This window comes from Mixophyes fleayi, chromosome 5, assembly GCF_038048845.1.
Source record: "Mixophyes fleayi isolate aMixFle1 chromosome 5, aMixFle1.hap1, whole genome shotgun sequence".
Taxonomy (NCBI): Eukaryota; Metazoa; Chordata; class Amphibia; order Anura; family Limnodynastidae; genus Mixophyes; species Mixophyes fleayi.
Window position 1 is genome coordinate 274,604,107 of NC_134406.1, and position 72,089 is coordinate 274,676,195.

The following is a 72,089-nucleotide window of genomic DNA, read 5'->3' on the forward strand; positions in this document are numbered from 1 at the left end:
ACCTGCTTCTTTTTATTTCTTGCACTTTTGACAGTAGAAGACAAGCTCAGATCTTGTTTGTCTCCTCATCACTGACATGACAGTGTCCACTGTAATTACCTAGGTTGCAGCAAACTGTAATGATCCACGATGGAGGAGAACTGCTCTCCTGTGTTTTTTAATGTTTTGATTTCCCTAGACAACAGACCACACAACATATAGGACAGGACCTCGGTTATTTATGGAGCATTACTCTACTCAGCAACAGACTTTATTATAAATGAACGCCCAACAATTGCTTCACTTGCTCTACAGGTCCTGAAACCAGATTGTGGAACTTGGTTATTGCACATTTACGTGGTGCAATTAGAGTTGTTTTTTCCTATCTTCAATGCACAGTTCTTGGGTGAGAGTAAGTTCCTCTTACAGATATAACAGCAGTGTGTTGTTTATTGCGTATATTATGTTCTGACCATAAGATCCTCTAAACACAAACTATATTTAAAAGGAAATTACATTTGGTTTATGTTCTATTTTGTAAACAATTGCTTAATAAATTTATGTGCAAAAGTTATTTTGTTGAGATAAAACTCATTCCTCATCATATCATCAGTGGCTGCAACTATATTCTGTGCCTGACCCAGTGTGTGCTTAGGACTGGATAAATATCCTTGTATAGAGTAAGCTGTTATTAGGACTTCCATGGGACTCCAGGGACGCTCGGAGTGTATGAACACACTCTATTAACTTGTATATAGAAGTAGAGTGAGTGTCAAGTTCCTTGAATATGTTGAGGGTAAACTCTGTGAATGGTACGCAACTCTGGAAACACATAAAGGGCTAGATTTACTAAACTGCGGGTTTGAAAACGTGGGGATGTTGCCTCTAGCAACCAATCAGATTCTAACTGTCATTTTGTAGAAGGTACTAAATAAATGAAAGCTAGGATCTGATTGGTTGCTATAGGCAACATCCCCACTTTTTCAAACCCGCAGCTTAGTAAATTTAGCCCAAAGTCTCTTAATAAGACTATAATCTCCCATAAATTGCTGAAAACCTTTTTAAAGTGTGTTATGTCTGAAACACTATTGGACAAATGTGACGCCATTCTTTCATAAGAAATTTCATCAGTTGATATTTTGTAAACGTTGGTGGAAAACGCAGACTAAAGAACTGCTTCAGGATGTCTTACCACAAGTGTCTTGGACGTTCCCATCAGACCAGAGACACTGAGAGGACCGTTACTGGTATGAAGATAAAACTATTTCACAATAACTTAATGTCATGGACGGAGCCGTCACACTGCCATCCTGATTCCTGGTTGTTTTTTTTAATGGCAGGAAAATATTATCTGCTACATTCATCTGGCATAGAATATACAGAGACTATGAACATTTTGGTGAAAGGCAAACATGGGATGTTGCCTCCACCAGCTCTTGTCCCTGAGATTTCTATTTTGACATCAGCCTATCCACTGCTTCACGTAATCGGATGAGCAGTATTTGTCCCTTTAACTATTATTATATTTTATTATAAATTATCATCACATCCAGCAACGCTGTAAACTAAACATTGGTTACAAAACAGGAGTATAAAAAGAGTCAGGGGTGATGATGGAAGAACAGAAGATAATGTTGTCCTGCGCTCTGTAAATGTACTAGTGAGGTGAGTGCTCTCAGGGGCTCGCACGGTCCTCTTCCCCTCACTCTACTCTGGAGAATGGCAGAATCTTTCACTTTCCTATTTTTAACCCTACTCAGTGAGTCCTGCTCCCCTTTGTGAGTAACTTTGCTAGAACCATTCTCCCACAGAAGGAGGTCCTGTCAGCTCACTAATGTCACCAAGATGGCTGTGAAGATCACCAAAGAAGGGAAGTCCCAAGAATGGTAAATGCCCAAATATGCCTATCAGTGATCAATTTAGAGAAGGGAGTGCTTGGGTTGTATGGATTGGGGCTCTGGTGAATCTCTATAACAAATAAAATAGTATATTTCCATTAATATCTTTCGACAAAGTAGTCATTTACAATCTAACAATAAATATAATTTCAAGGAAGTCAAGTACAGTTTCTGGAACAAGTTGATCCCAAAGATGCCCAATTTATTTATATTGACTCTCACCTACATATCCCATGTCCTCAACTTCCTACTATCACATTGTTCAAATCCAGCTGCCCTGAGTTTGCCTCACCTTGAAGTCAATCAATACTTTACCATAACAATTGACTCCACATTCGCACCATCTAGGCTTCTCTTTCCGGTTCCACCTCCGCTTTTAAATCGGTCCCGAGAATTAATCTGGGTACACGCTAGCGGGTTTTTAGACGATTATTGTGTCAATCACCCGATAAATGACTGTTTGGCCTGACATTGAAGTATTGTGTACACTGCAATGATGAGCGATTATCTGTGACACTCCGCTCCCCGGATATCTCCACCCGAGCCTCAAGACACTGACTCTCACCCTAAACCTTTTCATGGTGCTGGCAGTCAGCCACGGTTTGCACTGTGATTACTTCACCTGTGTTTTTAGTCAGTTCAGCCATTGGTCATAAGATATATTATATATATTATAACACTCCTCCTGTCACCTATTCATTGCTGGTTCTTCAAGTCTATACCTGGTCTGCTTCAGCTCCCGCTTCCCGTTATTATCTATGCCGCTGTGATCAACGCCCGCTATCTACCTTACATGCACCGCTGACAACTGCTGATTCGTTCCACATCCCTGTGGTAAGCTGTGGCTCATCGTTTGCTGCATACCTGGACTCTGCTGATCTCTGCCCACCTGTTCTACTCATTCGTGGTAATCGCTGTGATCATCGCCCGCTATCTACTCTGCACGCACCGCTGACAATTGCTGATTACTTCCGCATTCCTGTGGTAAGCTGTGGCTCATCGTTTGCTGCATATCGGAACACAGTTGATCTCCGCTCATCTGGTCCATTCGTTACTGGTAGCTGCTGTGATCAACTCTCACTATTTACTCTGCCTACATCACAGTCCTCCGCTAATTCCTTCCACAACCATGTGGTGATAGTTGTGGATCATCATCTGCAGTACACTCTGCACTCCTTTGAACTTTGCATCTATGTTCCATTCCTTAATGGTACTTGCTGGGATCAACGCTCTCTATGTATTCTGTCTGCACTGCTGAACTCCGCTTACTGTTTCTACTCTCTCATATAACAGCCGTGGTCCATCATCTGCAGTATACTCTGCACTACATTGAACTTTGCATCTATGTTCCACTGTTAGTGGTAATTGCTATTATCACCATCTGCTATTTGAACTGAATCTCTCTGTATGCTGCCCAAACCTGTTCTCCAATCTGTCTCACCGGGAACTTCCCTGGAGGGCTGCAACCTGTGAGGCGGAAGAAGCTGAAGTCCAAATTCCCTTGCGGGAATCCCTGGTGAATACCTTCCATCTTGTTAGAGTCCGCACGTCTAGGGAAGTCTAGTCAATACCAAGTGAGACAGCAGGATCTCCCTCATTTCTTCATGTGCAAACCTGACATTATCATTTCAAAGTTCATCGTATTGTTTGATTTGATTTTTAAATCGAACTAAAAATCTTGTTCAATGATTGAATGATGTTCCAGTTCTGCAGTGTCTACGCACTCACGATCAGGATCTCCATAGAGTTTACAGAGTTACGATCTTTTCAGCCCATGGTTATGACAGATGAAGAACACAGACTTGAAGGTAAATGTTGCAAAACATGTATAGTGTGGCCTTTTTTTCCCAAGTTGTTGATAAAATTGTTATAGATAGCACATCCAAATGTCCAACTATAATGTTTTGTATATCTGATAAGCAGAAAATGCAAAAAATGCAATGTGGGATCCTGACCCCTACACAACAATTATCTCTGTCCACCACTATGCGTTGTCACCTTAAACAAGGCCAAGTGCTTGGAAATTCAATATGTACCTGGCATTAGTGCAAGCAAATTCTCAAACATTAGAGTTTCACAGTGAGCAATGCATGAACCCATTAAACCACTGTGTTGCAGATTGTTAGATTGTTAGAGGAGTAGAAAGCAGATTACCCAGAGACCCAGAGCTCTGAGAGCTGAAGATTGACCTAATTATAGTCAAGGAGTTGAAGAATGAAGACAACACTGTCCAGAGAGTAGATTACACCTCTGAGAGCCGCAGAGTGACCTCATTATAGTTAAGGAGCAGATGGGTAGAGATGACATTACCCTCAGTCTACTCTACAGCTCTGAGATCCACAGAATGACCCTATTATAATATTGGGAGTAAAATGAAAACAAAAAAAAAAGTCTGAGAGCCACAGAGGAATCTCAGCACTATACAGGGTGTAGAATTTTTCTACCTGATATTAAACAATGAGATGCCAAATTTGTAAGACGTTATCATATACATTGGAAAGTGGCAGGTTCTCTTTATGAGATAATATAACAAAAACTCTTATGAAATATGTAGCAAACCTCCTGCAATCATCATGGGTGACCGCAATGTTAGATTTCATTTACATCGCGACTTCGCTAGGGGCAAGTTATGCGTCGTCTATGGCGGGTTTTATGCAACCATTGGATTGCCGTGCAAGAAAGAAGATGGAAAGAAAACCCAGCGCTTCTCAGGATGAGTACGGCTCCGCATAGGGGTGTAAACACACAATTTTTAGAGTAATTTGTTCCCATTTTGCCAACAATTTTGCATCAGACTCAAAGCCTGTTTGAATCATATTTTAAAAGTGTTTTTTGTTTGTAATAATAATGTGAAAGCAATGGAGCAATTCACAGTTTTGTAAATGAAAACACATCCTGCAGAAAATGGTTTTAGAGAAGGAGGAAGTTGTAGAAGGAATAAAAGGAGGAGAGCAGAGTCTGAGAGAGGATTCATCTAACAGAGCACAAGATGAGGAGCTGGTGGCTGTCTCTGCTCGTACTCTCTGCGGTCACGTTGGACCTCGGTCTCTCCCAGTCTCCAGAACGCGAAAAACTGATAGCAGAAGCTATAAAATGTTTTAATAAGGAGGAAAATGTACCAAATCTATATAAATTCCTGAATGATGTCCCAGCTACACGTCAGGAGGTACCGTATCTGTTCGATTGCTGTTTAATCTTTCAAGTGCTAAATATATGCACAATATATTGCAGCAAAGCTGTCACACATCTAGGGCCTAATTCATTAAGGATCTTAACTTAAGAAACTTCTTATTTCAGTCTCCTGGACAAAATACTGACTGTTTTTTCATGTAACACACAAATATCAACTTTACATTTCAGTGTACAAATAAGCTATCAGTATTCGTGTGCTACATGAAAAAACAGTTAGTATTTAACTTATGTGCAAAACAGAATACTAATTTGCACCCCTTGCATTGTAACAAGGTTTTTTCAAAGAGACTGAAATAAGAAGTTTTTTAAGTTAAGATCCTTAATGAATCAGGCTCCTAGTGCTTTATAAACCTCTAAACCTTGTCGCACAGGTCAATGTTATCACAACACATATATATGAGGGAACGTCAGCCTACCCAGTAGTGAATTTATAGAGAGATCTCTGTATTATACTGTACACATTGCAATGAGGAAAAATGATTTATCAGTATTTGAACAAATGACAAATTCTATACATTTGCATGATATATTGAGTCTTAAGTGGATTTTTTTATTTAATCATTAATAAAAGATTTATAATCTGATTTGTCAAGAAGAAACCTATTAGCTATATATCATGAGAAATTCACTGATCTCTTACTTAGTAACAATAAAAGGAAACATTTTAAAAGCATCATTCTGTTTCCTGTATTTAAACGAGGCAAATGCAAAACAATTGATCAAGTTTGATCAAGTTGAAAAACTCTGCAGTAACACATGTAAAACTGTATAGGGGATGGGGAAACTAACAAGAATAATATCTAATGCATTTTAGAAATATTAAAACACTTGTGAAGCACACGTAATAAGGACCAGTGGGTATCAGGTCTTATTTTTGCATTTGAAGAGCTCAAGTGTTTACATTTACAAAAACTCTCTTTTTAGGATAAGAACAAATCTCAGACATTGAAATTCGAAATAAAAGAGACTGTGTGTCCCAAATCTGCAAAGAGGGATCTAGGACAATGTGACTATAAACCAGATGGGGTGAGTTTTATCCCACAATATTTATTTGAGAAGGTAAACAAAAAATTTATTCTCTCATGTAGTCAGTCAGGACAGACGTTGTTGTGAGCAATTTTCTGAGATAATACATGCACCAATATTATTTGGAAATTGAAGTAAAACAACATTCTACCATGATGCGCATTTCCAGATAATACATTCATAAAATCTGTGCCAGTGTTTTCTATAATGGTACTTTATCGATACATTTATTAATCTCAACTGTGTTTTGTGATCAGTGAATGTTGTAATATGTCTTGGCTCTGTTACGGGTACTATTTGTATTATGTGTTTGATATGACAGCCCTTGAAAAAAATGCTGGTAAGGTATGGCCGTTGGGCACTGAAAACATCCTTCTTCTGAGATACTCTGAATATCAGGTTGGTTTTATATAATGATCGAGCCAATGCAACATTGTGCTGTTTGTGTTGTGCGGTTTCTCTACATATTTTGTGTCTCCACCTTCCGCTGTCTCTCCTGGATTCGCCCGTGACGCACCACCGGTAGATGCACAGAGATTCTATCCACCAAAGACTGATTTATTATTGCGGCTGCTGCTGCCTTGCAATAACAACTCAAACTTTTCCGTCCAGCTGCTGCAATTGTTATTTTGCTTCCTTATATATCAAGAGTTCCCCACACCTCTTAGATTATAAACTCATTTGGTCAGGCCAGCTTTACCTTCTGTTTCATGCAATTTATGTATTATTATTATTGTACATTTGTAAGGTAGGGAAAACAGGATATACATAAAATAGGGACATACAGACAAAATAAATGCAGACATGACAACAATGGGTATAGAGGACCCTGCTTATTAGAGAGCTTACATTGTAAGTGGAAGAGGCCACAGCTGAAACAAGAGGAGTGAGTGTGGCTCAGAGTGCAGATTGGGATAGTTGTGAGGGTGCATTAGTGTGAATAGTGTTATCAGGGATAAGGTCACCTCTAAAATAATTTTTTCAAAGAGCGTCTAAAGATTTGAAGGCTGTGGGAAAGTCTGATTGGGAATTCCATAAGTGGGGAGCAGCACGGGAGAAGTCTTGTAGGCGGGAGTGAGAGGTGGTTACCAGAGGTGAGACAAGGTGCAGATCAGAGGTAGATCTAAGAGGGTGGGAGGAAGAATATTTTGATATGGGATTTGAGATGTATGAAGGGGTGGTTTTGTTGAGGGCTTTGGAGGTCAGGGTGAGTAATCAGAATTTGATTCTGGAGGACACATGGAGCCAATGTAGGGATTTGTAAAGTGGTGCAGTAGATGTGGAGCGGTGAGAGAGGAAGATCAGTCTTGTTGCAGCATTTAGAATGGATTGAAGTGTGGATATATTTGTGTGTATATATATATATATATACATATGAACACCAATCAGCCACAACATTAAAACCACGAAACCACTGACAAGTCTAGTGAATAACACAGATATCTGGTTACAGTGGCACCTGTGAAGGGGTGGGATATATTAGGCACCAAGTGAACAGTCAGTTCTTGAAGTTGATGTGTTGGAAGAAGCAAAAATGAGCACACGTAAAGATCTGACCGACTTTGACAAGGACCAAATTGTGATTTCTAAACAACCGGGTCAGAGCGTCTCCAAAACGGCGGGTCTTGTGCAGTGTTCCCGGTGTGCAGTGGTTAGTACCTACCAAAAGTAATTGAAGGAAGGACAAGCAGTGAGCCAGCGACAGGGTCATGGGCGCCCAAGGCTCATCGATGGGGGAGCAAAGGCGCCTGTCTGGTCCAACCCCACGGAAGAGCTACTGCAGCACAAATTGCTAAAAAAGTTAATGCTGGTTATGATAGAAAGGTGTGAAAACGCACAGTGCATGACAGCTTGCTGCGTATGGGGCTGTGTAGCTGCTGACTGGTCATAGTACCCATGCTGACCCCTGTCCACCACCGAAATTACCTACAATAGGCATGTGAGGGCCAAAGCTGGGCCATGGAGCAATGTAAGAAGGTGGCCCGATTTGATGAATCACATTTTCTTTTACATCATGTGGACGGCCGGGTGCGTGTGCCTTATTTACTTGGGGAAGAGATGGCACCAGGATGCCCTATGGGAAGAAGGCAGCCGGCGGAGGCAGTGTGATGCTCTGGGCAATGTTTGCTGGGAAACCTTGGGTCTTGGCATTCATGTGGATGTTACTTTGACACATACCACCTAGCTAAATATTGTTGCAGACCAAGTACACCCCTTCATGGCAGCGATATTCCTGATGGCAGTGGCCACTTTCAGCAGGATAATGCACCATGCTACACTGAAAATATTTTTCCGGAATGGTTTGAGGAACAGGACAAATAGTTCAAGGTGTTGACTTGGCCTCCAAATTCCCCAGACCTCAATAAGATCTTGCATCTGTGGGATGTGCTGGAAAACAAATCAAAGCCATGGAGGCCTCCACCTCGCAGCTTACAGAACTTAAAGAGTCTGCTGCTGATGTATTGGTGCCAGATACCACAGGACACCTTCAGAGGTCTTGTGGAGTCCATGCCTCGATGGGTCAGAGCTATTTTGGTGACACACAGGGGACGTGCACAATATAAGGCAGCTGGCTTTAATATTGTAGCTGATCGGTAGATAAATGAATAGATAGATAGATAGATAGATAGATAGATAGATAGATAGATAGATAGATAGAAACAACAAACAACACTGACCTTTCAACCCAGAACCAATTCCAACTTTTTTTTCTCTACATGATGGATGCTGAGCGATAAAAGGATATGGAAGCTGCCACCTGTTTCAAGCACTTTTGCGAACCATTAACCATCTAGCTTTTGAAATCAAAGTCACCAGGGTTTCAATCTTTCTCGAACTAGTTCTGGCAACATTAACAGTAAAACACGTAGAATGTAAGATAAATTATTTTTATGTTCTCTTTTCAAGCAGTTAATGTACAGGTTTGGATGAGTGACAGGCCCACTTTGCCCACTTTGTTCATTTTTCTTTACTGGGTTTTGCAGGAGACAAAGCTTTGTACTCTCCCCTTGGCTGAGAAGGACAAAGATGTGGTAAAATGTTCCAGTCTACCCAAGGTAACATTAATGGTCATTTACGAAAGTGCAAAACTGTGGACCCATAACTTTTGCAAACGTTTTATTTATTAAAATAAAACAGCCTCATTTATCATTTTATTAAGCAGCTAAATGCAAAGGGATTCTTTTTTTCTGATTTAGTCATCTATGACATAGTCCAAATGGAGCTGAAATACACAACCATGGATGACATATGTAGTACTGTGAGCCGACAAGCGTTATGTCCTCTAAGTGTAGTGTTAAGTTCCGAGTATAAAGTATCGTTGTTTCTGACTCATCCATATGCTGCCATTTACAATTCAGTGCAGTACAGTAACAGGGCATGATTCTAACTAAGTGTAATATTAAGATATATACATGATGCGTTTTCCATGCCTATTGTATCTGACACCAAAATGACAAATAACTGAATGGAGCCAGGCAACTCAATGGTTATCAATTTAATATGAGATTTGGGTTTAAAAGTTTACATCACTTCATTTATTTATCAATTTAGAATTAAAGCATAACATCTGATATACATTTATTAGTTTAAATAATGTAGGTATGATCTTAAAAGCCATGCTGTGCTGGTTAGAATTACTGTTTCAACCTTTGTTTATATTACAGATATTAATTGGTTGATTATTTTCACATTTCCCATAATTTCTGACTCTATGCAACTAACTATAGTCATATCAATTGACTAGTTAAATAAAAAATAAACACTTTTGTGGCTTTTATGTACACAAGGTAAATGACAAGGAGGAAGGTTTTAATAGTATTTGGAATGATTCCTGAAAACACTTTTATATTTTTACTGTAAAAGCAAGCATAGACAGTGTCCCACAGTATTATCTTACCTCATTATGGAAAAGGAATGTAATATAGTAATAATAATATAATCAGACTTTATATAAAACTATACAAACACTATATTCTAAACATTTGATAACAGCAATTATCAACTACAAGAAATAATAACCTAATACACTAAAATGTGTTCACAAGTTCTCTCCATCTGATTGTATTATTTTGGACATATTAAATTAATTCAAATTAATGAATTTATTTTTTTGAGTCAGATAAGCATATTAAGAAATGACTGATACACTGTAATACTGTATTCCAGCGACAGTTATCTAGTGAAATAAATGTGAATCCATCTATATGACAGACACTTTTCTAAACTGAGAGTTTGTGGACATAATTTTACTTCAATGTCTCTAAACTCTAAATCAGACCCTCTATTCATAGAAGAGCTTTCAGGAGCCATGCTCATGTCATTTACCTGAGCACATAAAAGCCACAGTAGTATTTGTTTACAAATTAACTATTTGCATGGATTTACATGACAATAATAATAATGAGAAGTATTGAGTTGCGTTGCATTAATTTGACATTAAAATATTTATATAACAGTTATATGAATTCATTCTCAAGAAACCTAATCTTGACCCCACCTCTCTCTCCAACTATCGCCCCATATCTCTTCTCCCCTTTGTCTCCAAAATACTTGAGAGACTCGTCTGCAGCCGCCTCTCCACCTTCCTCTCTGAGCACTCCCTCCTTGACCCTCTCCAATCTGGCTTCCGCCCTCTCCACTCCACCGAAACTGCCCTGGCCACAGTCTCCAATGATCTCCTTTCTGCTAAGGCCAGGGGCCACTTCTCCCTTCTCATTCTCTTGGATCTCTCAGCGGCCTTTGACACCGTTGACCACCCACTCCTGCTCCACACCCTTTAATCCTTTGACCTCTCTGGCTCCGTCCTGTCCTGGTTCACCTCTTACCTTGCTGACCGTTCCTTCTCGGTCACCACCTCTGGATCTCTCTCCCCCCCTCCTCCCTTCCAGTAGGGGTCCCCCAAGGCTCTGTTCTCGGACCCCTACTGTTCTCTCTTTACACCTCTTCCCTGGGCAAACTCATCAGCTCCTTTGGTCTCAAGTACCACCTTTATGCGGATGACACCCAACTCTACCTTTCCTCTCCTGATCTCTCTCCCTCCCTCCTCTCCAGGGTGTCCGACTGCCTCTCTGCCATCTCCTCCTGGATGTCCTCTAAATTTCTCAAACTTAATCTTGCGAAAACCGAACTAATTGTCTTTCCTCCTGCTCATTCCCCCTGCCCTTCCAACCTCTCTATCACTGTACTCAACTCCTCTCTTTCCCCTGTTCCTCAAATTCGCTGCCTCGGTGTCATCCTCGACTCCTCTCTCTCCTTTGCCCCTCACATTCTCTCACTTGCTAAATCTTGCCGCTTCCAGCTGCGCAACATCGCGCGCATTCGGCCCTTCCTTTCCCAAGATGCCACTAAAGCTCTTGTCCACTCTCTTATCATCTCCCGCTTAGACTACTGCAACCTCCTCCTTACTGGCATCCCCCGCTCTCATCTCGCCCCCCTTTGCTCCGTTCTCAATGCTGCTGCTCGGCTTATTTTCCTTTCTCGCCGCTCCTCCTCTGTCTCCCCCCTCTACCAATCCCTTCACTGGCTCCCCTTCCCCTACAGAATCGTGTTTAAGCTCCTTACACTTACCTTCAAGGCCCTCTCCAACTCCACCGCTCCCTACATCTCCAGCCTCATCTCCATCCATGCTCCATCCCGCCCTCTGCGTTCGGCCAATGACCGTCGCCTCTCTTCCCCCCTGGTCACCTCCTCCCACGCTCGCATCCAAGACTTCTCCCGTGCTGCCCCACTCCACTGGAACCAGCTCCCCCGCTCCATCAGAACTTCACCCAACTTGTCCAGCTTCAAACGGGCCTTAAAAACCCACCTCTTCCTTATAGCCTTCCAGTCCCCCACTTAACTGCCCTCCTTCCTGTCTCCCACCTACCTTCCTCCTCATCGCTCTCCTCTCCCCCCCTCCCCTCCGTCTTTGCCTCCACTCTCCCCCTCTCCTCCTCCTACCCTTGCGTCTCTGTCCGTCCTACCCTCCCCTTAGATTGTACGCTCCTTCGAGCAGGGCCTCCTCTCCTCCTGTTCTCCACCACCTTAACTCTGCTCTCCAGCTCCTTGTCTCTTCCGTGAGGCCCTTCTACCCCTCTAGCTACCCCGCTGGGGCTCTCGCCTGTCATCTAGCTGTACTTTGAGCTTCTGAGTTACTGTGCTTTTTGTTAACTGTTCCGTGATGTCTCACCCTGTACTGTATTTCTGTCTGTCCCTGTACGGCGCTACGGATACCTAGTGGCGCCCTATAAATAAATAATAATAATAAATAATAATAATAATATGGCTTTTTGAGAGATAAACATGTACAGTAGTCATGTAAAATGTGTCATACACATAACATAAAACTTAGATAGAAAGCATACTAGAATATTTTAATAAACTCTATTGTAGATGATGGCAAATAGATGTGTCTGGAGCAAAGATGCATCATAGGCATAATACAGCATTACAAAATTTGTTACAGTTTTCCTGAATTCAGTCTATTATCCTTTACCTATCAGATACAGTAGGTATGGAAAATGCATCCTACATATAATATAAATATAAGGTTACATTGTTAGATTATACTACACTATTTTGTAGCTACTGACATATGGAGCACAAATATGCTTCATACTTTGAGCATAACACTAAATTTTGGTAGATGACATAAGGCTTGTTTGGTTCCATCCAGTTCTTTGACATTTAGATGTCAGATATAGTAGGTATGGAAAATGCATCATGCGCACAACTTAACAAAACTATCAGGAAGAAAATAAACTGTAATATTGTACTACCCTGTATTGTGGATACCCAGCTTCATTAATTAAACATAATGTTTCTTTAATAAGGCTTAAGATTCAATATTTTAGCATTATTTTCTTGCCAGACTAATAATATCAGAGAAATGAAAAAAAAAGAGATCATTCCTTTCTCGATTAGCAAAAAAAGTAACCTAGAAATTTTACATGGATTGGTTGTTAAAAAAAGATCTTTTTCTTTCAGTTACTTGTTATCACAATAGAAAATATGCTTTTTCATGAATACCACATGTTCTTTTAATGCACACTAGACCACTATGGTATAGTTAATACACCTAGTAATCTCTTTATTTTTTTTCAGCCCCCAAGAAGAGGGAGACCTGGATCGGGAAGTATTATTGGTTTTCTGATAGTTTCTGACCGCTCTGGCAGTTGATATGACATAAGTAAAATACATTTCCCGCAAGCAATTGACATCTCAGCTTCCCCTTTGTGCTTTATGATGAAATAATTCACAAGGCAACACTCTGCTAATCGAGAGAGAATTAAATGTTACATGAAGCAATAAAATGACACCTCTTGGTTATTAGTTGTTGGGTTTTGTGATCTGATTATTAAAGAGTGGAAGCATGTTTCACCCTTAAGATAAGTTTCTTCCATTTCAAAAGATAATCTGCACCAAGAGAAATAATTTTTATCCAAATGAAAAGCAGAGGCAGCCCTTTTATGAGCTAAACCAATATTTAATAAATAATGAAGCCTATTAATTAATTGGGAACCTGCAATATTCAGTGGGCGGCATATTGTTCAGTTGTGCATTTAAAAATAGTTTGTATTTATTCTTTAACCAAAATATTGCACTGTCCCGCCCATGCTGTCGAACATGTCATCGTCTAATAATAATTAGGCACCATGGAAACAACCATGTACAATAGTTGGACACACCCCGTGATATATAGCTGGGAATTCTCCTTTGCATGTACCTGGGCACGCCACTGGAATGTTGATGGGAACACCAATGGGCATGTAGCTTGCAATACCAAGGGGCACCTTGAAGGGCAGACCACTTATCTTTTATGGGCACATTCCTGGGCACATAACTTATTATTTTATTTGGCACATTAAACCCAGCTGAGTATAATGGTATATTACATCTTGTTATGCATATTACAGTTTGTTGGAAATGTTACTTGGTCTCTATCAATATTGTGCTGTATATTGTTGCCAAGCAGCTGTAATTCTAAATGTCAAACATTGGATTGTATGCACTGTCTACACTTCTTGTTGCTAGATGATGACAACACAATTTTGCTTGTATACTAAAGACACAATTTTAATTTTAGCTGTAAATTAGGCCTAATGTGTCCACTTAATACATAACAACACCATTTCCACCCAGCACTCCAAAAGTATTTATTTTTTAAATAATCTTTCTTGATGGAATACTGTGTATGTAGCCTACAAACAACTCAAATATAGCAAAGGTCAATAAAGCTATGTATCATCATCAACAACAACATTTATTTATACAGTGACAGCAAATTCAGTAATACTTTACAATTGGGAACACAGAAATAAACAATACTGGGTAATACAGACAGAGCGGTAAGAGTGCCCTGCTCGCAAGCTTACAATCTATAGGACAATGGGAGGCTGCTATATGAGGGTAAGTGCTACATATTGCATATTGATCTATATAGAATGCAGAGTACTTAGTGGGCTATATTATACAGTTACTCAGCAACGTTGGTCAGGAAGTCAGAGGATTGTAGTCTTATGTGAATTGTGTAAATGGTGATAATAGGGTAACCTAGGGAAGTCAAGAGAGTGGTTGAGGAATATTATAAGCTTGCCGGAAGAGGCGGATTTTCAGTGAACGCTTGAAGGTTTATAGACCAGAGGAAAGTTTTATTGTGTAAGGGAGGGAATTCCACAAAGTCAAGGATCACACCTAGGCAGTGAGCTTATGGGATGAGATTTATGGTCATGTCATCAACAGAAATAGAAATGTCAGGTAGCTAACTTCTGCTGGCTGGTGGGAATATTATTAACTTGAAAGATTGAGTTTGCATTGGCGTAAGGACATCCAAGATGAAATGGCAGAAAGACCGTCAGTAACGCGGAACAACACTGATGGTGAGAAATCCAGAGAGAATAGATACATTTCCGCATAGAAATTATACTGAAATCCAAAGGAGCTTATTAGTTTTCCAAGAGAAGTGGTGTAGATAGAGAATAGCCGAGGACCTAGCACTGAGCCTTGTGCTCCTCCAACTGATAAGGGAACGGAGCAAAGATGGATCCAGAAAAATTAACACTGAAAGATCGATTAAATAGATAGGATGAGAGCCAGGATAGGACAGTGTCTTGAATACCTAGGGATTATAGCGTTTGTATAACGAGAGAATGGTAAACAGTGTCAAATGCAGCAGAGACATCCAGGAAAATTAGAAGAGAGTAATGGCCTTTAGTTTTAGCTGTGATCAAATCATTGGCAACCTTGGTCAGTGCATTCTCTGTGGAGTGTTGAGACCGAAAGTTTGACTGAAGAGGATCCAATAGGTTGTTTGCAGAAAGAAAGCGTGTGAGGGTACTGAAGGCAATTTTCTCTAGAAGCTTTGAGGAGAATGGGAGCTGAGAGATGCTACGGTAAGGGAGTTTGGGTCAGAATTTAGTTTTTTTTTCAGAATAGAAGTAATCACTGAGTGTTTGAATAATAAAGGAAAGTTACCAGTAGAGAGAGAGATTACAGATTTTAGTGCTGGGAAGGAATTGAGCAGAATGTTAGAGGAGGAAGATGATACCATTTCTAGTCTGATCTTATCAATCTTGTCCTTGAAGTGAAGTAGGAAGCAAGATCCTGGACATAGAGAGTTTGGGATGGAAGGGTTGAGATTAGAAGGTTGAGCAGAGATGAGGGACTGGAAGTAGGATTGTTTAGCAGTGTCCAGAGCATTTCAATAGGAGTGGTAAATAGCTGTGTATGTGAAGAAATCATTACAAGTACGAGATTTACGCCAATGACTTTCTGCTTTATGAGAAGATTTTTGAAGATTTCATGTTACTTTAGTGTGCCATGGCTGACACTGAAGTCGACGCGGAGTATGAAGAGTTGCTGAAGCCACTTGATCAAGGGCTATTGTTAGGGTTTGGTAAAAATGAGGTGCTGCCCTATCAGGGGAGGAGAAGGTAGAAATTGGGGAGAGAAGGTGTTGGAGAGAGGTGGAAAGCCCTTGAAATTTAATAGAGATCAGATTTCTGCGGGTACGAAGAGGCTTGGGAGAGTTAGACAGCAGGGAGGTTAAAGAACTGGGGGTGAGCGAGTAGCTGATAAGGTTTTGATCCGAGAGGGGGAAAGGTGTGTTAGGGAAATCAGAAAGTGAGCATAGTCTAGAGAAAATAAGATCAAGGCAGCGGCCATCTCAATGAGTCATGAATTCATCTCACTGGGAGAGGCCGAGGGAGGAGGTTAGAGAGAGTAGGTTGGAAGCAGGTTTGGAGCGTGGATTAGCAATGGGGATTTTAAAATCACCCAATGATGATGGTGGGGATGTTGGAAGATAAGAAGTGAGGAAGCCATGCAAGAGAAATGTTCAAGAATTTTCTGGTGTGGTCCAGGGGGTGATAGATCACAGTAACACGCATAGAGAAAGGATTAACAGTCAAAATAGTGTGTACTTCAAATGATGTGAATGTGAGTGATGGGACAGTTGGTAGAACTGCGAATTTGTGCTGTGGGGAGAGAAGTAATCTAACCCCACCTCCTTGTCTGCCTCCTGGTCTGGGGGTGTGGGTGAAATGGAGACCACTATGTGAAAGGGCTGAAGGTGAGGCAGTGTCTGATTGTATAAGCTAGGATTCTGTTATTGTAAGAAGGTTATGGTTGTTTTAGAGGAAGAGCTCATGTATGGAGTTAAGCTTGGTACAAACAAAGTGTGCATTCCAAAGGGCACATTTAAAGTATTTTGTAAGAGATGGGAGACTAGTGATGTGTTTAAGGTTTGCTGGACTTTGGTAGTGTTCTGATATATGTGTGTGGGAGAAGTGAGGGGGACCTGGATTAGGTGATATATCACCAGCTAATTGAAGGAGAGAGAGAGAGAAAGATGATTGTAAGATGTGTGACTATTTAATTTCTGGTGTCAGGACGAGGCTGTTCCAGTTAGTGAATATAAATAGGAAAAATGTTCTGAGTGTTAAATAAAGGGGAGTGGGGTAGTGAGAGGACAGTGTGGACAAAGGTGTGTTTTGCAGGAATAGTGAAGGATGATATTGTTCTAGAGATAATACCATGAAAGGAGATTACAAAAGGCAATTTGTTAAACATTCGGGTTTCAGATTCAAAGCAAGAAACTGAAGGAAATAAAAAGAAATACCTAGTTACTATGTCCTCTGTAGTTAGAGAAGAAGTGCAGAGTCAGGCTGTAGTAGATGTATCTTATTTCTGGATGTCTTCAAATGTTGTTCGATGTTTGTTCAACTGTGTTGTTTAACTGAATTTTCTAAACACTTTGTGACAAAAACACCTAGTGCAGAAATCACACGTCTGCCCCCCACAGAATGCACAACACACACAGTATAAAATTATTTGACATATCCCATAAGCTAAGTGTTCATTATTCCACAGTACTGTACTTTGTGTTATAAATAAAAGATGTTCCAAGCATTAAACTAACATTTAACACAATATGACTATGTTCCTGCAAAGCAGTTGGCAATTCAAGGAAACACATTGCATTGTGTCTCAATGTATTCTTCAAAGGGTAATACTGAAATTACATGAATAAATTTTTCTGCCACTAGTTGGCACCTGTCACATCTGAGGTGTGTACCACCATAAACACAGGTGAGTGGGTTAGTGTGCTTTACCCTCTAGCACGCCCCTTTCTTTTGCTAGATATGCTTATCGATACTCGGTCTCCCCAGGTCTTCAGTTAGATATGTTTATGGCAAGTGTCAGAGCACAGGGAACTAATGGTACCAGAAGGATAAGATCCCAGGTCCTGACAATATAATGTTTGTGGAAATTGTAAAAGAAGACTTTCACAGCCAGGACAGTCAGATCTGGGATGTAAGTCAAACAAGGCAGGTTCGGTATTCAGGTAGTCAGAGGGTATTGCCAGGATGCAGAAGGGCACAATAATCTGGTAAAGGTAAAAGTCACAAAGGTCATTATATATAGGAAAGGAATTAGAGATTGCATTGGAGATTTGCACACCTTGTTATACAAAGGTGCATTGCTGGTCATTGAGTACTTCACCTCAGATGCACAAACATTACCGATCTCTACATTATCTTGCTTCCAATAGTCAGCATGGCCAAATGTCAGGATGTGTCTGTTCAAGCAGGTGCAAATGCACATTCTGCCGTATTTCCATACACTTAGAGACTGTTCCAAACTATTAAATCTTAAGAACTCTACAACTGCACAAAATCAGCATAACACTGATCACCCACAACATTAAAACCACCAACAAGTGAAGTGAATAACATTGATTATCTCATTATAATGGTACCTGTCTAGGGGTGGTATATATTGGGCAGCAAGTGAACTTTCAGTTTTTGAAGTTGATGTGTTGGAAGCAAGAAAAATTGGCAAGTGTAAGAATCTGAGCAACTCAAACAAGGGCCAAATTGTGATGTCTAGATGTCTGGGTCAGAGCATCTCCAAAACGTCCGGTCTTGTGGGGTGTTCCTGGTATGCTGGGGTTAGTACCTACCAAAATTGGTCCAAGAAGGGACAACTGGTGACCTAGCAACAGGGTCATGGGCGCTCCAAGGCTCATTGATGCGCTTGGGGAGTGAAGGCGCCCGTCTGGTCCAATCCCACAGTAGAGCTACTGTAGCACACATTGCTGAAAAAGTTATTGCTGGGTATGATAGAAAGGTGTCAGAACACACATCGCATCCCTTTGTGGGGAAGAGATGGCACCAGGATGCACTATGGGAAGAAGGCAGCCGGCGGAGGCAGTGTGATGCTTTGGGCATTGGCTTGCTGGGAAACCTTGGGTCCTGGCATTCATGTGGATGTTACTTTGACCTGTATCACCTACCTAAACATTGTTACTGACCAGGTGCACCACATCATGGCAACGGTATTCCCTGTTGGAAGTGGTCTCTTTCAGCAGGATAATGCGCCCTAAAACGCTGCAAACATTGTTCAAGAATGGTTTGAGGAACATGACAAAGAGTTCAAGGTGTTGACTTTCTCTCCAAATTCCCCAGACCTCAATCCGATCGAGCATCTGTGGGATGTGCTGGAAAAATAAGTCCGAGCCATGGAGGCCTCCACCTCACAACTTCCAGCACTTAAAGGATCTGCTGCTAACGTCTTGGTGCCAGATACCACAGGACACCTTCAGAGGTCTTGTGGAGTCAATGACTTGACAGGTCAGAGCTGTTTTGCAGCACGACGGGGACCTAGACAATATTAGGCAGGTGGTTTTATTGTTGTGGCTGATTGGTGTATCAATGAATGCAATGAGAGAGGGAATTAGGGACATAGGCAACCTGCTACCCCAGGTAAAGACTGTTACAGGACCCTCACAGAATCATACGATCCATGTCAGATGAATGAAAGTTTGCAGCACAAGCATACTATGAGTTTTCAATCAAATTACTATGTACACATCCTGGTGTAATTAATGAATCGTCTGTGCTCTGCACTGAGGTAACTGTTAGTCACTTGGAGATTAGAGAGATCTACAAGTGATTGGCAGCTATCTCCACTCTGATAACAAATGCTGCACTGTGTAATAAAAATAAATTAGTATTTAAAAAATGAACGCAATGCCCCAAATCCTCAACCTAGCATTAGACAGTCTAAGCTGGTTTCCCCTATGACAGGGACACCTCGAGATTGGGGTCCCATTGCTATAGCGAAAACCATCAGGCTGGTTTGATGCATTAATGTATTTGTTTGCAAACACAAGTCGAGGAGGTTTCTGGGAAGGATATAGATTTCCTGAAAATGCTGAACCAAATTTAAGGTCTGTGGGTTTATTTTACCTGAGCAGATTGCTTGAGGATTCCTATTTATCTTGCTATAGGTCAGTGCATTCTTCATTTATTGCACACAAGACGGAAAGGACACAATCAGCCATCATAAGTCCCCCGTGAGTTGTCATTGCCTAGAATGCCACTCAGTATGGTCAATGGATGTAGACAGTACTTAGTCAGTATGATTAACTATTTCCTTGAAAAGCTGTGGTGTGGCTGCATCTTAAAAATAATGCCTACTGGGGTCTACCACTTAGGCCCTGCACGTTCCATCAACATCCGAGTTGAGTAGAAGAGTATTTTCCACCTCTGAGAGCCGCAAAGTGGCCTCATTATAATGAAGGAGCAGATGGGTAGAGGTGACATTACCCTAAGACTACTCTACAGCTCAGAGAGACACAGAATGACTTTATTATAATATCAGCAGTAAAATTTTCCTCCGGGTGCTCCAGTTTTCTCCCACACTCCAAAAACATACTGGTAGGTTAATTGGCTGCTATCAAAAATTGACCCTAGTCTCTCTCTCTCTGTCTGTGTCTGTGTGTGAGTGTGTGTGTGAGTGTGTGTCTATATTAGGGAATTGAGACTGTAAGCTCCAATGGGGCAGGGACTGATGTGAATGAGTTCTCTGTACAGCGCTGCTAAATCAGTGGCGCTATATAAATAAATGATGATGATGATGATGATGATGAAAATGAGGGAAAGGAGACCTCCCTGAGACAATTCTGCAATTCTGAGAACCATAGAGTAATCTCCGTGCTATACAGGGAGTAAAATGTTCGTGCCCTGCTCCTAAACAAAATGTCAATGCTCTAATGTGAAATTAGATAAATATAAAAGTGTCAGGTCCTCTTTAAAAGCTAATATAATAAATGCTTGTGATATATGTAGCAAACCTCCTGTAATCATGGTGGGTGACCGCAATGTTATATTTCCATGATAAATGATGAAACGTGCTGTCCTTCCAGGAAGACATTTATTCCATGTCATAAATGAATAAGAGGAAGTGAAAAGCAATAAAAGAAGAGACGAGAGTGACAACACTGGTAGTTTCCTCTATTAGAGCGCAACACAAGGAGTGGGTGGCAGCCACAGTTCTTACTCTCTGCAGTCACATTAGACATCTCTCTCTCTCTCTATCTCCATGATCTGACATCCAGGGTGAAATATCTATAAGAGAGGTTGCTGAACTGTGCAATCATAAGGACTATGGGGCATATTTAAGAAAGCACGATAGTGCTTTTAACGGGTCATTAAGGTGTCTCCGTGTCCTCCGCAAATTTATTAAGGGTGCATCGCAGCAGATATCATGGATATCTGCTGCTTTGCATTCCTCTTCGTTTTTGGGAGCAGTCACCATTCAACAGAATGGTGACTGCTCCTGGCCGCAATCTAACAAGTCCCGAAAAAACATTTTTTTCGGGAACTTGTCATGTTAATGTACCAGCTGAAGCTGGCGTACATCATCGGGATGGAAGAAATCTAATGCTGTCAGCTCTGCTCCGAAGAGCAGAGCTGGACAGCGCATGTGTGGAGGGATCACATGATCCCTCCCTGTCACTCACCGCACTCTCTGCAACTATCGTTGCAGAGACAGAGAGGGGATCTGTGTGCTCATGTCCAGTTCTTGGAACTGGACATGCGCAATTGAAGAGTGAAGAGAAGACCCGGAGACAGCGCTTCCGAAGAGGGGGGTAAGTATGATTTTTTTTATCACTGAAACAGCAGTTTTTCGGAACTGCTGTTTCTGTGCAGGGCTGTACATAGATGTGAGAAATAGTTCAATCCTTATCATTGCGATAAGGATTGAAAACTACTTTTCACTTTATGTGAATATTGATAAATGTGCCCCTTTGAGCCTGATTCATTAAGGAAAGTTAAGCAAAAATATGCAAGTAAGGCAAAACCATGTTGCATTGGAGGGGGAGGTAAATTTAAAATGTGATGGCAGATTTATATTTGGGGTAGGGCATGTCCTAGATTAACTTTAAATTCAGTATACAAATAAGCTATCAAGTATTTGTGTGCTATATGAAAAAACAGACAGTATGTTCCTTATGTGCAAAATAATAAACTAATTTGCACCCCTTGCAGTGCAACATGGTTTTGTCCAGGAAACTTGAGTAAAAAAACTCAAATTTTTGCTTAACTTTCCTTAATTAATCAGGTCCTATGTCAGAATATGCCAACTTTTTATTTAAATCCCCAAATGAAGTCCCAGCTAACTCATGTTGGTACAGTATGGACAGACACATTTTTATTTGATTTAATATTTCTCTTCACCCACTAGTAACTCAATGGGTTCCCTCCACCATCAACCAGCAGGTAGAACTTTACTCATCAGGTCCAACTCATCTATTATCTGAGCAGATAAATCTGATTATCATCCTATAAACATTGTTGTTACACTTCTGATTGGATGAGCAGCACAACGTCATTACTCACCCAATCATTGGTGCCACAAGCACCTGCACAATCCATTAATGCTCAATATTCTTCTAGAGAATCCTGCAGGGCTGAGACAGACTGAGCGGCTGAATGTTTGTTACCAATTGGGGAATGGAGAGATATTAAATAAAGTGTGAAAAGTTTGATTTTATCATTTAAATTTTCATAATTGATGTTGATGATTTGTACTGTCAAACATTTTGTATGCCAGAATAGTACTTTTTTCAGGAATATTAATAATATTAATAATAAAAATAATAATAGATTTTTCTCCTGTTGCAAACTAAATTGTAAAATAACATCTGAGTCAAAATTATGAAAATAGTGACTCTGCACAATGTGTTTATAAGCCAGATGGGGTGAGTACCTAATATAATACATCTATTTGAAATCATTAATAATTAATTGAGTCTTTATGTAATTAAATGTCATTATATTAAAAATTATTTGAATAATGCACTTCAACATATGAGTCACTGCGCCACAATAACTGTATTTGCAGCCTTTTAAGGTGTGTTTGAGAAGAGACAGAATGTTGATTTTCTTTTAATTTTTCTGTGCTATTTTTGCTCCCATTTTGCCAACTGTATCAGTCCCAAAGTCTGTGTTTTAGACACAGTTTGTGTTTGCAACTTTGCAAAGTGGAAATTAATTAGCAATTCAAAGTGTCTACGTGAAACACGATACTCATTACTTTATGGTATATTTCTGTGATTTGAATGCTGATTGTGTGTGATTCTTTGAAGTATTGTGGGTAGCAATGTTACTACTTTTACTTTTTCATTTTAACTTGTGGGAAAAAAGTCTGTTAGATACTTGTTTTAAAAGTGTGGTTTGTGTTTGTAATAATAAAGTGGAAGTAAAGGAGCAATTCACAGTTTCTACATAAAATCACATCCTGCAAAACATGATCTTAGAAAAGGAGGAAGATGTAGAAGGAATAAAAGGAGGAGAGCGGAGTCTGAGACAGGAGGAATCATCTAACAGAGCACAAGATGAGGAGCTGGTGGCTGTCTCTGCTCGTACTCTCTGCAGTCACGTTGGACATCGGTCTCTCCCAGTCTCCACAATGTGACATTCAGTATGAAATACGTGTAATAGAGGCCGTGAAAAGTTTCAATAGGGAGGAAAAGTTCCCATATTTATATAAACTGCTCAATGATGTCCCAGCTACACTCCTGCAGGTACAGTATTGGTTCACTTCCTGTTTAATCTTTCGGGGGCTAAAGATGTCCCTAATATATTGCAGCAAATCTGTCACACACTTGGAGATATTGTTATCAAACTGTGAGTTTACGGTAGGGTTGGAAAAGTGGAGATGTTGCCTATAGCAACCAATCAGATTCTAGTTGTCATTTTGTAGAATGTACTAAATAAATGATAACTAGGTATCTTAACTTGAGAAACCTCTTATTTCAGTCTCCTGGACAAAACCATGTTACAATGCAAGGGGTGCAAATGAGTGTTCTGTTTTGCACATAAGTTAAATACTGCCTGTTTTTTCATGTAGCACACAAATATCAACTTTAAATTTCAGTGTACAAATAAGCTATCAAGTATTTGTGTGCTACATGAAAAAACAGTCAGTATTTAACTTATGTGCAAAACAGAATACTCATTTGCACCCCTTGCATTGTAACATGGTTTTGTACAGGAGACTGAAATAAGAAGTTTCTCAAGTTAAGATCCTTAATGAATCAGGCCCTAGAATCTGATTGGTTGCTATAGGCAACATCTCCACTTTTCAAACCCGCCGGAAACTGGCAGCTTGATACATTTACCCTATACTGCTTTATACATCTCTAAACCTTACAGGACAAGTCAATATTATCATTACACATATTTATGAGGGGATGTTTTTATTCGATGCACAGCAGATTTCCTGTCTACTGAATGACACTATAGGACATCGCTCAGAACCTAAAATGGAAAATAGCTGAGAAAGGGCAACTTGTAGTTTGCAAAAAGATACAGTTCCCTAAATGTTACGTTTTCTCTCGGTATAGGTACATTAACAAATATATATGAATTTTATCCAATGGATTTTTATTTTAGGTCATCTTGCCCATTTGTTTTAGTTGCTTTATCCATCTCTATAAAATTATATGATGATGCTTAATCTCAAGGGAGTTTACGGATATTTTCTGCAGTATTGATACTGCATTTTAGGGGGAAAGTTACAAAGCTAAGGAAAGCAATTTCAAACTATCTCATACAAGGATATTACAGAGAGATTGCGGTAATATACCGCACACCTCATAATGAGGAAATATGATTTGTTAATATTCCGGTTTGTACAGACTTCAGCATTTCAAGGCCAGCGATTTAGTTTGCAAAAGACGAGCTGAAAAAAAAACTCAGCACAAATCTTAAACATGTTTTTTTTTTGTTACTGTGAATCATATAAAAGGTAACACTGAAATAACACGCTGGATACATACGTATAATATATTGATTTTTTTTTTTTAAACATTAATAAAAGATTTGGTCTGATTTGTCTAAACCAGAACAATTAGCTGTATATCACGAATTATCCAATAATGCAGAGGAAACACACTGATCTTTACTTAGTATCAATAAGTAGAAACATTTTGAAAGCCTTATTTAACGGAAAATGCAAAAAAAAAAAAAAAAAGTTCAAGTAGCTCTCTGAAAAACGCTATTGTAACACTAGTAAGAATTATTTCTAATTATTAGAAATATTAAAACACTTGTGGAGAACACTTAATAAAGACCAGTGGGTATCAGGTCGTATGTTTGCTTTTGAAGAGCTCAAGTATTTATATTAACAAAAACTCTCTTTTTAGGATAAGAACAAATTTCAGACATTGGAGTTCGAAATAAAGGAGACTGTGTGTCCCAAATCTGCAAAGAGGGATTCAGAACAATGTGACTATAACCCAGATGGGGTCAGTATTATTTCACAATATTTAGGCGCCGGTAAACAAAAGATTTATCTTCTCATGAAGTGGGATATGTTGTCAGTCAGGACACTGGAGAAAAACAAAAAAGATGCCAGTCATTGTTTCGTACAAACACCAATATTCTTATTTAGAAATTGAAGTAATACAACCTTCTAAGATGATACATTTTTCCAGCTGACACATTAAATACAATTGTGGGGTTTTTTGGTCATCTAAGTCTTTAAAAAAAGCGCTCCCCTAACCACATATTAACTTAAGAAACATTTGCTGAAGCTGCAGAAGTTTGACTTTTTTAAAGGATTTTTAAAGGACAGAGGACCTGATTCATTAAGGAAAGTAAGGCAAAAAAGTTTTCTCCTGGACAAACCATGTTACAATGCAAGGGGTGCAAATTAGTTTATTATTTTGCACCTAAGTTAAATACTGTCTGGTTTTTTTTTTTATGTAGGACACAAATACTTGATAGCTTTATTTTAACACTGAAATCACTTGCCCTACCCCAACTATAAATCTGTCCCCATCTTTTAAATATAGCTCCCCTTCCAATGCAACAAGGTTTTTCCGAGGTGCAAAATTACTAATTTTTTTGCTTTACTTTCATTAATGACTCAGGCCCAGAGTCTGCAAACCACATTATGTAATAAAATTTAATTATGTACAAAGCAAAAACACTTTATGATAGGTCACAGACTGCTGATATACTTGTCCTGTTGTTTCTGATTACTCTTCTTTTTTAAAGGAGACAGGGCATGTCTATCAGAAAGAAATATATATATATATATATTTATATATACTGGTATTTTCAATAATTGTATTATGTGTTTGATGTCAGCCCTTGATAATGGGGAGTAAATAAAACAGTTGTTGACACTGAAATCATCCTTTTTCTTGATAAGTATTGCGACTTTATGCTATATTTAATGGATTGAAATAATTTTAGGTATTTTTTGAAATTTATGGAGTGTTGGTTACCTGAGATTACTCTGAATATCTCACTGGACAAGTTTTACAAAATGTGTCAATGTCTTAATATGTTATAAATTTGAATAAATGTACAGAGGTTTTATTATATTGAGTGTTACAATGTTCTGCCATGATTGAATAAAAAGGTTTGTAGTCATTACTGTTAATTAATGGTATATACTAATTACATAAGGTGTTAAAACTGGCTACTACTAACTAGATATATTGTCCATACCATAGCATTATTTTTTTTTTCTCTGTCTAAGTTTTACATAATACTTTGTACTGAGCACCCAATGCAGTATTTTGCGGTTCCTCTATATATATATATATATATATATATATATATATATATAAAAACAAAAGTGTCAGAGACTTGCGCTAATGTGAAGAAACATTGAGACTAGGTACACTGAGGAAAACCACCAAATTTTTATTAGGTCAAATATATATGACAAGAAGTGAACCTTCAGCGCTAAATCTCCCCAATGGCAATTGGACCGAGATAATTCCCCAAGACATAGATGAAGAGATCTATCATATCATGTTGCATTATGGAGTAAACACAAAAGTACAAAAACATAGGTTAATAAAGTCTTGACATATATAGAATAAACACATTAAGAGCATGCAAGTCCCAAAGGAAAAGTAAACCCTTCTTCTAGGGTGCAGGATAGTGTATAAAACCTCTTCTTAAGTGTAAAATTCACACAGGATAAACGCCCTGAGGAAATCTGCTTACAGAATCGCTGAGGATATAGGTCACAGATTTCCCAGCTCTAAAACAAGTAAAGATGTGTCGTTATTCTGATAGTTAATGTGTAGTTGTGAATTATTGACAGATCCACTTTGGGTTTTGCAGGAGACTATGGTGTGCACCATTCATTTGGCTGAGAAGGACGAAGATGTGGTAAAATGTTCCATTCTATCCAAGGTAACATTAAAAGTTATTTACAAAAGCCCCAATGTGGGCCCAAAGCTTTTGAAAATATGTTTATTGAAATACAAAAGGAATCTTTTTCCTGATGTAGACATGAATGACATAATCCAAAGGGAAATAGAATACACATCCATGAATGACATAGTACTGATTTGAGTCGGCGAGCCTTTAAGTGTAGTGTTATGTTCTCAGTATGACACATTGTTATTTACAATACAATGTAGTACAGTAATACAATATGTTTTTTAATATATATGCATTTTCCATGCCTATTGTATCTGACAACAACATAACAAAGAACTCAATGGAGTGGGAGAAGCCTTATTTCATCTAAGTGAAATGTTATGTTCCATGTACGATGCATCTGTGCATTGCCCCATCCATATGGCAGCATCTATAATTTAGTGTAGTGCAATATTACAGTGTTTCTCAAGTGATTGTAATGATATTCAATAGAAGAAAGAAGAAAGCAAGTGCTGAAATGTACTGTAAAGGTGTAAAAGATGCTGAAAGTCACCATACATTGCATTTTTTCTTCCTACCGTATCTGACAGCTGAATGACAAAAAATTGAATGGAGCCGGACAAATCTTATGTCATATAGCTTAGTGTTAGTGCTTAGTGTTATGTTCTGTGCAACTGCAATACAGTGTAGTACAATTTTACCATTTCATCTACCTGAGTGTAGTGTTATATTATGCATATGAGGCATTTTCCATACTTACTATATCTGATATCTAAAGGACATAGGAATGAATGGAGCCTGAAAGCCCTATGCATCTATACGTTTAGTGTTATGTTATTCATATGATGCATCTTTTCAGTAGAAGTAAAATATAACGTAGTATAATATTACAGTATGTTATCTATCAAAGTCTTTTATTATGTTTATTATCATATGCGTATGACAGATTTCCATACATACTGTATCTGACAGTGTACTGTGTTATCTTTTAAAAATCCATATAACTGTGTAATATACATTTTTTTATTTAAAATAAAAACAAATCAATGATTTTCAATTTATTATGAGATTGGTTTAGAGTTTACATTACGGGATGCAGATTGCACTTACACTGTAATCATAAATCGTGTCCGAATCTACGGCCCACAGTTTACATGACAATGTCCCACAGAACTATTTTGGCTCATTATGGAAAATGCATGTAATATAGTATTAATAATATTATCTGAATTCATATAAAACTATCTATAAACGATATACTAAACATTTGATACAAGTAATTACCAAAAATAACAAATAATAATCTAACGCACTAAAAAGTTCACAAGTTCTCTCCATCCAATTGTATCCATATATTGTATAAATTGTCCATATGATTCAGATGAACACTTGATACACTGTAATACTGTATTGCACTGACAGTTGTCTAGTGAAAAATGTGAAAGCATCTATGTGACAGAAACATTTCTATACTGCAAGTTTGTGGACATAATTTTACTTCTATGTCTAAGTCTACAGTAACTCTAAATCAGACCCACTATTTATAAAATTGTTTTATGTCATTTACCTGATCGCGCAAAATCCACAGTAGTGTCACGAGCTGCGGCTCCACTACTGGCCGCTGTGGCATGCTTGTCTCCGCTGCCGGCGTCCCGGCTGTCACTATTACGACCGGGACATCACTTCCAGCTTCCTCGTCACGGTTGCCTAGGCAAAAACTGGGACGTTTGGGGGCTATGTAAGCTCAGCCTTCCTAGCTGATTGTCCCATTTGTATTACAGCCATCTGGCTAATTATGCAGCTGGGCACCCTGTATTCTTATTGGCCCTCAGTACAATTTAAAGCAGTGAGGACTGAGCCTTAGTACCGGTTATAGTGTTCTGATACCAGTTTGCTTTCCTGCTCCCGTACTGTCTGGGTGAATACCTTTGGATTGCTTTGCCATGTATGACCGTCTGCCTGTACCTGGACTTGAACCATTGCCTGTGGCCCTTACCCTGCTTGCACCTAACTTTTTCTGCCTGTGCTCTGTTAGGCCAGTCAGACATTATCATCTCTGTTCCAGTGCACAGACCTCTGGCCTGTCCCTACCCCGTGTATTACCTCCCATTCCTGAGTGCCACTGTGTGACCATAAACTTGTACTACACTGAGTGTATGACCTGGGGGCATCTGAGTACCTGTGAGCATAACCAGTCTCTACGGGAAAGGCGGCTGCTATAGGTGAAGAACTCTTCTACCTGTTCTATGAGTTTATGACACATTGGTGGCCATAACAAGTAGTATATGTTTTCAAATTAACTAATTGAATGCACTTGCATGACAATAATAATAATCATTGATCAATGATCAATAATGATCATTGAGTTATTTTTAGTGTGGCATTATAATATTTATATGACAGTTATATGGCTTTTGGATAGATAATTCTGCACACTTTAAATACAGGAGTCATGTAAAATGTGTCATACACATAACATAACACAAAACTCAGATGGAAAACATACTATAATATTTTACTAGACTGTATTGTAGTTGAGGGCATATGGATGTATATGGATGTGTACAGCATTACACAAGAAGTTGTATAGGGCTTTTCTGGCTCCATTCAGTTCACTGTACTTCAACTATCAGATACAATAGGTATGAAAAATGCATTATGCATTATACATATAATAAACATACATAGTTACACTGTAATATTGTTCTACACTGTATTGTAGATATTGACATATTAATGCAACCAGCACTAAGATGCTTCATACATTTAACATAACACTAAACATCGGTAGATGACATAAGGATTGTTTGACTCCATCCAGTTCGTTGACATTCAGCTGTCAGATACAGTAGGTATGAAAAATCCATTGTGTCCATAACATAACACAGCAAACATCATCATCATCATCATCACCATTTATTTATATAGCGACACTAATTCCGCAGCGCTGTACAGAGAACTCACTCACATCAGTCCCTGCCCCATTGGGGCTTACAGTCTAAATTCCCTAACACACACACAGGTAGACAAACACACATAGACAGACAGACTAGGGTCAATTTATTAGCAGCCAATTAACCTACCAGTATGTTTTTGGAGTGTGGGAGGAAACCGGAGCACCCGGAGGAAACCCACGCAAACACAGGGAGAACATACAAACTCCTCACAGGTAAGGTAGAAAACAGACCATAATATTGTAATACCCTGTATTGTAAAGCCCTGATCCTGGCTTATGGATATGGCAGGAGTAAAGATGTATTATACATGGAACATAACACTTCACTTATTTAGATGACATCAGGCTTGTCCAGCTTCTTTCAGTGTGGGACCAATTAGTGGCTGGGTACCTTAAGAAGCAGTTGTTTCTCTTTTGATTTTTTTATTTTGCATAATGCATTTTCCATGCCTAATATATCTGTCAGCTGAATGTCAAAAGAACTGGATGACACCAAAGACACCTTATGTCATTTACCGATGTCTAGTGTTATGTTCAATGTATGAGGCAGCTTTGTATTTTTGGGTTAAGCCCAATGGATGGACACTCCCTATGGTTACTTCAGGAATGTTTGATTTAGCTAAATGGTCAAAGAAGTGCACTCAGATAATTAAAAAAGACAGCTCAGCCAATAACACCTTGATATAGTAACACATAGGGCTAGATTTACTAAACTGCGTATTTGGAGATGTTGCCTATAGCGACCTATCAGATTCCTTCTGTCATTTATTAGCATTAGTACATTCTACAAAATGACAGCTAGAATCTGATTGGTTGCTATAGGCAACATCTCCACCTTTTCAAACCCGCAGTTTATTAAATATACCCCTAGTATGAAAATGGTGTTAGTGATTAGGTATGAACATATTAAGATGTTGAAATAAATTTTGTTTTGTGGCTATTTTTGGTTTCTAAGTAAGAGATGCTTTCTAAATGATGTTGTTAAGTGTCTGTAGTGGGGTAGTTGTGGAAAAGCAAAGTTCTGCAGATCTCTAGAGAAATCAAAAATCTAATAATTTGCAGAATATATCACTATATATGTAGATGGAACAGTGCACGGTGTCAATAAACTATTAATCTGCAGAATTTATCAATAGTAGATATAAGCAACATTTTCACAACTGTGCAGTTAAAACCTCAGCTGCAAAAATGTAGCACGTCTGGCCGGTGTGGTCCGGCCTTGGGTTCCTAGAATATCCGCAACCACACGACGCAGCAACAGTAATTCACTGGCATCATTCCAGCTTTAATCAAAGACTTAATTTCTGCAAAATGAGAATATACAAATACAGCTTGGAATGACATTTCACGGACTGGCTAAGCAATGGCGGAACTCAAAGATTGCATCACTGCAAATTTTCATCTCTGTGAAATGAAGTCTTGTGCCACAAAACTCAATGTATGAAATTTCAACACAAATCATCTTCACTTTCCAAGACAAGTTGGCCATTCCTTGCTGAGTACTGAGTAGGTGCACCAGCGGAGTAGAGCAAAAATTAGATTTCATATTGCAGAATTTGGTTTGGGAACATTGTTGGGGCGAACCTTGCTGGGGCGCATGGCCATTTTTAATCCAAATAAAATACATTTTATACTGGCCCAGAGTCAGCTGTCTCTGGGGTTTCTCATATACTTTAAATCTAATGATTTGTGCACCGTCCATTTCTAGGCTCTTTCACGAGCAATGTATTTAAAACTGATAATATTACAGTCCAGATTACCCCTCACTATCAGTATCAATTTAAACCAGAAATGACGCTGGACTGAGCAGTATTTTAGGAGAGAAACGTAAATGTTTTCTATGAAAAGAGGATGGATATAAAGTAGTAGGAGATTGAACGGTAATTTGACGTTTAGACTTTTGCACAGCGCAACTACTGAGAGTTTTCTACCTCCTAGAAAATTAATTTCCTCTTACATGGATTGGTTGTACAAAAAGATCTTTCTCTTCAGTTACATTTTAACAAAAATAAAAAATAAAAGGTATTGACGAATGCCACATGTCGTATTGAGGGAAACCAGGGCGATAGTTACACTAATACAATCTCTTTATTATCTTTTTCAGATTTTAAGAAGAAAAAGGAGACCTGGAGCAGGAAGTGTTATTGGTGTCGTGAAAATCTCTAAGAGCTATGGCCTTTGATATGACATAAATAAAAATACATTTCCCTCAAAAGATTGATAACTTAGCTTCCCGTTTGTGTTGTATAATGAAATATTTTACAGGTAACACTCTGAGAAATAATGAAATGCTACATAAATGAATAAAATTAAACTTCTTGGTTGTGAGTTACTGGATTTGCAATCTGTTAATTCAGCTGAATTTCTTTCATTTAAAAAAAATAAACTTCACCAAGTGAAACATTTTATACAGACATCAGAGGAAGCCGTGAGCTAAAACAATATTTAAGATATTGCCGTCTGTCAATTCTCTAGGAATCCACAATATCCAGCGGTTGATATATATTGTTAAGTTTTGCATTTAAAAAAATGTTTGTATTTATTTTCCCAACCTCTGTGATCAGGGTCAGGTCTGTCCAGTGTTCACTATATTGCACTGTCCCACCCATGCTGCCCAACATGTCACAAGCTTAATGCACGCGTGCCAGCAGCATTCACATAGTCCCCCCTAGGGCTTGGCATTCTCCCATAGTTTCATGATATTGGAAAGTGGGAATTGCCATTTCACCATGCACTGTCCATAACACCAGCAGGACCTGGGTGGGTATCTGACAGGCTGTGTAAGGATAATTAGGCACCCTAGAAACTACCATGTTCAGCAGTTGGTCACATCACTTGGTATATAGCTAGGCACGCTGCTTTGCATATAACTGGGCACACCACTGGCATGGTGACGGGCACACCAATGGGCATGCAGCTTGTCATTTCAAAGGGCATCATGAAGGGCGCATCACTTATCATCATGGGCACATCTCTATTATTATTATTATTTTTCTTTATTTTTTTTTTATATATTCATTGTTTTTAACTCCAGATTTCGAACCTGATTTAGGTCACTTGATATGGATTTGTGTCCATTTGTGCAACGTAAAAATGTGACCCTGTACTTTCATTTGACAATATCTGACACTGGTAGGAAGGGAGCAGAGGCCTTCGTGTGTAAGTTTAGTACAGTAGTGGGGTTTAGATACAAATGAACATTCCACAGGCCTGGAGCAAGATTCGCAGCTGATGATGATGATGACGACCGCATTTTTACACTGGTCATATCTATTCAGTAAGCGTCTGATTCATTAAGGAATATAAATGCCGCTATGTGCTGTATTTTGTGTACAATCGTTCTGTGTATGCCCAGAAACAAATCATGTGCCAGAGAATGCTGTAACGTCTAATTGTTCAATGTCACGAGCAGAACGGGCAGAGGACCAGGCGTATGCAGACAGCAGCATCCGATTCAAGCTTTGGGCATCACTAAGGTGCGTGATTTTCTATTGTATCATTTGCTCCAGCTACAGGTCTGGTGTAAGTGCGCGAGTGATAGTGATGACGACTGTCTATATATCTAGAACATGTGTCTGCAATCAGGCGCAACTATAAAAATGTATTTTATGTACAGTAGACATCAATAACATCATAATAACTGCAGTTTATGGTGGGGAAAATGAAAAAACCTTTTTAATGTTTTGTCTTTAAAAACGATGTGTCTGATTCATGAAGATACTTAATTTAAAGTAAAACTTACTCAATTTCTTGCTTAACTTTCTTAATGACTCAGACCCTATATATTATTAACAGGTGACATTAATTAAATATTTTTTTCCTGTGCTATCTTTTGTGACTTTATATTCCACATATGTATTGGACGTATCTCGCAGTGTATTGTCTGCTAGAGCAGAGCGGACCTAGACCCGTATTCAACATCAAAGTAGAGGCCTCAAAATGCAGCGCCAGAACGTATGTGAACAGGCACATTTTTGCATGTGTGCAAAAGTCACAATGTTTACTGCTTAATTCAAAATCAAACCCTTAATATTATTCTTCATTATTTTATTCCATTATTATTCTTGTATCTATCATTCCATCTTTTTACACACACTTTGCCATAACTATTTTTTACATTTACCCATTTCTGGTACTAGGTAATTTTACTTTCATTCTGTTCCATTTTACACATTTTAACCTTGGTATATCTATATGCTCCTGCCACCTACACCCCAACACGCTTTTTTCTACTATCCACCGTCTATTCTACTTACCAGCACTTCCCTCCGATACCCGGACAACATTCTCCATTTCACCTCTCACTCGTCTCTCATGATTCATATAATCTATTTACCACACTGCATCGTAATAACCTTGCACAATCTATTTCTCCTGCATCAAATTTATGGTTCTTGAATCTTGAGACTAGAGATGTTCACTGACCCCCGTGTTTTGGTTTTGGTTTTGGTTTTGGATCCCAATTCTTTTCTAAAATCCCAATTTTTTTTGCTAAAATCACACATTTTTATTTTTTTTCCCCCTCCATTATTATTAATCTCAATAACACTAATTTCAAGTCATTTGCAGTCAATTTTGACCACCTCACAGGTCACAATATTATTTTCATACACTTTCAAACAAAGACTGCAGATTTAGAAGACCAAGCCTGACAGACCTATTATTTCTATTTCAGCAATGACAATTAGCAATGGAGCAATGGAGCTCTCCTGAATGTCACTGGAGACTTTGAAGAACACTGCTACCCCTCCTCTTTCTATTCTATCTATGACGCTGCCCAACTGCTCTACAGACTACCAAGAACTGTGCTACCCCTTCTGTGTCCCTCTGTGAAATGGCGCTGGATCGCCGTAGAGGGCGGTACTTATAGAATCAAAAACTTGCAAGATCTGAAATCCGACGACGTAACAATGACGTTTTGCCCCGTTTTCAATTCCGAGGGCGCACAAAAGCACCGAGCTTGGTACTCGGATCTGCTAAGTTCGGGTGTGTTCGGTTCTCGGGGACTGAGCATCTCTACTTGAGACAAGTGTAACACAAATTACACCCTCAGAAATCAACATATACGAACACAATTTTATTTTTAACTGTAAATTATGCCCAAGGTGTCCAATTAAAGGATAACAGCAAACACCATTTCCACCCAGTACTCCACAAGTATTTATATTTGAAATCATCTTACTAGGTGGAATACAAACAACCCCACAATAACAAAGGTCAATAGAACTACCTACAGTATGTACGTTATGCCACATTGTGCTATGCACAGCACACACAGTGTGTCATTATTAGTCATACCAAACACGCTAAGGGGTCTATGCATCAAAAAATATGCATAACAACTAAATATGCATCACTGTTCATCGCAGTGATGCGTATTTATGCACTGCTTGAATGCATCATGCCGGGGCTCCGAAGTGACCCCTCTCCTGCGATCTAATTTTCGTCTTTATTGGCAGCCTAGCGCTGCCGGTGACAGGAGGAAGTGCTGTGCAACACTGTACCGGATTCTGCTAAGCCCAAGAGGCTTCAGCAGAATCCCACATGAAATGAGAGGTAATGCCATCCTGAGGCCGCGTAATCTGTCTGCGCAATGCAAAGCTTATCAAAGCTTCATGCATTGCCGAGCATCGCAGTCCCCACAGTAATCTGTGAGGAGTTTGTATGTTCTCCACGTGTTTGCGTGGGTTTCCTCCGGGTGCTCTGGTTTCTTCCCACACTCCAAAAAACATACTGGTAGGTTAATTGGCTGCTAACAAAATTGACCCTAGTCTGTGTGTGTGAGTTAGAGAATTTAGACTGTAAGCTCCAATGGGGCAGGGACTGATGTGAGTGAGTTCTCTGTACAGCGCTGCAGAATTAGTGGCGCTATATAAATAAATGGCAATGATGATGATGATAATCTATGGGGACTGCAATGCTGAACGGTATTTGCCTAAACGGAGATTTTTGTGAATTAAGCTAATACATAGACCCCTTAGTGTTCATTATTCCACAGTCCTGTGCTGGGTGTTATAAATACAGTGTATGTCTCATAATAAGTAGCAGGCCTATTGAATATACCAGTATATATCACTTAATTTGTTACACTTTAGCAACAATTTAACAGTACATGGAATGTAGCAAAATACACCTGAATGGTAACAATACATTACACTTAGGAGTAGCGGTTATGATATAAGAGTATCCTTTAACGGCTTCACATTCTATCCTGCCAGACTTGGCAGTAGTCTGATCTATTGTCAGCCTGCTTCTGGTGGGTACAGCATAGGATGCAGACCTATAATTTAAGGAGCAGGTTGCTAAGTCCTTCTTAGTACGTGGGTCAGTGAAGTCCGAAGGAGCAGTGGTCTCCAGTCGGTATTCCCCTCAAAATTAGGACACATTATTGTCCATTGCAACTGTCCTATTTACATTCTCCCTGGTTCCTATGATGGCGGGTCAAGGGGATAAGGCACACGTTCCCAGTAGTCGGCTGGAGCATCCTACTCTCAGGGGAGGAACTAGAAGAGGGGGGTGGTTCTAGAAAGTTGGAGCTCCCCTGCTGTCCTGAGTCCTTAAATTCTGGAGAGGCTGCCATGAAACATATGATGCACTTTTGACATCAAAAGGAGGATAATCCCACTAATTGTCTTTTAACGCAGCCTGTGCATGTAACCCTTTGGTGGATTTTCCACACCAGCATGTATAGAGAGATGGCCAAACTTGCGGTCCCAGGAGCCCAACCACCAACACAAGTCCCACAACCGCGGTGAGTGGAGAACTGATTTTTACAGTTAGATCTGTAAGACAAAGGATCAATTGCTCTAGAACCTTAGATTTATTTCTATTAAAACTTTAATTGTGTAGGTTTGCGCCAGTGATTTTTATCATTTGATTTAGTGACACAGATGTGGGAACATTTTAGGCAGTTTTTCCATTCTTATTTCCTTTATGGTATATTTCTGTGACTTGAATGCTGATTGTGTGCGATTCTTTGAAGTAATGTGGTTAGTATTGTTACTACATTTATTGTTTTCATTTTAACTTGTGGGAACAAAGTCTGTTAGAAAAATGTTTTAAACGTGTGGTTTGTGTTTGTAATAATGAAGAGGAAGTAATGGAGCAATTCACAGTTTCTACATAAAATCACATCCTGCAAAACGTGATCTTAGAAAAGGAGGAAGATGTAGAAGAAATAAAGGAGGAGGATTAATCTAATAGAGTGCAAGATGAGGGGCTGGTTGCTGTCTCTGCTCGTACTCTCTGCGGTCACATTAGACAGTTGTTTCTCTCAGTCTGCAAAATATGATATACGGATACTAGAGGCCGTAAAACTTTTCAATCGGAGGGAAAATGTCCCATATTTATATAAACCCCTGAATGATGTCTCAGGTAGACTCCTGGAGGTACAGTAACCCTTCAGTTCCTGTTTAATATTTTGGCTTTTGGGTGCTGAAAATATTCAAATAATATTCCAGAAAATCTCTCACACCAAGTGGTTTATAAAACCTCTAAGCCTACCTGCCATTGTGGGGCAGACTAATGTTACAATTACATATATATATGGGGGTACGTTTTATTTCCATGGATGCTCAGAATACTTTCTGTATTTTATGCTGCTAGAGCCAATTATTTTATAGAGAAAGTTCTACTTTGGGGAAAATGTAGAGCAGACTAGGTGTTGTGAAACTACAAGTCCCAGCTTGACCTGACAGCTATCAGCTGGTTATAATACTGGGACTTGCAGTTTTGTAGAGGTGACTAAAATAGGACCCATTCTCCAACAGCAAAGGCAAGCAAAGCAATGTCATCCTCTCTGCAGTGACAGAATCTATAGCGAGGTCTCTGTACAATACTGTGTAAACCATAAAAAGAGAAATTATTTTCCAATATTACTTCAGTAAAGTCCGAAAAATCTGAACAAATTTGTAACGTAATTTTTAAACTGCAAATACATAAAAAATGTCACAATTATAATTAAAATTCTACAAATGTGGATGATAACTTTTTAATGGCTTTTTAATTTTTATAACACAATATTTGTCATTTGATTTGTCAACTACAGAACTATTAACATTTATATATTGTAGCACAGGAAAATCAGTGATCTCTGCCCACCATCAATAACATCATCATTATTCCTGCATTTGAAGAGATCAGGGGGTATATTTACTAAACTCCGGGTTTGAAAAAGAGGAGGTGTTGCCTATAGCAACCAATCAGATTCTAGTTTTCATTTTCTAGAATGTACTAAATAAATAACAGCTAGAATCTGATTGGCTGCTATAGGCAACATCTCACTTTTTCAAACCCGCAGTTTAATAAATATACCTTCAAGTCTTTACATTTTACAAATACTTTCTTTTTAGGAGAAGGACAAATCTCAGATATTGAATCTAAGGATAAAAGAGACTGTGTGCCCAAAAGATGCGAGAAGGGATTTAGCACAATGTGGTTTTCAGAAACAAGGAGTAAGTATTACTTCACAATCTTCAGGAGAAGGTAAATAAAATACGTATCCTTCTCACAAAGAGCGATAATGATTAGTTTCAGAGATATTTGAAAGTCTCAGTTTCCTTACCGATATTTTTCTTTAAACAGAAATTTTTGTACCTTTGCAACATGAAGCGAATTTGTAATTTTTCCAGAATGATCTCCTATTTCTATATATAGTTTTCCATTTGCAAAATCAATCTGTGTGGATTTATTTATAAGTCAGGCATTTGCATATCAGGACTGAAACTTGTACCTGAGGGGAGGGTCACCTGATCACTAAATAAGACTCCCCGTCCCTCCATCCACCTTTAAAAACATTCAGAACAAGATAATCCTGACCTCAATAAGTATAACCCACACCTTGATTTACCTAAAACCCGCCCAAACCTGCTCACTTCTTTCTGACACTCCCTTCCCTGTAACCCTACGCATTTCAGAGTAAGAAAATTTGGACTATTTGGTGGTATGGTACAAAATAATTATCTAAATAGCTTCCCATAGCTTCCAACCCAGCTGTTTCCATACATCTCAATGATGTGCAGTATTTTGACATTTCTCCAGCGATCTAGTGATGGAGGAGGAAGAAGGGGAGGGGGGATTGAGCTGTGAACACGCAGGCTGAGAAGAACGGTGGTCTCCAATCTCTACATAATATTTTCTGTCTTTTCCTCTCATTTATTGACAGTTCCTTCTTGCTGAACAAACTTGAGGGGGAAGGGGCATTTTTAGCTAATACTGTTATCCATACCTGCAGGCAAAATTGGGAGAAAATCAACCCAGTATCCTGATCCCCCCAAATCACCAAACCACACCCGATTTCCAACGTATGCCAGTCCACTTCCACCATTGTATATTAACCCCGTATAACTCCCACTTCCAACACTGCTCTGTAGTCTATAAGCTTTGTAAATCACATAATAATTCGTCTTTAAATAACATAAATCTAATAAAATACAGGAAACCTAAATCACCTTGATCTCTTAATGCATTTTGTCACCAGACAAGTCATTTAGAAAAATCTACCGTTAGTAATACAGCCTGTTTAAAAGACTAATTGTAATTTACATTTATGCACGTACCGTGGTTGAGAAGACTTAGCTGTTAAAGGTGAGTGTAGAAGACAGATGTAACCACAGGAAATGTGACCATTGTGGATCTATTGCATCTATAGGAGGTGCAGCCGCTACAAGTCTGGAAGTGAGGGGGCACCGGTGCACGCGCCAGCCTTACACATGCACATGTGCTGGCAGAGAATAGACCTCAGGAGGGTGAACCGGAATTGCCAGGTCCTCTACTATGGTGTCTACCAATGCCGTGTTCCTCCCCTGAGTATAATATATGTTTATTTATCTGCTCAGACATCCAGTTAATGTGCTTTTGGGGTTAAATGATAAGTCAACTTTTATCCATTTTGCTTTATTGTATTTTGCAGAAGGTTCAGGCCTGCAGGGTGATGTTGGCACAGGAGGGCGCAGATGAGATAACATACCAGGTAAGACATTAACAGTCAGTTTTGAAAGTACACTTAACGTGTGGGCCCAGATAAAAATTATATGCAGAAAAAATATAGATTTTTAATGTCAACTGCATGTCAGGAAATACCATGTGGATCACATGCAACATCCCTTTAAAACCTCTATATAGCCTCACATGTCACCATATAGCCAGTATACCTCCATATAGCCTCACATGTCACCATATAGCCAGTATACCTCCATATAGCCTCACATGTCACCATATAGCCAGTATACCTCCATATAGCCTCACACACCACCACACTGCCAGTATACCTTCATACAACCTCATACATCATCACACATCCAGTATACTTCTATATTGACAAATTAGACAATGCATTGTTGCCTCCTGTGGCAAAGCCTATGCCGCGTTAGTCATCGGGATCTTACCAGAAACCCAGGACTTGAATCCTCCGCATCTGCGTCTGAACGCCTTCGACACTCACTTACTGTACATGACCTACCTTAGTCCGCCCCTCCCCTCCCCCATTCCGCCCCTCCAGTCGTAGGCAGTGCTCAGTCTCATTGGCGTTCAGACATTAATTACGTACAATTGCGTCCATTGGCGTAAGGTCCGTTTCTGAGCATGTGCAGAGTTATTTCACACAAGATCCACAACACAGATGGACAGACGTCCGATCATGAATCAGCCCTCAGTGTTCTCTGCCAGTACCAGTACCAGCCTAGGCTGGCAGCACAAGGGCTGGTTCTGCTTTATAGGGGGAGACACTCAGACTGAGCCGTAAATGTTTCTACTGCGCATATACAGTAAGGAAGATCACTTTATGTGCTTCTGAGGAGGACTTACGTCCGACTTTACATGACCCCCTCAGTGTTATTAACTTTTGTTCAGCTAAAACCATTTGTAGAAAGAGAAGAGAGATTAGTCCGGATTAGCTGCAAGTAATCTCCTAATTTAAGAAAGATATTTTGACCTTACATGGATTTGTCACGAAAAAAAATATGTTTCTCTTCCATTACAATTGATCATATAAATAAGATTAATTTCAGGAATACAGATTTTAATGTTCTATTTAATATACGTCAGGGCAATAATGTTAATATAATTTACCTTACGATCTCTTTATTCTCTCTTTCAGCTTTCAAGGAGACCTGGATCATATGAACTAACCCGGCGTCATCATGATGGAAATTTGTTACATGGGCGTTGAGCTGGTTATTATGACCCGGGCATATTTTATACCTGATTATTACATTTCAAGGATGATTTTAGAAGACTTTTAGTACATTTGGAATAATGAACTATTGAATGAGGCTATTTTTTTAAAAAAAAAAATCTGAGAAAATAGAGAAGGAACTTTTGTATTTCTACATAGTTTTTTTTAAAAAATCAACAAAATTGACAACGTTGGTGTTATTGCTAATACCTTAACAAAAAATTAACTTTTCATCTAAATTTATTCCGGTGACGTAAGAGATCTTTGAAAATTAAAACAATACAAAAACAAAATCAGTCTTACAACTATCAGTTTAACCCAGCTTATCACTACAATCGCTGCAACATCAAATCAGATGTTCCTGGCATATAAATATGTAACACGATTGGCCATAGTAGTGGTCTTACGATCTTTTATAGCTGGACACACTTGATATCTTTTTCTAACTCAATTCACTTTACTTTCTTTATTATAAACATGCTTTGACAAATTAACACTAGCCGCTATTCTTTCACTGATTTGTGAATTTGTATGTGTGAGAATTGTAACAATAATTTCATTGGTAAAGAAAATCCTCCAGCACTCTATCTCTGATTTAGTATATCCATTTTGATAGAAAATCTAAAAATATATCAAAAGAAGAAATAAAACATCACATACTAAAATGGCACAACACCGACATCAAGGTTGGGTCATACTAAGCTTTTTGGAGTTTACGCCCGTCTATTTCTCTGCGCCGATGCTGGCTGACTGGTGGTAGCGGGAAATGGGTAAGGAGGTTTGGCAACATCACATAACTAAGTAAAAAGATACATGTAATTTAAAACGCCCCAGGTCATTATGACCCAACCTCAATGACACCAGGTTAAAGGGAAAATCCTCAAGAGTTAGCTGAGTTTTAATGCAGTGCCCCTTGTGTTGTATTTTGATATGTTTTACAAGACAATCTTCAGCTAATTGAGAAAGAACCGAATGATACATAAACCAATAAAATTAAATATTTTTCATATTTGTTATTGGATCTCCAGTCTGTTGAATAAAAATGAAACCAATTATGTCCCCTTGGCTGAGTTTATTCTTTTGTGGTGTCTACAGATGGTGGAGGCAGCCATTTTGTGCGTTATACCAATATTTAATATAACAGTGGTGGGAATAGTGTTTGCATATGGACATCAGTTTTCGCATTTAAAAAATGCCTTTGCTTTCCTGACCTCTGTCTCGGGGTAGAGCCCATCCTTTATCTAGTAAGATGCCCTGCCACGGCAGTGCTGTAGAACATGCCACAGAGATAATGCAAGAGTTATGGCACTTTGTGGGCAATTTGAGGCCACTGGCATCCTCCTATCATTGTTAGGCATTTTGGCATGTAACTGGGCACACCTCTGGTCATGTAGCTTACATTACCATGTGACATCTTGCTGAGCACACCTGTGTGTCTTGCTGGGCACACTACTAAGTATCTTGCTGGGCACATCTCTGAACATATTACTTGGCATACTACTGGGCACATAACTGCGTTTTTTAAATGGCATGTTACATCTAGCCGGGTATATTGATATTTTACATCTTGTGTGACATATTACACCAGGCTTTGCTTATTGTTTCATATATTTCATTTTCTTTTCTTGATACATGGCATATAACATACTACATAAAAATTAAGAAGTGCATCCAATCCATTTAGACCCTAGGGTTCCACCATGTAATAATACTCATCAATGATTTTAAATTAAAACATTTTAATAAACATTAACACATATATAATATATACCTAAAAGAAAACACTAGTAGTATAAATGAGAACCAGGATGCTTGGCAACCCGGGGGTGCCAAAAAATCACGGGCAAGAGTCTTAATACAGATATCACATGATTAAATTGGCAACTATGTACTTTTGACTACTTTCTTTTAGCACCACCCGCATTCTTTGCCCTAGCCTTTTGGCTGAGCGAGAAAATTTTTACAACCAGCCCAGCCATTAGGCTGGGGCCGTACACACTCGGCACTATTTATTTTTCTTCACGCTTGTCACCTTCACTTTTATATTTTATATCACAAGTATGCCCTTTTGGGCTCCGTTCCCGAAGATCTAGGCGGAACTGTGTGGCCCTGAGGTTTCGGCCCCCCTGAAACTATTCCATATATATATTCTCTCATCAGCATCCATTTTAGGCAGTTTCAGTCAGCTTGCAGATAACTTTAAATACAGGAGTTTGGCTGGAACAAACTCTTCCTTTAGCCACTGCTATAACACCTCTCAATAGTAATATTACAATCCCGGTCAGAGGTTTTAATAACACAGATTGATGTCTCATTTAAATAACTTTATCATAGCAAAGCAAAAGAAACTTATCTGTCTTCATATGAGTCCTGCTAACATCTCATGGGCAGTGCAAATTAGGTCTTTTCCCATACTGCAAAGGTACCTCTTTCTGGGTTGGCTGCAAACATCCCTCAGGACAACAATTCAGCCATATCATTCAGTGGGTCTTGGTGGGAAGATCCGACATTAGCTCAGCCAGCAGTCACACACATCACTTCTCTCACTAGTCAATCCATTATTAGCTCCTCCCCTTTTCCCCAACAATCTTTTTTGTTTTGTTTTTCATGTTGGAGGTTTCCAGATCCCTGGTAATATCCCCCGCACAGACTTTGCTATTGCATCCAGTTTGGTGATTATTATTATCTATTACAGTTTTGAAGAACAAACTACAACCACCTAGTGGTTTCCTTATTCCCCTTGCATCTGAGAATCTCTACAGAACGTCTTTGGTCCTTGTACATTGACTCTATATTTCTGTATTACCTTTGTTACCTTTTTCTTATTACTATATTGCCCTCTGTTGTTTGAGATTAATATTGACGTTTGTGTGTCTTAGACACACTGCATATCAGACCTTGTTTAGCTTAATCTCTCTTTTGCCATCTAGTGGTCGATTTAGCTTTGCACAGCTTACAATTTAACTGTATTGAGAGCAAGAAAACTGCCATTGTTTGCTAATTTGGGGTCACTTGTGGATCATTAAAATGCAAAAGGATTTTTTAAATATAACTTTACTTGGGTGACCATGCTTTTCAAATGTTTGTCTCTATGTGATGAACAAGTTCATGAACAGATCTATTTTGTCAAAGACTACATCACATGACACTCCCTCTAGAATGGGTAAATCTAGACAGACCTCTAACAAGCCCCACTCATCCTCGCAGCCTCCCCTGATACTGATCACGACGCTGAGATAATGGATCAGGAAGATCAGGTGATGGTTCTAGCTCCCAATTATATTGCAGAAGTAGCCAAAGCCATCTATAAATTAATTATGCCTCAAATTGATAAAAAAATTGAAAACCTCCAGATAGCGCTTGATTCCTCATGTGCACATAAAGAGCCTGGTTCATTAAGGAAAGTAAAGCAAAAGAAAATGAGTACCTTTTCACCTTGGCAAAACCATGTTGCATTGGAGGGGAAGGTAAATTTAAAATGTGGGGACAGGTTTATAGTTGGGGTAAGGCATGTCCTAGATCAAATTTAAATTTCAGTGTACAAATATTGCTATCAAGTATCAAGTATTTATGTGCTACATGAAAAAACAGCCAGGATTTATCTTATGTATGCAAAATAATAAACTAATTTGCCTCCCTTGTAACATGGTTTTGTCCTGGAGAAAACATACAATTTGTTTGGTTTCCTCCAACACTCCAATAACATACTGGTAGGTTAATTGGCAGCTATCAATTGACCCTTGTCTCACTCTCTCTCTGTCTGTCTGAGTGTATGTTAGGGAATTTAGTCTGTAAGCTCCAATGGGGCAGGGACTGATGTGAGTGTGTTCTCTGTACAGAGCTGCAGAATTAGTGGTGCTATATAAAAATCTGATGATGATGATGATGATGATGAACCTATACTTCTAAACATCTCCATTTGTATAAAGGGAATGGAAAGGGATTTGGAGGGGTAGAAAGGTCTGATGCTGTCATATTGTAATGGACTTACCTTCTCCGCCGCTCCGGAAGCCGCACTTCCGCATCCAAGACCACGTGACCGCACCCGGAGGCGGTCACATGACCTCAACCTAGAGGCGGGGATTTTGAATCCCTGTCAGGATAAAAACCTCACTCTGACACTCGCTGAGTGTCAGAGCAACACTTACCTGTTCCTGGCTCCTGTGCTTCGTGGATTGCTGTGTCTTCCAGTCTCCTGTGTCTTCCTGTGTGCTGATCTCTGCCTGTTTGACTACTCTGGCTCTCCTATCCCTGTGTACCGACCCGGCTTGCTGACCATTCCTCTGTTCTTGTGACCCGTGTACTGAACCTGGCTTGTTGACTCCGAGTTGCCTCCTGATTCTGCCTGACTCCATTCCTGTGTACCGAACCGGCTTGTCTGACTCCGCAACCTCCGCTCCACTCCGCTGTACTACATCTTGGGGCGAACCTGAGGACCGCGACCTGCGACTCCTGGCAGCGAAGCCCATCCCGCCTTGCGGCGGTTCTTGGTGAACACCGGGGAGATCGTTAGACTCCGCACCTCAGGTAAGCCAGCGCTGATCAAGATTAGTAGAAGATGTATCCAGAATCTGTTACAGTTTGCTCTGACCATGGATGCCGCAGCTAAAGATCTGTTGGAGCATTTAGTGGGAAGGATGGAAAAGCAAGAGGCTAACCAAGAGCAACTTTTAAAATTCCTCAAAAGTCTATCTACCCGGTTGGATGTTGTCCAGAACACCCTAGTGGCTGGTGGACCACCTGGGCCGGCAGTGGCCCCTGAACCTCAGGCCATAGCAGCAGCTTCTTCCTCGCAGTTACGGATACCTAACCCACCCAAATTCGATGGGGACCCCAACTTTCTTGTCTTAAGGCCACCCAACGCTTCCTAGGATTCTCCAATTATTATCGTCAATTTATCAAAGGTTATTCTTCTCTTGTGGCTCCCATCACGGCATTGACCCATAAATCTGCTGATTCTAGAATATGATCCACTGAGGCTATCCAAGCCTTTATATTATTAAAGTCTCTCTTCTCATCTGCACCCATTTTTCAACAGCCGGATTGTTCACGTCCGTTTGTCCTGGAGGTAGATGCCTCTTCCGTTGGTACTGGCACCGTACTGTCACAGCGAAGCCCTTTTGGCAAACTTCATCCCTGCAGATTCTTTTCCCGTCGCTTGTTACCTGCTGAGAGGAATTATGGGATTGGCGACAAAGAGCTCCTGGCCATCAAGCTGGCTCTCTCCGAATGGAGACATCTACTAGAAGGGGCGCAATTTCCAATCACCATATATACCGACCACAAAAATTTGCTTTACTTACGTACTGCCCGATGTCTAAACCCTCTGCAAGCAAGGTGGTCCTTATTCTTCTCACGCTTTGATTTCAACATCACCTTTCACTCTGGATCCAAGAATACGAAGGCAGACGCCTTATCTCGCTCTTTTGATCCAGCTGATATGGAACCCTTAGAAGACAATAAATTCATTGTAGACCCCTGCCAAGTATTGGCAACTACACACCTGAACAAGGGTTGCCCTCCGGGCAAAACATTCATCTTGTCACGTCTACGCACTCAACTCCTTAGCTGGGCTCATCACTCTCTTTTCTCTGGGCATGCCGGCATCCGCAAGACCTGGGACTTGTTGTCCCGAAGTTACTGGTGGCCTTCTTTACTGGACGATGTGAGATTTGTTTCTGCTTGTTCCAAATGTGCCCAACACAAGACCTCTAGGAAAAAGCCTTATGGATGTTTGCTCCCATTACCCATTCCTGATTACCCGTGGTCACAGATCTCCATGGACTTTATCACAGACTTTCCTCCTTCCAAATCCTGTACTGTGGTGCTAGTGGTCACGGATCGCTTCTCTAAAACAGCCCACTTTATTGCTCTTAAAGGCCTTCCTTCTTCCTCCTCCTTAGCCGATATTTTTATTAAAGAAATATTTCGCCTCCATGGCTGTCCTCAACATATTGTTTCCGATCGTGGATCACAATTCATATCAAAGTTTTGGAGGTCTTTTTGCAATAAGTCCAGAATTAAGCTTGACTTTTCTTCCGCATATCATCCCCAGTCCAATGGGTCTACAGAGAGAACTAACCAAGAATTAGAGACGTTTCTAAGAATATTTATCTCAAGTAACCAAGATAACTGGGTGGACCTTCTCCCTTGGGCAGAGTTCGCCCATAACAACCATTTCCATGAGGCCATCTCTAACTCCCCCTTTTTTGTTCTTTATGGCTGCCATCCTAGACTGCCCACCTTCTCGCAAATCACATCTTCTGAAGTTCCGGCGGTGGACTCTCTGTTTTGTAACTTCTCCACTATTTGGGAACAGACCAAAATAAATTTAAAGAAAGCAACCACTCGTTCCAAAAAATTCTATGATAAAAGGAGGAGAGTGACCCCAAGTTTTCCAGTCGGTGACAGGGTATGGCTATCCACCCAAAACATTCGTCTAAAGGTTCCCAGTAAAAAATTTGCTCCTAAATTCATTGGCCCATTCTCTATTTCTGAGATTATTAATCCCGTAGCCTTTAGATTGAGTCTGCCTCCCTCTTTACGCATACCTAATGTTTTTCATGTCTCCTTGTTAAAACCTATGGTAACCAACAGATTCTCCACTTCATCTAGAACTCCTCCTCCTGTTGTGGATCGGGACCAAGTCGAATATGAGATTAAAACTTTCCTAGATTCTCGTAAAAAATTCAAGGTGCTATACAGTTCTTGGTGGATTGGAAGGGTTATGGCCCTGAGGAGCGCTCATGGGTAAGAGCCATTGATCTGCATGCTCCCCCGTCTACTTAAATTATTTCATTAAAAATTTCCCTCTAAACCCTATTAGGTGTTCGGAGTCCACCTTTATGGCAGGGGGTATTGTAACGGACTTACCTTCTCCGCCGCTCCGAAAGCCGCACTTCCTCATCCAAGACCACGTGACCGCACCCGGAGGCGGTCACATGACCACAACCTAGAGGCGGGGATTTTGAATCCCTGTCAGGATAAAAACCTCACTCTGACACTCGCTGAGTGTCAGAGCAACACTTACCTGTTCCTGGCTCCTGTGCTTCGTGGATTGCTGTGTCTTCCAGTCTCCTGTGTCTTCCTGTGTGCTGATCTCTGCCTGTTTGACTACTCTGGCTCTCCTATTCCTGTGTACCAACCCGGCTTGCTGACCATTCCTCTGTTCTTGTGACCCGTGTACCGAACCTGGCTTGTTGACTCCGAGTTGCCTCCTGATTCTGCCTGACTCCATTCCTGTGTACCGAACCGGCTTGTCTGACTCCGCAACCTCTGCTCCAGTCCGCTGTACTACATCTTGGGGCGAACCTGAGGACCGCGACCTGCGACTCCTGGCAGCGAAGCCCACCCCGCCTTGCGCGGGTTCTTGGTGAACACCGGGGAGATCGTTAGACTCCGCACCTCAGGTAAGCCAGCGCTGATCAAGATTAGTAGTAGAAGTATCCAGAATCTGTTACACATTTACAGTGAAAGCAGACCTCGTTAAAATGATAACTTCTCCTACTACCTTTAAACACTCCATGTCTTGCTCCTCCACATAAATGTAATGCAGATTAACAGTCTATTCTGAAAATTTATATGGACACGTAAGACGTATCGGTCTGATCAAATTACAACAAAGTAGATTGAACGAAGGTGTACATTTTCCAAATGTTAGAAATTATGACTATGCCTAATTGATACTCTATCTGAGGGACGGGCTCCATGGTAGCGACATTTAAACTCCATTGTTCCTGAAAAGTGAGTTTTTGGTGATCGTGAACCTAATCAGTTTCCTCCACCTGCCAGGAGATCACCCAGGAATTGCAGAATAATCCTTGTTGTGGACTACGAGAAAGGTTTGGAATGTCATTCATCACAAGGCTGGTCTTAACACACATAAATCGGTACAATTACCGCTATTGTTGAATCCTGATTTTAAGGATGGTGCGGCGGCCTACCCCTTCTTGATCTGGAAGGTGGGAGGAATGTGGACAATTGAAAGCCTAATAGATAAACCTGAGAAACGTACCCTAACATTTATAGAAGCAGTATCTAAATTTTCATGTGTAGAGGCCTTTCTACTAGCTTTTTTCAAAGTCCAACATTACGTAAGCTTTGTGATTAGAATACTCTTTGAATTAGATTGGAGCAATGCAGAGAATGGGTTCCTGAGTTCCCCAAATGTCAAAACTGGAGCCATTTCATTATACTATAATCAACTACCCCCATAGAACTCTCTTCATCTACAACAGGGATGGGCAGAGGGCTATCTATATTTCCCTCCATCACGAATAAAGATTTATTGTGGGCACTTGAACTGTCCTGTAAACTTCTCCACCGTAGTATAAGTGTGCAAATGTTCTTGAACATATTTCACGGACCTTAACTGTCTCCCCAAAAAAGGCGTAACAAAGGACTCAGAACCCCTTCTAGATGCAATAGATACTGACTTATTCCATTGTCTATGGCATTGTCCTTTGGTAAGTCAAGTACAATACCACAAAATAAATCTTAATGATAAATAAACATATGGAAATAGTGGGCCTCATATAGAGTTGGTGACCTTCAATTCAGTGGCATAAAAATACGCGCTTCCGTTCTGTGCATGTGTAGCAAAATGTGTTCAATTCTAGATTTGGGCTTGTCTCAGACATATGGCACTTTACAGAATAGGTGTCACTCACCGGACTGTGAGTGCTTCTTCCCGGACATTTAGGAACCGTGGCCGTCCTCCATCCTGAGGGACTGCGCATGCGCAGCCCTTTCTATACCTCCAGTGTATGTTCCTTTAACTTAATTGGCAGATCAGGCAACCTCCCTATATTAAGCACCTGTGGTCATCACCACATTGCCTGATCTTGGAGTCTCATTCCCCATGAGCCTCTGAAGGTGTTCCTGTGTTTCCTTGTTTATTCAGCCCTGCTGATTCCTGTGGTTTCCAAACCACTTCTACCTCTGTGGTTTCCAAACCACTTCTGCTACTGTGGTTCCCATACCACTTCTACCATCTACGGTATCATCGTGACTGTGAGCTGATTCCTATCCGCTGCCTCCGTGCACTACAGTCTTCTAATCACTTCAACTCTACCATGTATCATTGGGACTGTTAGCTGATGCCTATCCGCTGCCTCCGTGCATTACAGGCTTCAACCACATCCACTCACCTGTTCATGATTGTGACTGCCAGCTGATTCCTATCCGCTGCCTCCGTGCACTACAGGCTTCAACCTGCAACTCGTCTGTGTTTCATCATCGTGACTGTTTGGCTGATTCCTATCCGCTGTCTCCGTGCACTACAGTCTTCAACCTGCAACTCGTCTGTGTTTCATCATCGTGACTGCTAGCTGATTCCCATCCGCTGCCTCCGTGCACTACAGTCTTCAACCTGCAACCCGTCTGTGTTTCATCGTGACTGTTTAGCTGATTCCTATCCGCTGCCTCTGTGCGCTTCAGTCTTCAGTCCTTGTCAACTCTACCGTGTTTCCTTGAGTCTGCTGCCACTATTGCTACCCGCTACTCTCCGTGATCATCTGTTCCAGTTCAACTCTGCTCCGGTGTCCCATCGTTACTGCACCTGCTGGTTGCTATTGGTTACCTCCGTGTTCCCGCAGAGACCCGCTGCTGTTACTTCTCAGCGCTACTCATCCATCTACTGCTGATCCGCTCTCCACGCCTTCCTGTGTTCCCTGCTGGTCTACCTACCTGTGCGCTGCACCTGCTAGACTCCTGCTTCACCCATCCAGGGACTTGTATCCTGCTGGCCTCCTGCCCTTCAGGTATCTCTGCACTCCTGTCTGACTGCCTTCTCCTGAACCACGGTATGCATACTTCCCATTGACTGTGCTGTGTATTGCATACCTTGCTGGACTGTGTTGGTTCTCCTCTGGAGTGTACTATCCGCTGAGTCTATTGCCATCATTGACTGTGTTGGTTCTCCTCTGGAGTGTACTATCTGCTGACTCTACTGCCATCATTGACTGTGTTATCTCATGCCGGATTACTTCAAGAGACTTTCTATATTGGCAGTGTTGTTCAGTCATTTATACATTTATATTGTGCATATTACTGTGGATCAAAGTCAAGGTGCCCGTGTATATATTGTGTTGCAGTCTCTTCCCGTGCACCTCCTCACATATATATTCAGTGGTACAACTTGCTAGTGGCAGACCACTGACCCCTGTTTCCAGTTTCACCTGCTCCAGTATCCTCTCACATAGCAGTGGTACAACTTGCTAACGCAGACCACTGACTCCCCGGATACCTCCACTTGGATTCCATTCCTTCACTCAGACAGCGGTACAACTTGCTATCCGCAGACCGCTGACTCTCATCACCTCCTCGTTTCTGTTGGACATTCCTCCTCACTATAGCAGTGGTACAACTTGCTACCGCAGACCACTGACTACCTTCACGTGTCCTTTGTCCATACAGTTCCTCGTGTATTACTACCTCCATATTGCCAGTGCTCCTAGTCATAGACTTTCCTGAGCATCTCATCATCTGCTATTTCCTGTTCCGTGATCACCCTGCTACCAGAGTACCATATTACCACCTATACTGCTCTGGTAAGCCTATCACCTGGTGATCCCTGGGTAAAGACTCCTAGTGCCCGTGACAGTAAGATCAGGCCATGACAGACCCAGATACGGAACCTACTGCTAAAGAGATGCTGCAGCATCTGGTCAGCCGTGTGGAGCAACAGGATGCTCGCCAACAGCTGTTACTTCAATGTTACCAATCATTAACCTCCCAAGGAACATCTGGACAGACTGTTACAGCTAATATTGAAGCTCCTGTGCTTTCCTCCGTTTCCCCAGTGCCATCCCAGGTGTCTACAGCTCCTACGCTTCACCTGCCTACTCCGTCAAAATATGACGGGGACCCCAAAACTTGTAGAGGTTTTCTTAACCAATGTTCAGTCCATTTTGAACTCCAACCTCAAAATTTTTCTACCCATCGTTCCAGAGTGGCCTATCTTATCTCATTGTTTTCGGGACAAGCCCTGGCTTGGGCCTCCCCCCTGTGGGAAAGAAACGATCCAATTCTACAAGATAGTGCCAAATTCATTTCCACGTTCCGAAGTGTGTTCGATGAACCAGGTCGTGTGACCTCCGCTGCTTCCAGCATTCTTCGTTTGCGACAAGGCTCCCATACAGTAGGACAGTATGTCATTCAATTTAGGATTTTAGCCTCTGAACTTCAGTGGAACACTGAAGCATTAGTTGCCGCCTTCTGGCAGGGGCTCTCCGATAAAATTAAAGATGCACTGACTACCCAAGAGCTTCCTTCGTCACTAGAAGATTTGATCTCTCTTTGCCATCGTGTAGATATGAGATTTCGTGAAAGAGAGTCTGAGAAAACAACAGCTGTCAAAGCACCTCTTCGTTTAAACCCTCAATTTCGTCCAGCTCCATCCTCTGTGATTCCCATGGAGATAGGACGTTCCAAATTATCTTCAGAGGAAAGGAAACGAAGAGTAAAGAATAGACTCTGTATCTATTGTGCTGATTCCACGCATATGCTCAGCTCTTGCCCTAAGAGATCGGGAAATGCCAGGCCCTAACTAGTTCTGGAGAGGTGAAGTTAGGGTCCCTGGAGTCCTCTCCATTGTCTATGAAATCTAAAGTCTGCGCTTTTGATGTTACGATTTCCTTTGCTACCAAATCCTTTGAGTCACAGGCATTGATTGATTCCGGAGCAGCAGGAAATTTCATTTCTAAATCACTAGTGAATCAATGGTCCCTACCAGTGATCACTTTAAAAACACCCATTACTGTGACGGCTATAGATGGATCACGCCTCATCAATGGTCTCATCACCCAGAGTACGTCTCCAGTAACCCTTCAGATTGGTGTACTACACCATGAAGAAATTTCGTTTTTAATTCTTCCAGTTACGACAAGTCCGATTGTCTTAGGCCTTCCATGGCTTCAGTGTCACTCTCCCCAGATTGACTGGCGCACCCCTCAAGTTACGTCTTGGGGGTCTGAATGTCACCATCGTTGTCTCTCTCAAGTTATTCCTCTTAAAGTACAGCGATCTTCCATCTCATCTTCCTCCCCGGGACTCCCTCCTCAGTATGCTTCATTTGCCGATGTGTTTGATAAAGCTCAGTCTGAACGTCTTCCTCCTCATCGTTCTTGGGATTGTCCGATCGACCTTCTACCTGGCAAGACTCCTCCCAGGGGTCGGGTCTATCCTCTCTCGTTACCTGAAACTCAAGCCACATCTGAGTACATACAGGAGAATCTCCAGCGTGGGTTCATTCGACCTTCCACCTCTCCCGCTGGAGCTGGGTTCTTCTTCGTCAAAAAGAAGGATGGATCATTACGCCCTTGTATAGATTTTCGTGGACTCAACGCCATTACTATCAAGAATCGGTATCCCATTCCGCTGATCACTGAGCTATTTGATCGCATCAAGGGAGCTCGGATATTTACTAAGTTGGATCTTCGTGGTGCTTACAATTTAATTAGAATCCGTTCCGGTGACGAATGGAAGACCGCGTTTAACACCAGAGATGGGCATTACGAATATTTAGTAATGCCCTTCGGGCTGTGTAATGCCCCCGCTGTTTTCCAGGGTTTCATCAATGAGATCTTTCGGGACTTATTATATGTATGTGTCGTTGTCTACCTAGACGACATATTGATCTTCTCACAGGACCTGCCTTCTCATCACCAACATGTGGCAGAGGTCCTCTCCAGACTACGGAAAAACTCGTTGTTCTGTAAATTGGAAAAATGTTCATTCGAGTTACCCCAGATTCCATTCTTGGGGTATATAGTTTCCGGAGTTGGCCTGAAGATGGATCCAGACAAAGTAAATGCTGTACTACATTGGCCTCAGCCAACTACTCTTCGTGCCATCCAGCGTTTCTTAGGTTTTGCCAATTACTATAGACGCTTCATTCAAGACTTTTCATCCATTGCATCTCCCATTGTGGCCCTAACTCGGAAAGGGGCTAATACTAAGCAATGGTCATCTGAGGCTCTCCAAGCCTTTCAAATCCTCAAAGAGGCCTTCTCGTCTGCTCCCATTCTGCGACAGCCTGATGTGACACTCCCCTTCTTCCTAGAAGTAGATGCCTCTAATGCGGGCTTAGGAGCTATTCTCTCCCAACGCTCGGAGCAACAAAAATTACACCCTTGTGCCTTCTACTCTCGGGGTCTTCTGCCCGCAGAGAAAAATTATACTATCGGGGACAAGGAGTTGCTGGCCATCAAAGCTGCATTAGAGGAATGGAGATACTTGTTGGAAGGAGCTCGCCATCCGGTGACGATCTTCACGGATCATAAGAACTTGTCATATTTGCAATCTGCTCAATGCTTGAACCCTCGTCAAGCAAGATGGTCTCTTTTCTTTTCCCGTTTTGAATTAATTATAACCTTCAAACCAGCCGCTAAGAACAAGAAAGCTGACGCTCTATCTCGAGCTTTTGTGACGTCCTCTGATGTAGAAGAGGTTCCCAACCATGCTATTCTAGACCCCAAATGTATTTCTCTGGCTGCTTCATCCACCAAAATGCTACCATTTGGGAAGACCCTTGTGCCTCCTACTCTGAGGAGGAAAATCCTTTCGTGGTTCCATGCCTCTCGTTTTTCTGGACACGCCGGTGAACACAAGACCTTTGAGATTCTCTCTCGTAGTTACTGGTGGCCTTCAATGAGGAGAGACGTCAAAGAGTTTATTGCTTCCTGTGATTTATGTTCTCAGTTCAAATCCTCCCGCAGAACTCCAGCAGGGTTGCTGCGACCACTACCCATTCCGTCCAAGCCTTGGACCCATATTAGTATGGATTTCGTTACTGATTTGCCACCAAGTAAGAATCACAATACTATTTGGGTAGTGGTAGACAGATTTTCGAAGATGGCCCATTTCGTCCCTCTGTCCGGTTTACCTTCCTCGTCTACTCTGGCTGAACATTTCATTAAAGAAATCTTCCGCATCCATGGATGTCCGTCTGAGATTGTGTCGGATAGAGGAGTACAATTCGTTTCCAGATTCTGGCGGGCCCTTTGTAAAACCTTGGGCATACGATTAGCACTCTCATCGTCTTACCATCCGCAATCTAACGGACAAACGGAACGAGTCAATCAAGATCTTGAGACTTTTATTAGGATGTTCTCTTCAGCCAACCAAGACAACTGGGTAGAATTGCTCCCTTGGGCTGAATTCGCCCATAACAACATGTACCATGAGTCATCATCCAAAACTCCATTCTTTGTGGTCTACGGTCACCATCCGTCTTTTCCGGAATTTCCTGCCCTCCCGCCCACCCAAGTTCCTGCTGTGGAGACTGCTTGTCAAACCTTCAAAAATATCTGGTCTCAGGTCAAAACCTGTTTAAAGAAGACATCTAATAAATATAAGTCTTTCGCAGATAAGAAGAGGCGGGCTATTCCACCACTAAAAATTGGAGATCGTGTCTGGTTATCTACCAAAAATATTCGTTTGAAGGTTCCATCTATGAAATTCGCCCCTCGTTTTATTGGTCCATATAGGATCATTCAAGTTATCAATCCAGTATGTGTTAAACTTCTTCTTCCTAAGAATCTTCGGATTTCCAATGCCTTCCATGTGTCCTTGCTCAAACCTCTCATCATCAACCGTTTCTCGACTCCTCCCTCAGCACCGCAGCCAGTTCAAGTTCATCAGGAGGAGGATTTCGAGATTACTGAGGTATTGGATGCAAAAATTTCGCGAGGAGTCCTCCGTTTCCTCGTTCATTGGAAGGGCTTTGGTCCTGAAGAGCGTTCATGGATCAAAGCTGAAGATCTTAATGCTCCTGCCCTTCTGAAGAAGTTTTATTCCAAAAATCCGGACAAGCCCGGTTCCAGGCGTTCTGTGCCCACCTTTAAAAGGGGGGGTACTGTCACTCACCGGACTGTGAGTGCTTCTTCCCGGACATTTAGGAACCGTGGCCGTCCTCCATCCTGAGGGACTGCGCATGCGCAGCCCTTTCTATACCTCCAGTGTATGTTCCTTTAACTTAATTGGCAGATCAGGCAACCTCCCTATATTAAGCACCTGTGGTCATCACCACATTGCCTGATCTTGGAGTCTCATTCCCCATGAGCCTCTGAAGGTGTTCCTGTGTTTCCTTGTTTATTCAGCCCTGCTGATTCCTGTGGTTTCCAAACCACTTCTACCTCTGTGGTTTCCAAACCACTTCTGCTACTGTGGTTCCCATACCACTTCTACCATCTACGGTATCATCGTGACTGTGAGCTGATTCCTATCCGCTGCCTCCGTGCACTACAGTCTTCTAATCACTTCAACTCTACCATGTATCATTGGGACTGTTAGCTGATGCCTATCCGCTGCCTCCGTGCATTACAGGCTTCAACCACATCCACTCACCTGTTCATGATTGTGACTGCCAGCTGATTCCTATCCGCTGCCTCCGTGCACTACAGGCTTCAACCTGCAACTCGTCTGTGTTTCATCATCGTGACTGTTTGGCTGATTCCTATCCGCTGTCTCCGTGCACTACAGTCTTCAACCTGCAACTCGTCTGTGTTTCATCATCGTGACTGCTAGCTGATTCCCATCCGCTGCCTCCGTGCACTACAGTCTTCAACCTGCAACCCGTCTGTGTTTCATCGTGACTGTTTAGCTGATTCCTATCCGCTGCCTCTGTGCGCTTCAGTCTTCAGTCCTTGTCAACTACATGCACCAGACAAGGTGTCTCCTTTTCCTACCAACAGGCAGCCTGATTTTGGCATTTTTACTCCATCTTCAAAGTGGAGGATCGCCGGAGGTAAACAGGCGGCATGCAGGGGCGGGCTGGCCCGGGGGGCAGGGGGGCCGCTCGGTCAGACCGCTACTCGGGCCGGGGGGGTAGGCCGGCCGGCCGCCCCCCGGATGCAAAATTCAACACTTTCCCCCGCGCACACAGTAGGTAGGGTAGCGCAGGACAGCTGGGACCCGGTGATGGAGACAGACTGCTGCAATGGTAGATCTAGAGATGAGAAGTCTATATACCTTAAGCATGTTGGGGCTTCAATCCTAGGTAGTCCGTGGGTATTTTTCTGACTTCAGAATTTGAGAAGTTTTGTTCTACAGGTGGGCATTGTGCTCTAGCTGTATTATAAGTCTGATTTGAAGATGAAGCGGATGGGGGAGCCCAGGCAAGTTCACAATGGCACTGCAGTGAGAGAAGTGGTGGTATAGCATACTGCCGCATACCGCCTCACATGGACCACTGTATATACAGATATATAAACAATAAACATCAGAATTATGAATATCTATCTATCTATCTATCTATCTATATATATATATATATATATATATATATATATATATATACATATATCTAACATCAATATTTAAAAAAAAAATTCAATCAATTTTAAAAAATCATCTATATTTAAAGATCCTGTACAGTCACACAGTCACATGACTTTTTGATCCTCATTTACATGCCGACAGGGGGAGAGGGAAGCCCGGGGGGCACACAGGCGGCCGGATCACATGACATCAGATGCGGCCGCGTCAGTGCACAGGCGGCCGCATCCCCTGTCATGTGATCCGGCCGCCTGTGTGGCCCCCGGGCTTCCCTCTCCCCCTGGCGGCATGTAAATGAGGATCAAAAAGTCATGTGACTGTACAGGATCTTTAAATATAGATGATTTTTTAAAATTGATTGAATTTTTTTTTTAAATATTGATGTTAGATATATGTATATATATATATATATAGATAGATAGATAGATAGATAGATAGATATTCATAATTCTGATGTTTATTGTTTATATATCTGTATATACAGTGGTCCATGTGAGGCGGTATGCGGCAGTATGCTATACCACCACTTCTCTCACTGCAGTGCCATTGTGAACTTGCCTGGGCTCCCCCATCCGCTTCATCTTCAAATCAGACTTATAATACAGCTAGAGCACAATGCCCACCTGTAGAACAAAACTTCTCAAATTCTGAAGTCAGAAAAATCCCCACGGACTACCTAGAATTGAAGCCCCAACATGCTTAAGGTATATAGACTTCTCATCTCTAGATCTACCATTGCAGCATTCTGTCTCCATCACCGGGTCCCAGCTGTCCTGCGCTACCCTACCTACTGCATAACTCAATGGATCATCAGCCAGCCTGACATCATTATGCTGCCTGCGGTATCTACTGCTGCTGATCTTATTTTGCTCTATTATAACAGGAGTATTGTGCATTCTCCAACAGTGTCCTACCTTTAGCTGCTGATCAGTGGACCCTATTTCTGCTAACAACTCTGAAACAATCTCTGGCTGCGACCTAGTGTTTGACCAAACCTGCTCTTTGAACTCCCATTGCCACCCTGTTGTACTATACCTCACTGTGTGCCTCCTGGACCTATCGCTACCTGGACATCTTTATCTATCCATCAACTGCCCCCATTCTGGTCCTGTTCTCTGACATCTGCCACCCTTACCCAGACCTTGGTCTCTGCCACCCTCACCTGACTGCCGGCTCTGTTTCCCCCCAGCCACGATTCTACCTCCGGCCCTTATTGTCTTGCACTAATATCTCCAGCTCTGCCCCCCCCCCCCCCCTCATTCTCCAGGAACTCCAACCATTGACCTCCATATTCACATCCATACCATCATCCAACTCCCTCAGTCTATCTTTGGTCTGCATCTAAAGGCAATGAGTTAAGTGACAATCCCTAGCCACTAAAGTCAACAGGTAGTCACTGGTTTCATTAAAACTTCTGCCATGTTGTACTGTATATACTCAACTCGCTTAGTCTTGTTATATTATTAATTCAACTGGTTATGCATCAGGACACATTATTAATTTTATTTGTTAACTACTTACCTCCCTTGGCACTACAATAAGATGTCTCCTCGTCCCATTTTACCTTTCTTCATCCTCTGTTCTCTCCTATTCTACCTTCCCTTCCCTGCCCCCTCCTCCCTGTTTCCCATACTTTATGAGGTAGAAGGAGTCACTGCCATGTATGGGAGAGAGGCATCTGTGCAGCATGGTGGCGTCACATACAAGGTGCATGTAGCAGAACAGTCCAAAGGAGGCTTTAAGGTATAGGAGGGATAATGCAGGAATGTGAGGGGGACAATGACCAGAAACAGGAAAAGAAGAGAGCGGGGCCACAGACAAAACACAACCAGTAATGAGCGGTATTTGGTTTGGGAATGCACAGAGACAGATTTGGTGGAGATTCAATGTCGGGTGGGAGGGGGTTAAAATTAAAAATTTCATTTCAAACTAGTACTATTACTATTTATATGTATATATATATCTATCACTGGGAAAGTTGTAAATGACAGGTATATAAGTTCCGCATTTCTGACATTCGTGTTTTAAAAAACCCAGGGAGATTGTTTGGGTTTAGGAAAAGATTTCCAAAGACTGCAGGGAGGGCAAGTATAAGGGTCCCTTTTATATATATATATATATATATATATATATATATATATATATATATATATATATATATATATATATATATATAGGCAAATAGACTTACTTGCCACAACTCTCATGCATAGGGACAGGTGAGGTTCCAGGGAATCTGCAGTTTAATGTGACAGTCAAGATTAAATATTTGCATAGCAAGTCTTCTAGGCTGAACTCACACAGATTGTCTCATGAGGTAATTAGATTAAAGGGAGGGCTTTATGGTATTTAAACCTGTACTTTGCTGCTATGGAGGTGACTGATGCTGAACAAGTCACCCAGTGGATAGATAGCTGGACTGTGATAATTAGCATTAGGATCATCAGGAGGTGTAAGCAAGTTGGTATTACTTTCTGGTGTCATCCTTGTAAGAATGCTGCTATTGTGATGTGATCAATAAAGCCCCATTTGATTTCAAGCAAGAAGCTGTTGGTGTCTGATGTCTGTAGGGTGTCAGTGTCACAAGGTGTCAGAAGTTGTACAAGTGGTGTAAAGAACAGCCAAAGCACAGCTGTCCTCCCAGCCAACCAGATGCAATGGTGGTGAGTGAAATGTAATGAATACCACTATCACACACCAAACTGTTTATAAAGCTGTCAGCTGCAGTGTGGAAGTTGCGGTATTGCAGAGAATGCAAATATTTTGCCTCTGAAGACACAGAAAAGAGCAATATTTCTGGAAACTGTTCAGCACCTGTTTTTTTTCCAAAGAAAGAAAAATGTGTAATAATTGCTGGGCACTGTAGTACCTTTTTGTTCTCTGAGTTGTGACTTGGGTGTCGTTCCACAAACCCTGTGCATAGAAGTTTTTCTAATTGTCATTGGAAAGTACTGGATGAATATAAAGATCAAGCAAAGGACAGCACGGTGGCTTAGTGGTTAGCACTCCTGCCTCACAGCACTGGGGTCATGAGTTGATTCCCGACCATGGCCTTATCTGTGTGGAGTTTGTATGTTCTCCCTGTGTTTGCGTGGGTTTCCTCCGGGTGCTCCGGTTGCCTCCCACACTCCAAAAACATACTGGTAGGTTAAATGGCTGCTATCAAAATTGACCCTAGCCTGTCTGTTTGTCTATGTGTGTATGTTATGGAATTTAGACTGTAAGCTCCAATGGGGCAGGGACTAATGTGAGTGAGTTCTCTGTACAGCGCTGCGGAATTAGTGGTGCTATATAAATAAATGGTTACGATGATGATAATGATCAAGCTTGTGGTTTAAGGGTGTCAATACAACAAAGAGAAGTTGCAAGTACAAATTGTCTTTATTTCAGCTAAGATGGTCAAGTTAAAGAATAAAATATGTCAAAAGGAGAGTTTACAAAAAGGTGTATATGAAATTCAATTCCAGCTGGAACATTTGTACACTTGCATGGGAGTTTGCAGAGTGGAAAATAAGTTGGAAACGTTCATGATCTCTGCACTATTACTTGGTTCAGATTATGTTGCCAGGGAAGAGTACGATTGCTTGGAGAAAACTTTTTTAGAAGATTATGTGGGCATGGCGGAGTATGATCACAGGGAGAAAACTTTTAGAGAAGAAATCTCCTGGCTTGAAAAAGAGTTGAGGAGCTCAAATCAACAGTTGCAGGAGTTAAAAAAAATTATATGAGGAAAGAGAAAAAACAATAGAGACTCTTAAAGAAACTGCAAAGAAATTGCAGCAGAGAGAACAAGAAAATGTGATCTTTGAATCCCTGAAAGAGGAGTTGAAAGAGTTGCAGAAATTATATGAAGAAAGAGAAAAACAGTGAGAGCTCTTTAAGAGATAGCAGCAGAGAAACACCAAGAAATTACTGTTTTAAAACAAAAGCTTGTCATGGTTCAGCAAGAGGTGCACACATCAAGAGAGTCTGTAAAGGAAATTGTGGAATGCAAATTAGAGCGGCTTCATTGGGCTGCAGAGTGTGAAAAGCTTTCAATGATTGCTTCATGAAGAAAATAATCTTTCTGATTAGCATGTCGAAGAACATGACAAAGCTGTGGCCTTGTCATCCTCTCTGAGGGATTTCGTAAACAGGATGAGGACGTCCAATTGTGTAAAGCTAGTCCCAGTCCCAAAGGAGCTGTCTCCCAGCACTGTCCAGCCCGAGTTGACTCCCAGCACTGTTGAGCCAAGCTGTCTCTCACCACTGTTCAGCCGAGCTGTCTCCCTGTGCTGTTCAGTCCAACCTCTCCTCCAGCACTGTTCGGTCAGTGGAAATCCATAGTGCTATTCAGTCAGTGGAGCCTGATAGCGCTGTTCAAAGATGTTTTGTGGTTTTGATGTTGGTCAAGGTCCAGCTCTAAAGGTGTCTGACTGGAGGTGTTTAAAATCCTGAGAGCTTGGATACCTTTAAGCCAAGTGCACTATACCCCATAAACACATGGGGGTATATTTACTAAACTGCAGGTTTTAAAAAGTGGAGATGTTGCCTATAGAAACCAATCAGATTCTAACTGTCATTTTATCGAATGTACTAAATAAATGATAACTAGAATCTGATTGGTTGCTATGGGCAACATCTCCACTTTTTCAATCCTGCAGCTTAGCAAATATACCCCATGGACTGTTCACTTTCCCAAGCTGGACCTGTCCTTCAAAATTGCTGTTGCCAGAGTTTCGCAACCACTGAACCTGATTTAAGTAAAGTGACTGTGTGATGAACGACAAGGTTGTTCAAGTAGTCGTGGACTCCGGGAGTGAACTTACAGTGGTCTCCTGCTCTGTCCTGGCTACAGCCAAGGTCCCCCGGATACCCAAAGTTAAGGTGGACTGCACACATGGGGCAACCCAGAAATTGCAAGGGTCTCCATTTGGAATTAGACATAAGGGCCAAACGATGAAGGTAGTGGCGGCCTAGTGCCTAAATTGTCATATACGCTTATCCTGGGGCGAGATTTCCCAATCTTTAAAGATCTCCTCTGTGAGCTAGTCCAGCCGGACATGTCGAGTTAATGGTCGTAAGCCTGGTCTTAAAGAATCGGCCCTAAAAGCCACTGTCTCTGGACCTTGATATTTGGGAACTGCCATCCTGGAATGCTATACTGGAGACCATGGCAGGACTGTCACAAAATAGTCCCCATTCACGATAGCCTTGGCAGACGGAATCAACGTTGGCTGGTGACCTCGTGGTTGTGCCCGCCCCGCCTATTGTTGACGGTGTAGACAGGTCTGATTATCCAGAATTGTTGTACTTGACAAACTTTGTATGAGACCAGAGGAATGATATGACTTTACAACATGTGTTTAAATTGGCAAATAATGTGGGTGTTATTGAGGAATTTGTCAACTTGGCAGGCTGTATGCCATCATATGTTGTCTAAGAAAATGTGCTGTTTTGAATTGCTGCTGTGAAGGGGAGGAAGGCAGAACAGCTCGTAGCTCCCCAGGTTCATGTACCCTTAGTGTTTGGAGCAGCACACAGTTAGGTGGGCGCTGTACACTTGGAGAATGGAGAAAAAAGAAACAGGTTCTATGTATCACTGGCCTGGAATCTACCTAGAAAACATAAAGAGCTATAACAGGGGAGGGAGAGGACAGGTGGTTTAAGATCAGTGTTCTCAATTTGGAAGAGGAAAAGAGCCCAATGCATGCGCTGATAAACATGGTTGAGAGGACAATTGAGTTGGCGAAGGAAGCTATCTATCACTGAGATGTGGTGTCAGCATCACCCTGGTGGGCAAAGCTAAGGGGAAGGGTATGTGGCAAAGATGCCTATTTACCACACCTCTCCTGCATAGGGACAGATGAGGTCCCAGGGAATCTGCAGCTTAAGGTGACAGACAGGGTAGTTGCATAGCAAGACCCCGAGGTAATTAGATTACAGGGAGGGGTTTATGGTATTTAAAACTTTATTGTACTCTGCAGGATGACTGATTAGGGACACCAGGGGGTAAATGTATCGAGCTGAGAGTTTTTCGGCGGGTTTGAAAAACCAATCAGATTCTAGCTATCATTTATTTTGAACATTCTACAAAATGACAGCTAGAATCTGATTGGTTGCTATAGGCAACATCTCCACTTTTCAAACCCGCCGGAAAACTCTCAGCTTGATAAATTTACCCCCAGGAGGTGTAGGCAACTTGGTATTTCTTACTGGTGTCATCCTGACAAGAATATATGCTGTTATTGTGATGTCAACAATAAAGCACTGTTGTCAGTGTAGTGTCAGTGTCATATGGTGGCAGAGGTATATAGATAGGTTGGTGTAGCCCAACATTTTCATCAAATAGAAATATGATGAATGATTACATTGCATGTGTATATATTTACATCACAATATTTTCACATAAAATAAAATGTCAGAATAAACATAACCCGATTATAATAACAAGGGTATATATTTTCCAACCCAACACACCAGGTTTTACCGTTAATACACTTGCTGCTTTAAATCCTGCAGGAGAAATTTGTGCAAATTGCAGCTTGATACATTTAACCCCAAGAACCTATCTGTGTGTAGTTTGTATGTTCTTCCTGTGTTCGCAGGGTGCACCAATTTCCTCCACACTCTGACACAATGGACCTGAGTGTCTGTGGGTGTTATGGAATTTAGAAACTAAGCTCCAATGGTGCAGGGACAAATCTGAATGATTACTTATTCCCTGTAAAGCGCTGCTTAGTAAGATTGGCACTATATAAATAATCCATAATAATATTTAATAATCAAAAGTGCATTTAATGAATGTTGTAAAATAATGCAAAATTATATACAAGTTGAACAAATTATTGTAATGTGATTGTTAAGTATATTACATAATGTGAGAGGGAAGACTCAGCTAATCACAGCGATAACTGCCATGATAACTTGGTGTCATGAACATTGTACTTAGGTAATAAGTGACACCTGGTAATTTAGGGACACCTATAATTAGGTGTCCCTAAATTATAGGTATGGAAACAGCAAATGGTAGTCAGGCCAATCCCTTGGGTGCCGGAAACCTTCCCTTACGGTGGGATTTCCCAAGTCCTCAGCGATTCGACAGTGACACCATTATCATAACAGAATGGATCATACATGGAAGGTATTTTCACAGACTAGTCTGAGATAGTTTAGTAGCAGTAATTTACAGTAACAACACATATAGAGAATATCACTATATAGGAAATTGTTTAAATAAAATAAAATATTGTTTAGTAGGTATTAGAAGTAAAGGAAAATTGTTTGAAATAATATATTATAGATAATAGCTTAAATATACAGTATATTATAGTAAGTTCAGATGGAGTTGGTGAGGAGATAGAATAAAGGATCCTATAACATCTAAAGCAGGCCTGTCCAACCTGCGGCCCTCCAGGTGTTGTGAAACTACAAGCCCCAGCATGCTTTGCTAGTAGACAACCAGTTGATAGCTGGAAGGGCATGCTGGGACTTGTAGTTTCACAACACCTGGAGGGCCGCAGGTTGGACAGGCCTGATCTAAAGGAAAGGTAGATATATATTTTCAACTTATATATTCTTTCAAGAATGCAATATGTGTATTAATTGTAGTGTTTGAAAAATAGTCTTTTATTTGTGTTATGTAATGTAAGTACTTAAGGAATCATAAATAATTAGAAGACTTATTATCATTGTGTTTTTCTTATCTTAATGTTTGTATGAATGACTTTACAATAAATGTATTAGTAAATAGAGCTGAGTTTTCATGTCGACTTTACTTTTGTAATCATTAAAACTATAAACATATATTATTAAAACTGCATCATATATTTATGTCATGCTGCAAGGTTGGACAAATTCTGCATAGTCAATGAGCCAAGATAATATATGTTTGTATATAGTATATTTATTATTCCATAGATATTTTTCTTGGACTGTAGCGATATATACCGTATTCCCCTTTAAAACAAATGAACCAGTCACAGGCACATACGTAGACAAGTATTTAAATAAATGTGAGATTGGACTAGATAGTAATTTCGCCCTTTCGTTATGAACCAACCAATTGTAGGCCTGATATAATATATTACAATACATACTTGTAAGACATATAAAATATATCAATATACATATATATTAATACTTATATGGTAAATAGAATAAAGCTATAAAGATTCCGCAACAAGGGAGCAAATTTGAACATAACCAACTTTGCTTTAAGCATTGGATAAAAGAAGCTACTGAGGGGGCAAATAAAGATGTTAACGGCATAGTTGCATTTTCCAGCAACTTCAAGTACCTACATTAGATAATAAGCTGAGTAGTGAGATTTCACTTATACATAAAGCTGTGATACAAGTAAAGAGCTCACTCAGAAGGGAGCTGTCTCTAAAGATCCTGCAGTGGACATGACCATACCGTGTGCGTCATGTTTCCATTAAACTAGAGTCACCCTTTGATGTGGGACAAAACCCATTGTACTGATATAAATCCATCCAATATCATCATAACTTGCACCATCATCTGCAGGCAGATCACTGGAAGAACCCATGGCTTGCTTCATGGCAGGCTCCCAAGTGACTATAATTATCAAGCAATATGTCTGTCACAGTGAGGGACTCAATGTCTGTACCTGTGGATTTGAAGCTGTTATGTCACACCTCAGCCTAAAGACCTTATACACTATGGGGCTGATTCTTCAAGATGCGCATTCTGAGACCCGCATTCAGTGTAATACGCACATATTTAGGCTTTGCTTACTCCCGAATTCAACAATGCACGGATTTCTAGATACGTACGCCGATGAGTGCGGGTGGAGTGCTGCTCTGATCCCCTCTACTACACCGGACACTGCAGGATACGTACCTGTCAGCTCCTGTAGTGCCGGTGGGTCCTGCAGCATTACAGTCACCGGACACCCAATATTATGATAACCAGCGCTAGGCAGGCCAGCAGGGGCTGGTGGCACTATAGCAGGGGATCCCGCAACGGCGAGGTAACCCTTTTTTGGAGCATACAGGTGGCAGGTCCTGGCATTGCCCCCCTTAAACCCGGCAATGTGAAGAGAATGACAGTATGTGCATTTTCTGCTATCGGCCTTTATATGCGTCATGTCTGCAATGTTGAGCGTCGCTTTTTTGTAAGTCTGTATTTGTCCCATACCGGGATTCTACTCATCGGCATATTAATGTCAGTGTCATTACTGTCGGAATTGTCTTCTTTGGAAAAACCTATCCCACCCGTCTAAGAATCCTATTAGTTCTCTAGAGGAGAAGATCAAAAACTCCATTACCTGGAAATTCCTCTATTTCAGACCACAGGATACTAGAGCACCAAACTTTTACATGTGAGATCACTTGGAACTACACAAACCAAGAAACCACTGGTTGAATACATAGATACATAGGGCCTGATTCATGATCAGACTTAAGTCCACTTGCGTGCCGTATCCTGCATGAAATAGCGAATGCTCAGATACAGACCTTAGGCCAATGAACACAATTACATGCAATTCATGTCTGAACTGAGGTGGGAAGGCGCAGACTACCGTAGGCAACGTAGTGTAAGGGCGATTAAGTGCACTTGGTTTTAGCCGTATCATTTGCACCAGCTACAGGGCAGAGGTAGGTGCCGACTGATAGTGATGGCTGACACGACTTTAGTCTTATGTGTGCCACTAGGTAGCAGATAGACCATAAAATGCTTTGTATGTACAGTAGAAAGTAAGAACATTTTGATTTATGTTCAAAATCAGGTCCTATATGAGGAAAAGTGCCGATGCATAAACTTCTTGGTGAAAACTACAGACCATCAAAGAAGGAAGAGAAACAAGGAAATGTCTATTTAGCAAATCATGTCAGTATCATAGTCACAGAAATTCTTTCATAAACAACAATCACTTCTAGTAGGTTACAATTGAGGAAGTCAGTCTTCTGAAGAAGGACATTGGAACAAAAATATAAGTATCAAATGTATCTAGCAAAATGCTGCAATCACTGGACCCTGTAGAGTCCATACAACAATTCAAAAGCTAATGGTTTTCTTATTAATATATTTAACACACAGGACTTGAGATACAGTCAAAATAATTTTTTCAGCTCTTTAAAAACAAATGTAACCTATTGTTGCATGGGTGTGTTGTGATAGTGTGTTCAGTAACTTCTACCAGAGCTATAGCTCAGTCTCCCGTCCTGCCCTGTACCTTGTGGGCAACTGATTGTTGTTTCCACTTAGCTCTGCTGCATACATCCTCTCTGTTGCTTCTCTGCAGAGTATAGGTGACTGGTTTTCTTTAATTACTGACACATAATCATCACATTAATAGGCTCCCAGACTCACTTCTCTTAGTCTGCACTGACATCTTTCAGTGTCCAAATTACACTCAGGTTAGTCCAGCAGATTCTTATGTCCTGGTCAATATCTTCTCTGCCACAACACTAGACTTTATTTCTCTGGATCCCAATCTCAGATCTTTCCTTTCTCCCTGTATTGTGCCTTTCTCAAACTCTCGACTATTAAGGGACTCATAACAGTCTGATTCTCATTCCACTCCTGCTCGCTCGGAACTTGACTCAACAATCTATCTGGCTCTCGAGGACCTTCTTGTCCAGTAATCCCTCCACATACACAGTATTACTGCAGTCCAGATTAATCTCATAAGGATAATCTGGCTGCAACAAATTAATGTGACTTACTTAATATGTTGGTAGCCAAGCTTTCTCCACGGAGACAAAAGATCTCAGAGGAGACAACGTGATCACCGACATATTAATCAAATGAATAACCCCAAAATTGCATGCAAAAAGGTCAGCATGAAAATATGCCCCTGATTAGTGACCCAAACTGACCATGCAGATTAGTTACCTTAATTAACATCTCTTACATCTCTAACATCTCGCACTTAAACCTTACATATGTAACAGCAGAGACAAAAAATTATATAGAATAAACACACTTTACTCCCAGGAGAGACAGAAACTGAGATAGATGAACGCACTCTACTCCCAGCAGAGACAGTCACTGAGATAGATGAACACACTCTACTCCCAGCAGAGACAGAAACTAAGATAGATGAATGCACTCTACTCCCAACAGAGACAGAAACTGCGATAGATGAACGCACTCTACTCCCAGCAGAGACAGAAACTGAGATAGATGAACGCATTCTACTCCCAGCAGAGACAGTCACTGAGATAGATGAACACACTCTACTCCCAGCAGAGACAGAAACTGAGATAGATGAACGCACTCTACTCCCAGCAGAGACAGTCACTGAGATAGATGAACACACTCTACTCCCAGCAGAGACAGAAACTGAGATAGATGAATGCACTCTACTCCCAACAGAGACAGAAACTGAGATAGATGAACACACTCTACTCCCAGCAGAGACAGAAACTGAGATAGATGAACGCATTCTACTCCCAGCAGAGACAGTCACTGAGATAGATGAACACACTCTACTCCCAGCAGAGACAGAAACTGAGATAGATGAACGCACTCTACTCCCAGCAGAGACAGAAACTGAGATAGATGAACGCACTCTACTCCCAGCAGAGACAGTCACTGAGATAGATGAACACACTCTACTCCCAGCAGAGACAGAAACTGAGATAGATGAACGCACTCTACTCCCAGCAGAGACAGAAACTGAGATAGATGAATGCACTCTACTCCCAGCAGAGACAGAAACTGAGATAGATGAACGCAATCTACTCCCAGCAGAGACAGAAACTGAGATAGATGAACACACTTTACTCCCAGCAGAGACAGAAACTGAGATAGATGAACGCACTCTACTGTCAGCAGAGACAGACACTGAGATATATGAAGGCACTCCACTCCCAGCAGAGACAGAAACTGAGATAGATGAACGCACTCTACTCCCAGCAGAGACAGTCACTGAGATAGATGAACACACTCTACTCCCAGCAGAGACAGAATCTGAGATAGATGAACGCACTCTACTCCCAGCAGAGACAGAAACTGAGATAGATGAACGCACTCTATTCCAAGCAGAGACAGAAACTGAGATAGATGAACGCACTCTACTCCCAGCAGAGACAGAAACTGAGATAGATGAACGCACTCTACTCCCAGCAGAGACAGTCACTTAGATAGATGAACACACTCTACTCCCAGCAGAGACAGAAACTGAGATAGATGAATGCACTCTACTCCCAGCAGAGACAGAAACTGAGATAGATGAATCCACTCTACTCCCAGCAGAGACAGAAACTGAGATAGATGAACGCACTCTACTCCCAGCAGAGACAGAAACTGAGATAGATGAACGCACTTTACTCCCAGCAGAGACAGAAACTGAGATAGATAAACGCACTCTACTCCCAGCAGAGACAGAATCTGAGATAGATGAACGCACACTACTCCCAGCAGAGACAGTCACTGAGATAGATGAACACACTCTATTCCCAGCAGAGACAGAAACTGAGATAGATGAATCCACTCTACTCCCAGCAGAGACAGAATCTGAGATAGATGAACGCACTCTACTCCCAGCAGAGACAGAAACTGAGATAGGTGAACGCACTCTATTCCAAGCAGAGACAGAAACTGAGATAGATGAACGCACACTACTCCCAGCAGAGACAGTCACTGAGATAGATGAACACACTCTATTCCCAGCAGAGACAGAAACTGAGATAGATAACCGCACTCTACTCCCAGCAGAGACAGAATCTGAGATAGATGAACGCACTCTGCTCCCAGCAGAGACAGAAACTGAGATAGATGAACGCACTCTATTCCAAGCAGAGACAGAAACTGAGATAGATGAACGCACTCTACTCCCAGCAGAAACAGAAACTGAGATAGATGAACGCACTCTACTCCCAGCAGAGACAGAAACTGAGATAGATGAACGCACTCTACTCCCAGCAGAGACGGGCACTGAGATAGATGAACGCACTCTACTCCCAGCAGAGACAGAAACTGAGATAGATGAACACACTCTACTCCCAGCAGAGACAGAAACTGAGATAGATGAATGCACTCTACTCCCAGCAGAGACAGAAACTGAGATAGATGAACGCACTCTACTCCCAGCAGAGACAGAAACTGAGATAGATGAACGCATTCTACTCCCAGCAGAGACAGTCACTGAGATAGATGAACACACTCTACTCCCAGCAGAGACAGAAACTGAGATAGATGAACGCACTCTACTCCCAGCAGAGACAGAAACTGAGATAGATGAACGCACTCTACTCCCAGCAGAGACAGTCACTGAGATAGATGAACGCACTCTACTCCCAGCAGAGACAGTCACTGAGATAGATGAACACACTCTACTCCCAGCAGAGACAGAAACTGAGATAGATGAACGCACTCTACTCCCAGCAGAGACAGAAACTGAGATAGATGAACGCACTCTACTCCCAGCAGAGACAGTCACTGAGATAGATGAACACACTCTACTCCCAGCAGAGACAGAAACTGAGATAGATGAACGCACTCTACTCCCAGCAGAGACAGAAACTGAGATAGATGAATGCACTCTACTCCCAGCAGAGACAGAAACTGAGATAGATGAATGCAATCTACTCCCAGCAGAGACAAAAACTGAGATAGATGAACACACTTTACTCCCAGCAGAGACAGAAACTGAGATAGATGAACGCACTCTACTGTCAGCAGAGACAGACACTGAGATAGATGAAGGCACTCCACTCCCAGCAGAGACAGACACTGAGATAGATGAAGGCACTCTACTCCCAGCAGAGACAGAAACTGAGATAGATGAACGCACTCTACTCCCAGCAGAGACAGTCACTGAGATAGATGAACACACTCTACTCCCAGCAGAGACAGAATCTGAGATAGATGAACGCACTCTACTCCCAGCAGAGACAGAAACTGAGATAGATGAACGCACTCTATTCCAAGCAGAGACAGAAACTGAGATAGATGAACGCACTCTACTCCCAGCAGAGACAGAAACTGAGATAGATGAACGCACTCTACTCCCAGCAGAGACAGTCACTTAGATAGATGAACACACTCTACTCCCAGCAGAGACAGAAACTGAGATAGATGAACGCACTCTACTCCCAGCAGAGACAGAAACTGAGATAGATGAACGCACTCTACTCCCAGCAGAGACGGGCACTGAGATAGATGAACGCACTCTACTCCCAGCAGAGACAGAAACTGAGATAGATGAACACACTCTACTCCCAGCAGAGACAGAAACTGAGATAGATGAATGCACTCTACTCCCAGCAGAGACAGAAACTGAGATAGATGAACACACTTTACTCCCAGCAGAGACAGAAACTGAGATAGATGAACGCACTCTACTGTCAGCAGAGACAGACACTGAGATAGATGAAGGCACTCCACTCCCAGCAGAGACAGACACTGAGATAGATGAAGGCACTCTACTCCCAGCAGAGACAGAAACTGAGATAGATGAACGCACTCTACTCCCAGCAGAGACAGTCACTGAGATAGATGAACACACTCTACTCCCAGCAGAGACAGAATCTGAGATAGATGAACACACTCTACTCCCAGCAGAGACAGAAACTGAGATAGATGAACGCACTCTACTCCCAGCAGAGACAGAAACTGAGATAGATGAACGCACTCTACTCCCAGCAGAGACAGTCACTGAGATAGATGAACGC

The 72,089-nt window shown here is 41.1% G+C and overlaps 2 protein-coding genes and 1 long non-coding RNA gene across 3 annotated transcripts; all 3 read left to right on the forward strand.

Moving 5' to 3' along the window:
* Window positions 1–4,813: 4,813 nt before the first annotated feature.
* On the forward strand, window positions 4,814–13,406 carry LOC142159349 (cathelicidin-6-like). The gene is made up of 4 exons (XM_075214164.1): window positions 4,814–5,043; window positions 5,994–6,095; window positions 9,080–9,151; window positions 13,179–13,406. The coding sequence occupies exons 1-4, from the start codon at window positions 4,867–4,869 to the stop codon at window positions 13,251–13,253; spliced, it is 426 nt and encodes a 141-aa protein (XP_075070265.1). The 5' UTR covers window positions 4,814–4,866; the 3' UTR covers window positions 13,254–13,406.
* A 9,280-nt stretch (window positions 13,407–22,686) lies between these two features.
* On the forward strand, window positions 22,687–32,339 carry LOC142159348 (cathelicidin-related antimicrobial peptide Na_CRAMP-like). The gene is made up of 4 exons (XM_075214163.1): window positions 22,687–23,448; window positions 25,072–25,173; window positions 27,014–27,085; window positions 32,116–32,339. The coding sequence occupies exons 1-4, from the start codon at window positions 23,260–23,262 to the stop codon at window positions 32,191–32,193; spliced, it is 441 nt and encodes a 146-aa protein (XP_075070264.1). The 5' UTR covers window positions 22,687–23,259; the 3' UTR covers window positions 32,194–32,339.
* Window positions 32,340–36,469: 4,130 nt separating this feature from the next.
* LOC142157912 (uncharacterized) lies at window positions 36,470–41,368 on the forward strand. Its single transcript, XR_012692691.1, has 3 exons — window positions 36,470–38,464; window positions 39,922–39,981; window positions 41,107–41,368. It is a non-coding gene; the product is annotated as an uncharacterized LOC142157912 (long non-coding RNA).
* The last annotated feature ends 30,721 nt before the right edge of the window (window positions 41,369–72,089 follow it).

Bases quoted from the DNA above. Each gene is read 5' to 3' on its own strand.
- LOC142159349 (XM_075214164.1), top strand. From the start codon at position 4,867: ATGAGGAGCTGGTGGCTGTCTCTGCTCGTACTCTCTGCGGTCACGTTG. The intron at 6,096-9,079 runs GTGAGTTTTATC...TGGGTTTTGCAG, and splicing joins GTGACTATAAACCAGATGGG to GAGACAAAGCTTTGTACTCT. The intron at 9,152-13,178 runs GTAACATTAATG...ATTTTTTTTCAG, and splicing joins AATGTTCCAGTCTACCCAAG to CCCCCAAGAAGAGGGAGACC.
- LOC142159348 (XM_075214163.1), top strand. From the start codon at position 23,260: ATGAGGAGCTGGTGGCTGTCTCTGCTCGTACTCTCTGCAGTCACGTTG. The intron at 25,174-27,013 runs GTCAGTATTATT...TGGGTTTTGCAG, and splicing joins GTGACTATAACCCAGATGGG to GAGACTATGGTGTGCACCAT. The intron at 27,086-32,115 runs GTAACATTAAAA...TATCTTTTTCAG, and splicing joins AATGTTCCATTCTATCCAAG to ATTTTAAGAAGAAAAAGGAG.